General features: G+C 44.2%; 3 protein-coding genes, 1 long non-coding RNA gene and 1 pseudogene across 12 annotated transcripts; 2 read left to right on the top strand and 3 right to left on the bottom strand.

Moving 5' to 3' along the window:
- The first annotated feature begins 25,339 nt into the window (after positions 1–25,339).
- LOC123191732 (septin and tuftelin-interacting protein 1 homolog 1-like) lies at positions 25,340–26,453 on the top strand (annotated as a pseudogene).
- Positions 26,454–26,772: 319 nt separating this feature from the next.
- LOC123189271 (probable pectinesterase/pectinesterase inhibitor 51) lies at positions 26,773–29,618 on the bottom strand. 2 transcript variants are annotated; one of them, XM_044601650.1, is made up of 3 exons: positions 27,980–29,618; positions 27,814–27,883; positions 26,773–27,284 (listed from the first exon to the last, which is right to left on the bottom strand). In XM_044601650.1, the coding sequence occupies exon 1, from the start codon at positions 29,548–29,550 to the stop codon at positions 28,165–28,167; it is 1,386 nt and encodes a 461-aa protein (XP_044457585.1). In that variant the 5' UTR covers positions 29,551–29,618; the 3' UTR covers positions 26,773–27,284; positions 27,814–27,883; positions 27,980–28,164. The 2 variants fall into 2 exon arrangements, with proteins under 2 accessions (XP_044457585.1, XP_044457584.1); XM_044601649.1 differs by having other exon boundaries at positions 27,814–29,618.
- Positions 29,619–32,248: 2,630 nt separating this feature from the next.
- On the top strand, positions 32,249–35,221 carry LOC123189270 (uncharacterized). Of its 2 annotated transcripts, none has more exons than XM_044601647.1 (5): positions 32,249–32,686; positions 33,606–33,691; positions 33,770–33,945; positions 34,399–34,507; positions 34,645–35,221. In XM_044601647.1, the coding sequence occupies exons 1-5, from the start codon at positions 32,347–32,349 to the stop codon at positions 34,951–34,953; spliced, it is 1,020 nt and encodes a 339-aa protein (XP_044457582.1). In that variant the 5' UTR covers positions 32,249–32,346; the 3' UTR covers positions 34,954–35,221. The 2 variants fall into 2 exon arrangements, with proteins under 2 accessions (XP_044457582.1, XP_044457583.1); XM_044601648.1 differs by having other exon boundaries at positions 32,251–32,665.
- Positions 35,222–43,637: 8,416 nt separating this feature from the next.
- LOC123191731 (factor of DNA methylation 2) lies at positions 43,638–47,418 on the bottom strand. Its single transcript, XM_044604360.1, has 7 exons — positions 46,941–47,418; positions 46,699–46,850; positions 45,371–45,463; positions 44,769–44,855; positions 44,387–44,668; positions 44,049–44,264; positions 43,638–43,958 (listed from the first exon to the last, which is right to left on the bottom strand). The coding sequence occupies exons 1-7, from the start codon at positions 47,416–47,418 to the stop codon at positions 43,683–43,685; spliced, it is 1,584 nt and encodes a 527-aa protein (XP_044460295.1). The 3' UTR covers positions 43,638–43,682.
- Positions 47,419–52,052: 4,634 nt separating this feature from the next.
- Positions 52,053–57,290, bottom strand: LOC123189269 (uncharacterized). 7 transcript variants are annotated; one of them, XR_006495690.1, is made up of 9 exons: positions 56,795–57,290; positions 55,934–56,274; positions 55,504–55,563; positions 55,324–55,384; positions 54,949–55,252; positions 54,237–54,871; positions 53,901–54,164; positions 52,796–52,870; positions 52,053–52,518 (listed from the first exon to the last, which is right to left on the bottom strand). It is a non-coding gene; the product is annotated as an uncharacterized lncRNA (long non-coding RNA). The 7 variants fall into 7 exon arrangements; XR_006495689.1 differs by having other exon boundaries at positions 55,934–56,010; positions 56,795–57,288; XR_006495688.1 differs by having other exon boundaries at positions 54,237–54,558; positions 54,739–54,871; positions 55,934–57,286.
- Positions 57,291–71,645: the final 14,355 nt, after the last annotated feature.

The raw sequence follows: 71,645 nt of genomic DNA, 5'->3' as shown, positions 1-71,645 counted from the left end.
TTTATCATCTCTATCAGATCTCACTTTCGTAAGTGACTGTGAAGGGATTGACAACCCCTGAGCGTGTTGGTTGCGTTGAGCTATTGTTTTTGTGTAGGTACGAGGGACTCGAGCGTAGCCTCCTACTGGATTGATACCTTGGTTCTCAAAAACTGAGGGAAATACTTACGCTACTTTGCTGCATCAACCCTTCCTCTTCGGGGAAATCCAACGCAGTGCTCAACAGGTAGCAGCGGTGTACCGGGATATGCAATGAATCAAGTGTGACATGTATGAAAAATTATGAATGGTGGCTTTGCTACAAATACTATGTCAACTACATGATCATGCTAAACAATATGACAATGATGAACGTGTCATGATGAACGGGATGGTGGAAAGTTGCATGGCAATATATCTCAGAATGGCTATGGAAATGCCATAATAGGTAGGTATGGTGGCTGTTTTGAGGAAGATATAAGGAGGTTTATGTGTGAAAGAGCGTATCATATCACGGGGTTCGGATGCACCGGCGAAGTTTGCACCAACTCTCAATGTGAGAAAGGGTAATGCGTGATACCGAAGAGGCTAGCAATGATGGAAAGGTGAGAGTGCGTATAATCCATGGACTCAACATTAGCCATAAAGAACTCACATACTTATTGCAAAAATCTACAAGTCATCAAAAACCAAGCACTACGCGCATGCTCCTAGGGGGATAGATTGGTAGGAAAAGACCATCGCTCGTCCCCGACCACCACTCATAAGGAGGACAATCAAAGAACACCTCATGTTTCAAATTTGTTACATAACGTTTACCATACGTGCATGCTACGGGACTTGCAAACTTCAACACAAGTATTTCTCAATTTCACAACTACTCAACTAGCACAACTTTAATATCACTACCTCCATATCTCAAAACAATCATCAAGCATCAAACTTCTCTTAGTATTCAAAACACTCATAAGAAAGTTTTTACTAATCTTGAGTACCTAGCATATTAGGATTATTTAAGCAAATTACCATGCTATTTAAGACTCTCAAAATAATCTAAGTGAAGCATGAGAGATCAATATTTTCTATAAAACAAATCCACCACCGTGCTCTAAAAGATATAAGTGAAGTACTAGAGCAAAACTATATAACTCAAAAGATATAAGTGAAGCACATAGAGTATTCTAATAATTTCCGAATCATGTGTGTCTCTCTCAAAAGGTGTGTACAGCAAAGATTATTGTTGTAAACTAAAAATCAAAGACTCAAATCATACAAGACGCTCCAAGCAAAACACATATCATGTGGTGAATAAAAATATAGCTCCAAGTAAAGTTACCGATGGAAGTAGACGAAAGAGGGGATGCCTTCCGGGGCATCCCCAAGCTTTGGATTTTTGGTGTCCTTAGTTTATCTTGGGGGTGCCATGGGCATCCCCAAGCTTAGGCTATTTCCACTCCTTGTCCCATAATCCATCAAATCCTTACCCAAAACTTGAAAACTTCACAACACAGAACTTAAAGTAGAAAATCTCGTGAGCTCCGTTAGCGAAAGAAAACAAAGGACCACTTCAAGGTACTATAATGAACTCATTCTTTATTTATATTGGTGTTAAACCTACTGTATTCCAACTTCTATATGGTTTATAAACTATTTTACTAGCCATAGATTCATCAAAATAAGCAAACAACACACGAAAAACAGAATCTGTCAAAAACAGAACAGTCTGTAGTAATCTGTAGCTAGCGCAAGATCTGGAACCCCAAATATTCTAAACTTTCTGGATGTGAGGAATTTATCTATTAATCATATGCAAAAATAATTAACTAAATATCTCTTTCCAAATAAAAATGGCAGCAGTTCTCGTGAGCGCTAAAGTTTCTGTTTTTTACAGCAAGATTAACAAGACTTTCCGCAAATCTTCCCAACGGTTCTACTTGGCACAAACACTAACTAAACACAAAAAACACAACCAAAACAGAGGCTAGATAAATTATTTATTAAATAACATCAAGGAAAAATATTGGGTTATCTCCCAACAAGCGCTTTTCTTTAAAGCCTTATAGCTAGGCATAATATTTCAATGATGCTCACATGAAAGAAGAGAATTGAAGCACAAAGAGAGAATCATAAAACACGTGACAAACACATCTAAGTCTAACATACTTCCTATGCATAGGCATATTATAGGCAAATAAATTATCAAGGCAAGCAAAAACTAGCATATGCAAGGAAGCGGAAAGAAACAATGCAATCTCAACATAACGAGAGGTAATTTAGTAACATGGAAATTTCTACCACCATATTTTCCTCCCTCGTAATAATTACATGTAGGATCATAAGCAAATTCAACAAAATAGCTATCGCATAAAATATTTTCAACACGATCCACATGCATGCAAAGTTGACACTCTTCCAAAATAGTGGGATTAACATTAACTAAAGTCATGACCTCTCCAAACCCACTTTTATGAAAAAATTCATAAGATTAAACATTCTCCAAATATGTGGGATCTAAAGTTGACACTCTTCCGAACCCACTTTCAATAATATTGCAAACACTATTATCAATCTCATATTCATCATGGGGCTTAAATAAATTTTCAAGATCATAAGAAGAATCACCCCAATCATGATCATTGCAACAAGTAGAGGACAAAGCAAAACTAGCATCCCCAAGCTTAGGGTTTTGCATATTATAAGCACAATTGACATTAATAGAATTTATACTATCATCATTGCAATCATACTTTTTATTCAAAGATCCATCGTGAATCACTCCATAAAGTACTTCATCACAATTTTCAGATTCACGAATTTCAAGCAAAACTTCATAAAGATAATCTAGTGCACAAAACTCACTAGCAATTGGTTCATCATAATTGGATCTCTTAAAAAGATTAGCAAGCGGATGAGGATCCATAGATCTTAGGTTCTCTGTTTAGTAATAAATAAACAACTATTCCAACCAAATGAGCAAACGAGCCAAGTAAGACATCAAAGCAAATGGAAAGACTAACAGAAGAAGGGCGAATAAAACGGCAAGGGTGGAGTGGGGGAGAGGAAAACGAGAGGCAAATGGCAAATAATGTAATGTGGGAGATAAAGGTTTGTGATGGGTACTTGGTGTGTTGACTTTTGTGTAGATCTCCCCGACAACGGCGCCAGAAATCCTTCTTGCTACCTCTTGAGCACTACGTTGGTTTTCCCTTGAAGAGGAAAGGGTGATGCAGCAAAGTAGCATAAGTATTTCCCTCGGTTTTTGAGAACCAAGGTATCAATCCAGTAGGAGGCTACGCGCGAGTCCCTCGCACCTGCACAAAACAAATAAATCCGCGCAACCAACGCGATAAGGGGTTGTCAATCCCTACACGGTCACTTACGAGAGTGAGATTTGATAGATATGATAAGATAATATTTTTGGTATTTTTATGATAAAGATGCAAAGTAAATTAAAAGGCAATGAAAATAACTAAGTGTTGGAAGATTAATATGATGAAGATAGACCCGGGGGGCATAGGTTTCACTAGTGGCTTCTCTCAAGAGCATAAGTATTTTACGGTGGGTGAACAAATTACTGTTGAGCAATTGACAGAATTGAGCATAGTTATGAGAATATCTAGGTATGATCATGTATATAGGCATCACGTCCAAGACAAGTAGATCGACTCCTGCCTGCATCTACTACTATTACTCCACACATCGACCGCTATCCAGCATGCATCTAGAGTATTAAGTTCATAAGAACAGAGTAACACCTTAAGCAAGATGACATGATGTAGAGGGATAAATTCATGCAATATGATAAAAAAAACATCTTGTTATCCTCGATGGCAACAATACAATACGTGCCTTGCTGCCCCTACTGTCACTGGGAAAGGACACCGCAAGATTGAACCCAAAGCTAAGCACTTCTCCCATTGCAAGAAAGATCAATCTAGTAGGCTAAACCAAACTGATAATTCGAAGAGACTTGCAAAGATAACCAATCATACATAAAAGAATTCAGAGAAGATTCAAATATTGTTCATAGATAAACTTGATCATAAACCCACAATTCATCGGTCTCAACAAACACACAACAAAAGAAGATCACATCGAATAGATCTCCACAAGAGAGGGGGAGAACTTTGTATTGAGATCCAAAAGGAGAGAAGAAGCCATATAGCTAATAACTATGGACCCGTAGGTCTGAGGTAAACTACTCACACTTCATCGGAAGGGCTATGGTGTTGATGTAGAAGCCCTCCATGATCGATGCCCCCTCCGGCGGAGCTCCGGAACAGGCCCCTAGATGGGATCTCGTGGATACAGAAAGTTACGGTGGTGGAATTAGGGTTTTGGCTCCGTATCTGATCGTTTGGGGGTACATAGGTATATATAGGAGGAAGAAGTACGTCGGTGGAGCAACAGGGGGCCCACGAGGGTGGAGGGCGCGCCTGGGGGGTAGGCGCGCCCCCTACCTCGTGGCTTCCCTGTTGGTTGCTGGACGTAGGGTCCAAGTCTCCTGGATCTTGTTCATTCCAAAAATCACGTTCCCGAAGGTTTCATTTCGTTTGGACTCCGTTTGATATTCCTTTTCTTCGAAACCCTAAAATAGGCAAAAAAAACAGCAATTCTGGGCTGGGCCTCCGGTTAATAGGTTAGTCCCAAAAATAATATAAAAGTGTATAATAAAGCCCAATAATGTCCAAAACAGTAGATAATATAGCATGGAGCAATCAAAAATTATAGATACGTTGGAGACGTATCAAGGGTACGTAGACGACACTCTCCCCTCTCGTTGCTATGCATCACCATGATCTTGCGTGTGCTTAGGAATTTTTTTTGAAATTACTATGTTCCGCAACAGTCGCATCTGAGGCAGGTTTATGCGTAGATGTTATATGCACGAGTAGAACACAAGTGAGTTGTGTGCGATACAAGTCATACTGCTTACCAGCATGTCATACTTTGGTTCGGCGGTATTGTTGGATGAAGCGGCCCGGACTGACATTATGCGTACGCTTACGCGAGACTGGTTCTACCGACGTGCTTTGCACACATGTGGCTGGCGGGTGTCAGTTTCTCCAACTTTAGTTGAACCGAGTGTGACTACGCCCAGTCCTTGTTGAAGGTTAAAACATCACTAACTTGATGAACTATCGTTGTGGTTTTGATGCGTAGGTAAGAACGGTTCTTGCTCAGCCCGTAGCAGCCACGTAAAACTTGCAACAATAAAGTAGAGGACGTCTAACTTGTTTTTGCAGGGCATGTTGTGATGTGATATGGTCAAGGCATGATGCTATATTTTATTGTATGAGATGATCATGTTTTGTAACAGAGTTATCGGCAACTGGCAGGAGCCATATGGTTGTCGCTTTATTGTATGAAATGCAATCTCTATGTAATTGCTTTACTTTATCACTAAGAGGTAGCGATAGTCGTAGAAGCAGTAGTTGGTGAGACGACAACGATGCTACGATGGAGATCAAGGTGTCGCGCCGGTGACGATGGTGATCATGACAGTGCTTTGGAGATGGAGATCAAAGGCACAATATGATGATAGCCATATCCTATCACTTATATTGATTACATGTGATGTTTATCCTTTATGCATCTTATTCTTCTTTGTTTGACGGTAGCATTATAAGATGATCTCTCACTACAAATTTCAAGGTACAAGTGTTCTCCCTAAGTATGCGCCGTTGCAAAAGATCGTCGTGCCGAGACACCACATGATGATCGGGTGTGATAAGCTCAACGTTCTTATACAACGGGTGCAAGTCAGTTTTGCACACGCAGAATACTCAGGTTAAACTTGACGATCCTAGCATATACAAATATGGCCTCAGAACACTAAGACCGAAAGGTCGAGCGTGAATCATATAGTAGATATGATCAACATAATGATGTTCACCATTGAAAACTACTCCATTTCACGTGATGATCGGTTATGGTTTAGTTGATTTGGATCACGTGATCACTTAGATGATTAGAGGGATATCTATCTAAGTGGGAGTTCTTAAGTAATATGATTAATTGAACTTAAATTTATCATGAACTTAGTACCTGATAGTATTTTGCTTGTCTATGTTATTGTAGATAGATGGCCCGTGATGTTGTTCCGTTGAATTTTAATGCATTCCTTGAGAAAGCAAAGTTGAAAGATGACGGTAGCAATTACATGGACTGGGTCCGTAATTTGAAGATTATCCTCATTGCTGCACAGAAGAATTACGTCCTGGAAGCACCGCTAGGTGCCAGACCTGCTGCGGATGCCGCTGATGACATTAAGAATGTCTGGCAGAGCAAAGCTGATGACTATTCGATAGTTTAGTGTGCCATGCTTTACGGCTTAGAATCGGGACTTTAACGATGTTTTGAACATCATGGAGCATATGAGATGTTCCAGGAGTTGAAGTTAATATTTCAATCAAATGCCCGGATTGAGAGATATGAAGTCTCCAATAAGTTCTACACCTGCAAGATGGATGAGAATAGTTCTGTCAGCGAACATATACTCAGAATGTTAGGGTACCATAATCACTTGACTCAACTGGGAGTTAATCTTCCTGTTGATAGTGTCATTGAAAGAGTTCTTCAATCACTGCCACCAAGCTACAAGAGCTTCGTGATGAACTATAATATGCAAGGGATGGATAAGACAATTCCCGAGCTCTTCGCAATGCTAAAGGCTGCGGAGGTAGAAATCAAGAAGGAGCATCAAGTGTTGATGGTCAACAAGACCACCAGTTTCAAGAAAAAGGGTAAAGGGAAGAAGAAGGGGAACTTCAAAAAGAATGGCAAACAAGTTGCTGCTCAGGAGAAGAAACCCAAGTCTGGACCTAAGCCTGAGACTGAGTGCTTCTACTGCAAACAGACTGGTCACTGGAAGCGGAACTGCCCCAAGTATTTGGCGGATAAGAAGGATGGCAAAGTGAACAAAGGTATATGTGATATACATGTTATTGATGTGTACCTTACTAGAGCTCGCAGTAGCACATGGGTATTTGATACTGGTTCTGTTGCTAATATTTGCAACTCGAAACAGGGACTAGGGATTGAGCGAAGATTGGTTAAGGACGAGGTGACGATGTGCGTGGGAAATGGTTCCAAAGTCGATGTGATCTCATCGGCACTCTACCTCTGCATCTACCTTCGGGATTAATTTTAGACCTGAATAATTGTTTTTTGGTGCCAGCGTTAAGCATGAACATTATATCTGGATCTTGTTTGATGCGAGATGGTTATTCATTTAAATCTAAGAATAATGGTTGTTCTATTTATATGAATAATATCTTTTATGGCCATGCACCCTTGAAGAGTGGTCTATTTGTGTTAAATCTTGATAGTAGTAATACACATATTCATAATGTTGAAGCCAAAAGATGCAGAGTTGATAATGATAGTGCAACTTATTTGTGGAACTGCCGTTTAGGTCATATTGGTGTAAAGTGCGTGAAGAAACTCCATTCTGATGGACTTTTGGAATCACTTGATTATGAATCACTTGGTACTTGCGAACCATGCCTCATGGGCAAGATGACTAAAACGCCGTTCTCCGGAACTATGGAGCGAGCAACAGATTTGTTGGAAATCATACATACTGATGTATGTGGTCCAATGAATATTGAGGCTCGCGGCGGGTATCGTTATTTTCTCACCTTCACAGATGATTTGAGCAGATATGGGTATATCTACTTAATGAAATATAAGTCTGAAACATTTGAAAAGTTCAAAGAATTTCAGAGTGAAGTCGAAAATCATCGTAACAAGAAAATAAAGTTTCTACGATCTGATCGTGGAGGAGAATATTTGAGTTACGAGTTTGGTCTACATATGAAACAATGTGGAATAGTTTCGCAACTCATGCCACCCGGAACACCACAGCGTAACGGTGTGTCCGAACGTCGTAATCGTACTTTATTAGATATGGTGCAATCTATGATGTCTCTTATTGATTTACCGCTATCGTTTTGGGGTTATGCTTTAGAGACGGATGCATTCACGTTAAATAGGGCACCATTAAAATCCGTTGAGACGACGCCTTATGAACTGTGGTTTGGCAAGAAACCAAAGTTGTCGTTTCTTAAAGTTTGGGGCTGCGATGCTTATGTGAAAAAGCTTCAACCTGATAAGCTCAAACCCAAATCGTAGAAATGTGTCTTCATAGGATACCTAAAGGAAACTATTGGGTACACCTTCTATCACAGATCCGAAGGCAAGACATTTGTTGCTAAAAATGGATCCTTTATAGAGAAGGAGTTTCTCTCAAAAGAAGTGAGTGGGAGGAAAGTAGAACTTGATGAGGTAACTGTACCTGCTCCCTTATTGGAAAGTAGTTCATCACAGAAACTGGTTCTTGTGATACCTACATGAATTAGTGAGGAAGCTAATGATGATGATCATGAAACTTCATATCAAGTTACTACCGAACCTCGTAGGTCAACCAGAGTAAGATCCGCACCAGAGTGATACGGTAATCCTATTCTGGAAGTCATGTTACTTGACCATGATGAACCTACGAACTATGAAAGAAGCGATGGTGAGCCCAGATTTCACAAAATGGCTTGAGGCATGAAATCTGAGATGGGATCCATGTATGAGAACAAAGTATGGACTTTGGTTGACTTGCCCAATGATCGGCAAGCCATCGAGAATAAATGGATCTTCAAGAAGAAGACTGGCGCTGACAGTAATATTAATGTCTACAAAGCTCGACTTGTTGTGAAAGGTTTTCGACAAGTTCAAGGGGTTGACTACGATGAGACTTTCTCACCCATAGCGATGCTTAAGTCTGTCCGAATCATGTTAGCAATTGCCGCATTTTATGATTATGAAATTTGGCAAATGGATGTCAAAACTGCATTCCTGAATGGATTTCTGGAAGAAGAGTTGTATATGATGCAACCAGCAGGTTTTTTCAATCCAAAGGGTGCTAACAAAGTGTGCAATCTCCAGCGATCCATTTATGGACTGGTGCAAGCCTCTTGGAGTTGGAATAAACATTTAGATAGTATGATCAAAGCATATGGTTTTATACAGACTTTTGGAGAAGCCTGTATTTACAAGAAAGTGAGTGGGAGCTCTATGGCATTTCTAATATTATATGTGGACGACATATTGTTGATTGGAAATGATATAGAATTTCTGGATAGCATAAAAGGATACTTGAATAAGAGTTTTTCAATGAAAGACCTCGGAGAAGCTGCTTATATATTGGGCATCAAGATCTATAGAGATAGATCAAGACGCTTAATTGTACTTTCACAAAGCACATACCTTGATAAAGTTTTGAAGAAGTTCAAAATGGATCAAGCAAAGAAAGGGTTCTTGCCTGTGTTACAAGGTGTGAAGTTGAGTAAGACTCAATGCCCAACCACTGCAGAAGATAGAGAGAAAATGAAAAGTGTTCCCTATGCTTCAGTTATAGGCTCTATCATGTATGCAATGCTGTGTACCAGACCTGATGTGTGCCTTGCTATTAGTTTAGCAGGGAGGTACCGAAGTAATCCAGGGGTGGATCACTGGACAGCGGTCAAGAACATCCTGAAATACCTGAAAAGTACTAAGGATATGTTTCTCGTTTATGGAGGTGACAAAGAGCTCGTCGTAAATGGTTATGGTGATGCAAGCTTTGACACTGATCCGAACGATTCTAAATCGCAAACCAGATACATGTTTATATTGAACGATGGAGCTGTAAGTTGGAGCAGTTCTAAACAAAGCGTCGTGGCAGGATCTACGTGTGAAGCGGAGTACATAGCTGCTTCGGAAGCAGCAAATGAAGGAGTCTGGATGAAGGAGTTCATATCCGAAATAGGTGTCATACCTAGTGCATCGGGTCCAATGAAAATCTTTTGTGACAATACTGGTGCAATTGCCTTGGCAAAGGAATCCAGATTTCACAAAAGAACCAAGCACATCAAGAGTCGCTTAAATTCCATCCAGGATCAAGTCCAGGTGGGAGACATAGAGATTTGCAAGATACATACGGATCTGAATGTTGCAGACCCATTGACTAAGCCTCTTCCACGAGCAAAACATGATCAGCACCAAGACTCCATGGGTGTTAGAATCATTACTGTGTAATCTAGATTATTGACTCTAGTGCAAGTGGGAGACTGAAGGAAATATGCCCTAGAGGCAATAATGAAGTTATTATTTATTTCCTCATATCATGATAAATGTTTATTATTCATGCTAGAATTGTATTAACCGGAAACATAATACATGTGTGAATACATAGACAAACATAGTGTCACTAGTATGCCTCTACTTGACTAGCTCGTTGATCAAAGATGGTTGAGTTTCCTAGCCATAGACATGAGTTGTCATTTGATCAACGGGATCACATCATTAGGAGAATGATGTGATTGACATGACCCATTCCGTTAGCATAGCACTTGATCGTTTAGTTTACTGCTATTGCTTTCTTCATGACTTATACATGTTCCTATGACTATGAGATTATGCAACTCCCGATTATCGGAAGAACACTTTGTGTGCTACCAAATGTCACAACGTAACTGGGTGATTATAAAGGTGCTCTACAGGTGTCTCCGATGGTGTTTGTTGAGTTGGCATAGATCGAGAATAGGATTTGTCACTCCGATTGTCGGAGAGGTATCTATGGGCCCTCTCGGTAATACACATCACTATAAGCCTTGCAAGCAATGTGACTAATGAGTTAGTTACGGGATGATGCATTACGGAATGAGTAAAGAGACTTGTCGGTAACGATATTGAACTAGGTATTGAGATACTGACGACCGAATCTCGGGCAAGTAACATACCGATGACAAAGGGAACAACGTATGTTATTATGCGGTTTAACCGATAAAGATCTTCATAGAATATGTAGGAACCAATATGAGCATCCAGGTTCCGCTATTGGTTATTGACCGGAGATGTGTCTCGGTCATGTCTACATAGTTCTCGAACCCGTAGGGTCCGCACGCTTAAAGTTCTGTGATGATCGGTATTATGAGTTTTTGTGTTTTGATGTATCAAAGGTTGTTCGGAGTCCCGGATATGATCATGGACATGACGAGGAGTCTCGAAATGGTCGAGACGTAAAGATCGATATATTGGACGACTATGTTCGAACACCGGAAGAGTTTCGGGAGGTTTCAGACATATACCGGAGTACCAGGGGGTTACCGGAACCCCCGGGGAGTATATTGGGCCTATTGGGCCTTAGTGGAGAATACGAGGGGCGTCCAGGGCAGGCCGCGTGCCCCTCCCCCTCTAGTCCGAATTGGACAAGGAGGGGGCGGCGCCCCCCTTTCCTTCCTCCTCTCTCCTTCCCTTCCCCCTTCTCCTACTCCTATTAGGAAAGAAGGAGTCCTACTCCCGGTGGGAGTAGGACTCCCCCCTTGGCACGCCCTCCTCCTTGGCCGGCCACCTCCCCCCTAGCTACTTTATATACGGGGGCAAGGGGGCACCTCATAGACATAACAATTGATCATTGATCTTTTAGCCGTGTGCAGTGCCCCCCTCCACCATAATCCACCTCGGTCATATCGTAGCGGTGCTTAGGCGAAGCCCTGCGTCGGTAGCTTCATCAACACCGTCACCACGTCGTCGTGCTGACGAAGCTCTTCCCGAAAGCTCTACTGGATCATGAGTTCGCGGGACGTCACCGAGCTGAATGTGTGCTGAACGCGGAGGTGCCGTACGTTCGGTACTGAGGATCGGTCGATCGTGAAGACATACGACTACATCAACCGTGTTGTCATAACGCTTCCGCTTATGGTCTACGAGGGTACGTAGATGACACTCTCCCCTCTCGTTGCTATGCATCACCATGATCTTGCGTGTGCGTAGGAATTTTTTTGAAATTACTATGTTCCCCAACAGGAATAGGGTCCTTCCCGCCTAGCCCCCATTTCGGTGGTGTTTCTAGCATCGTCGGAGGACGTGTGGAGGTTTGTCTTCGACGGATCTCATGGGATTCGGTCAGCGTTTGTCTTTGATGGATCCACATGGATCCGGTCTTTGTTCGTATGTGTTCATGTGTCTACAGGTTGGGTCCTTCCGATCTATGCTTCTCTTCATTGACGGTGGTTGTTGTTCTGGTGTGCTGGTCCTATGGGCTCTTAGCATGATGACTTCCTGACTGTCTACTACGTACAACAAGGCTTACCCTGCTCCGATGAGGGAGTGCGATGATGGTGGCGTGCCTTCAACTCGCTCCAGTGCTTATAGTCATCGTTAGGTGGTCTACGGACCTAGATGTATTTTTTACTTCTGGTGTTCTTTATACTACCTTGACAGTTGATGAATAGATCTGAAGTTTTGCTCGCACAAAAAAAATAGTAATGTGCATGTGCATTGTCAGGGAGGTCAAATATTTTTTTAGCACAATAAGAAGGCCACACGAGACAAATCTTGATGCAAAAAAATGGACAAAATAAGATTATATTTTGGTTATAAAGTATAGATTTTGTCATTTCTTAAACTGGTCAAATAAGTATGCGTCTGTTATTGATCTGATTTATTGGGACCAAAGATAAGATATTGATTGATATTTATTTGCTTTCAAATCATGAAATTATTGCTATTTATTGGGTTAACAAAGATGTTTGACCACTACTAGATTTTACCATAGAATTTTTTTTATTTATGGACCGTATGTTGGTCTGGTTTATTGGTTTAGGTTGGTCTGATTAAAATGAAAACCCGAGAAAATCGCCGGAGCAGGAAGGACGAAGAAGTGGTGGAAAAAATTGATGTAAGATGGAATTAATAATTAAAGTACAAATTTACTTTTGAGTTGTATATATGGAAATAATTGCGGTCCGAAATGAAAGGATTCTCGCGGAAAGAATTAGGTGTAATTCACTGATTATTGAATCTGACAGTACGATTGTAGTGGAAGCCTTTAATCAACAATAAGCATACTTTGCTCCTGAGGCGTTATCATCATGGAGTGTAAGCAAATGGAGTTGGAATTTGCAAAGACTTCATTTGTGCATTGTTTTCGTGTGAAGCGAATGAGGTAGCAGATAGTCAAGCTAGAAATTCTCTTACCATTAGCTCTTTGGGATTTTGGGATAGTTCTATCCCGGACTTTATTTCTTCTCTTTTTGTAAATGACTTGACTATTAGAGTATCTCCAACAGCCGCCGAACGCGCCGCGCGCTAAAAACTATTTTGCCGCGCGTCTATTGCCTGGTTTGGTGTGGTGGGCAGCGCTGGCTCCAGGAGCGCGCAAAAATGCACTGCGCGCGACAAACAACATATGCATTGCAAATACAAGCAAAAAGATCAAACACAAACAAAATAAATCAACAATAAATAGTTCAATTTCGTTATTACAACTCAAACAAACAGTTTATCGTTCAGTACAACAAATAGTGCAATAACACAACAAATAGTTCAACAATACAACATCGAACGCACAAATCATGATGCTCTTTGTCGTTCATTTCATGCCCACCACTCCTCGATGAGATCCTTATGAAGATCATCATGCATTGCGGGAGGTCGAATGGCATGATAGGAGGCAACAAAACGGGCCACCCTTCCAGCCCTTCATCGCACTCGCACGGGATGTCCCAAGAACTCATATTGAGAGTAGTCTACATTTTGGCCACGCTCATTCTTAATGATCATATTGTGCATGATCACATAAGCGTGCATGATGTACCAAAGCATTTTTTGATCCCAAAATCTAGCCGGTCCTCTCACAATAGCAAATTGGGCTTGCATCTCAAAAGCTCTCTCCACATATTTTCTAGCCGCCGCTTGAGCATTGTGGAAATCAAGATTTTTCTTACCTTCCGGTTCAACGGCTTCACAAATGTTTGCCACTTTGGTTAGATGACATCCGCAAGATAATATCCATAGTTGTATGTACGGTCATTTGCTACAAACTGCACCGGTGGAAAATCACCATTCGCAATCTTATTCATCAGCGGTGACCGGTTGACAACATTAATGTCATTCAAAGATCCAGGCATTCCAAAGAATGCATGCCAAATCCAAGTCTTTTAATCTGCCACCGCTTCAAGGACTATAGTGGAACCCTTTTTTGGCCGTGGAATTGCCCATGCCATGCCTTTGGACAATCCTTCCAACTCCAATGCATGCAATCTATTGAGCCAAGCATACCTGGGAAGCCGCGAGCTTTGTTCATCTGTAATAGCCTTGCGGCGTCTTCAGCATTGGGAGATCTCAAATACTCCTGGCCAAACACTTGGACAATTCCGACTGCGAAGCACTTGACACACAAGATGGCTTGGCTCTCACCCATAGCCAAGTGATCATCAACTAAATCAGTCGGGATACCGTATGCCAACATACGCAAAGCGGCTATCACCTTCTGAAAGGTGCTATGCCCAAACTCTCTGGCGGCATTCCTCCTTTGCTGAAAAAATCGGTCATGACTCGCTAGTTTCTCTGCAATGCGTCTGAACAACTCGGTGCTCATCCTAAACCGGCGACGAAAGTACGACTCCGGGTATGTGGGATTCTCCGCAAAATAATGCATGATCAATCTGTTGTGGGCATCGATCATATCCCTCCAAATTTTCTGCCGACCCATAACCGAACCACCGTGCTTCGGTTTTTTATTGATGTGCATAGCTAGGATCATTGCAAGATCCTCCTCCTCTTCCATATTAAATTCTTCTTCGGAAAAATCATACGACAAACTCATCTACAATGTTGAATACTAGGCTATAAAAACTACAATCAACATGCACCAAATTCACGAAGTTTGATCAATACATACCTTGCAGGCGTTTTGTCAAACACCTTGCGGGCGCCGAGCGGCAGCGAGCGGCCGCGAGCTGTTCGTCGGAGGACCGCCGCGCGCGAGGGGCGGCGGTGACTAGAGGGAGGCGGAGGAAGCCGCCGCGGCACGGGGATAGGCCGAGGAAGCGCCGGAACGGTCGCCGGACGGCGTGGGTGGCGGTGGCGCCTCGGATGGATGGGGTGGGTGGAGTTGCGAGCGAGCGCTCGAGAGTCCAGCGCGCGGGAGCGGGCACAGCAAATAAGCGGTGCGCGATGGCGTTTCGGCCCGCGCACTGAACTAGATATGCCGTGCGTGCGATTTTTGCGCCTCCGCTGAAGCGCCCGGAGAGGTAGCGCGCGCGCAAAAAATGCTGATTTTTCAGCGCGGCGCTTATATAACGCGGCTGTTTGAGATACTCTTATATGAGGAATAAAGTCTATTTACTGTCAAAAAAAGGGTCCAACACATATGAGGGTTCCTTTGGAAATAATCGTTACGTACATGGTGCTACGTGATTCTAATTCCTTTACAAGAAGTTATAAAAAAATTCTTTTTTGCGGGATAATACTTGTATTACTCAAAATCAAGAATTACAGTCACGACTGACAGTGTCGAGAAGTTCATTTGACTAGACCCAAGCCACACAACAGTTCGGCATTGTGATCTTTCAAAATATGTCAGAAAATGACTAGCATAATTTTTTGTGCGACCAACAAGAGTAATATAAGAATTACGCTCGATCAAACTTTCTTGAATCTCCTTTGTCAGAAAGGCATATTTTGATCTATTAATATCTCTGCTTTGCACCATCTTGACTGCTTCCGGACTGTCTGATTCTATATTGATTGGTCGGTTGCTCCACTGCAATGTAAGCATGAGTCCCTCCCGTATAGCAAGAATTTCAGTCTCTAGAACATCATTACAGTCAAATAAATACCTGCACGAGCTAAAGATAATACCACCTCCATCATCTCTCAAGATCATTCCTATTCCAGCGACCCCATTTGACACAGACCCATCTGTGTTAAACTTCACACGTCCCGCCATTGGTGGTTCTCATAGGCCTAGGATCGGGCACTTAACATTGTGTGTGGGAGCTAACACAGGGAAGCATACTTGAGCTGGGTACTTGCCTTTGGTGCGGTCCGCCGTCGGATCAATGGCAATAGAATTCAGGGAGGCAATATAGCTAGTTAGAAAACGGCAAAATACATCAATTGGTGGTACTGGTTTATGGTGAACTATTTCATTTCTGACATGCCAAATTCGCCAAAGCAACATCATTGTGTGTAGCCGGACAGGTTCACTCAAATCAGAGACAAGCTGGACGAACCATTCTCTGCTAGTGTGTAATATCTTAGTAACATCCGGGAGCTCCAATTCAGCATTTATTGCTTGCCACAAGCGTCATGCATTGATGCTGATAATTTTACATCGACTCTTGTCGTTGTCTATGGGCTGCCCAAGATGAGCATAAGTCCGTTTTCCTTCGGGAATTGGTAAATCTGGCTAAGGATAACCCACATCCAATGCTTATTGGAGGGCACTTTAATATCCTTAGGTATCAGGAAGAGAAAAATAATGACCGTTTTGACACTCATTGGCCTTTCCTATTGTGATAGACAGTTTGAATCTTCGGGAGGCCAGTATGTTGGGACGGCAGTTCACTTGGGCTAATAACCGACATGTGCTGACATACGAGAAGCTTTATAGGGTACTCATGGATATCGAATGGGAACTAACATTTCCTCTGGTAACCGTGCGAGCCCTAGAGCGTATTGAGGCTTTATCGGATCATGCACCCATCATTCTGGATTCTAATCTATGAAACCAGCTGCCCTACGCCCTTTCAAATTTGAATTGGAATGGATGCATAGGGATGGATTTGTAGACATGATCAAGAATATTTGGGAGAGGCCCGCTGTTGGTCGTACACCTATTCAGAGATGGAACTTTAAAATAAGGGCCATGAAGCAACACCCCTCTAGATGGGCAAAACATACCAACGGGATTTATAAAAAAGAAAAACAATGGCTCTCTACCATTATTGATGGCCTCAACAAAATTGCAGAGACGCGCATCTTATCTCAACAAGAGATTGGATTAAAAAATCATTCTAATGAGAAGATTGCCTGTCTTCTGCGAGAAGAGGAGATCAAATACTACCAGAGATCCAAAGCCGATTTCGTTTTGATGGGTGATAGTAATACAAGATACTTCCAATTGGTCGCTAATGGGCAGCATAGGAAGAAATGTATTTATAGTCTCCAACAAGATGAGGGGCGGATCAAGGTCAAGAGGAGCTCAAAAAGTATATCACCGACTACTACAAATCTCTGTTCGGAGCGCCGGTTGAAGGGAATTTCACCCTTGACGAGACCCGAACAGATGACATTCCACAAGTCACGACAGAAAAAAATGATATCCTGACGGCACCAGATGTAATTTTCCATAATTGTACTCCGACTCTTGCCATTTTCGGCTCTAAGTTATGATATTCCCTCGTGGTTGGGTTTTATCTTTGTTTTGCATTTTTTCCATGTCATCATTTCATATCATGTCATCATGTGCACCACATTTTCCATACGTATTCGTTTCATGCATCCGAGCATTTTCCCCGTTGTCCGTTTTGCGATCCGACACTCCTATGTCCTCCGGCGCCCCCTTTTGCCTCTTTTCGTGTGCGGGTGTTAAACTTTCTCGGAATGGACCGAGATTTGCCAAGCGGCCTTGCTACACCACCGGTAGACCGCCTGTCAAGTTTCGTGCCATTTGGAGTCTGTTTGATACTCCAACGTTTAACCGAGGAACCGTAAAGGCCTCGTGTGTGTTGCAGCCCAACACCCCTCCAAAATGGCCCAAAACCCATCCAACCCCCTCCCCATCCTCTCAGCCATTCGATCATAATCGCTTGGCCGAAAACCGCACCTCATTTGGACTCTCCTACCTCCCTCTACCTATAAAAACATCTTCCCCTCCGAAATCCCGAATGAAACCCTAGATCTTTCCCCTCTCGCCCGCCGGACATGTCCGTCCTGAACCGGACGTAACCGCGCCGCCGCTCCCAGCCTCTCAGTGCCTGCCACGTGGCCCCGGCCACCGCCCGTCGCCGCCGGCCCGCTCGGGCCCGAGGCCGGCCCTCGCGGCCCGCCCGCGCAGCCGCGCCTCCTCTGCTGGCCGCGCCGCCCCTCGCCGCCTCCGCCGCTCGCCGTGACCGCGCCCGCCGCCCGCCGCCCGCGCTCCTCCGCCGCTACCTCGTCGCCGGTCGTAGTCCCGCCGCCGCCTCCTCGCAGATCCGGCTCCCCCGAGCCCTCTCTGGTGAGCTGCGGCATCCCCGGCCACCGTCGCCTCTGTCTCCGGCCATGCTCCGGCGAGAACCCCGTCCGTGCCTCGAATTCCGTGCCAACCCTAGATCTGGGCGAGGTCTATTTCTTCTAAGTCCCCGGTTTCCCCTAACATTTTCTAGCTCTGTTCATTGCATCATAACTCCGCATCCGTAGCTTCGTTTTGTGCGTGCCATATATCAAATTGTTCATCAGGATGTCCTCTTCATTTTGTTCCATTGCACCATGCTTGTTTGAGTCCATCTTGATGCCCAAATTGTTGATGCAAGAGTGCTATAAAATGTTAATTCCTGATTCTTACCAGTTTATGAGCATTTGTCATTTTGCCATGTTTTTTTGTGATCAATGTGGTGACTAGCATATGCATGCAAAGTAGCTCTCGTAATGTTGCTGATTTCAGGGACTTAGAAATTTCACTAAGTCTTTTCCCTGCTGTTATTTTTATGCCATGAATTCATGTTGTTTCAGAGAGATCCATGCTTCTTTTGAGTATGTTCAGTAAGGATGATTTGGACATATGGTTATGATCTATCCATCCATGTCCCTATTTGCATTTATGGAGCACCCTAGCATGACTCAATCTTGCTCTACTTTTGCTAAATTGTTCCTGGCAGGTTGTTTACGTGTTAATCAATTTTGCCAAGGTTGTTGTAGTTGATCCATACATGCTATAAGTTTGTTCTTGCCATGGTTAGCTTTTTGATCATGTCTTCTTGCTGGGAGTATGCTTAATTTGTCATGCAATGTCTTGTGTTGAGTGCATCGAGCTCGCAAACATGCCTTCATAACTTTGTTTTGCCATGTCCAGTTTTCTGCTAGGTCTGAATCTGTTAACGAAACTTGCTATGTTTACATGGGTGTCATCATATTTTCTGTGCCCTTTTGGCTTATGGTCAGTAAGGGACTTTTGTTATATGCTTTGAGTAGATTCATGCCATGCCTTGTTTTGCTATGATATGTTCCTGTAGCATGTTGTTATCTTACTCTAAACATTGCTTCCTGATGTTAATTCCTGACATGTTAGTATTTTCACTAAGTCTATGAAGCTGATATATTTTGCACTTTTGCCATGCTTGTTTGAACATGCTCTTGTGTGTTCTAGCCGTAGCTCAGTGTTCATCTTTTGTCAAGCATCTTGAGTAGATCACTGCCGTGTGCTTTGTTGCTATGTTGGAGTGCAGTAACTTAGTTTCTTGTGGCATTCTAGACGGCATCGTGCTGTTAATCGCAGAATTGTGCCATTATTGTTTTGCTTGCCATTTGCAAACTGTGCATCCGATTCCAGTGATCTTTACATTGATTTCGACCGAAATCAACTCATCTTTCCAGCGGCACTCTTGATTTACCAAGTTGAGGCCTGGTTCAATCTTTTTCTTCCGGAGCTCGCATATGCATTGTATATCACATCCCGCATATCATGCCATGTTTTGCATCATGTTGCTTGCGCATTGCATCGTGGTTGATTGTGGTTTCCTTTGCTTGTGTTATTGCCTTGGTAGAGTTGGGAGACGAGTACGTGATCGAGGAACCCGTTGAGTATGCTTACGAGGATCAAGCTTACGTCAACTCGGAGAATTTTGCAAGCAAGATGACCATACCCTCGAAATCACTTCTATCTTTGCTTGCTAGTTGCTCGCTCTATTGCTATGCCGCGATACCTACCACTTGCTATATCATGCCTCCCATATTGCCATGTCAACCCTCTAACCCACCTTGTCCTAGCAAACCGTTGTTTGGCTATGTTACCGCTTTGCTCAGCCCCTCTTATAGCGTTGCTAGTTGCAAATGAAGATTGGAGTTTGTTCCTTGTTGGAACATGTTTATTTGTTGGGATATCATTATTATATCTTGTTTACTTTAATGCACCTATATACTTGGTAAAGGGTGGAAGGCTCGGCCTTATGTCTGGTGTTTTGTTCCACTCTTGCCGCCCTAGTTTCCGTCATACCGGTGTTATTTTCCTTGATTTTGCGTTCTTTACGTGGTTGGGTTATAATGGGAACCCCTTGACAGTTCGCCTTGAATAAAACTCCCCCAGCAAGGCCCAACCTTGGTTTTACCATTTTCCACCTAAGCCTTTTTCCCTTGGGTTCCGTGGACTCAAGGGTCATCTTTATTTTAAACCCCTGGACCAATGCTCCTCTGAGTGTTGGTCCAACCTGTCAGCAGCCGGTCGCCACCACGGGCAACTCTGGGTTGGCCTACCGGAATCTTGGACAATCTGGTGTGCCCTGAGAACGAGATATGTGCAGCTCCTATTGGGATTTGTCGGCACATTTAGGCGGCTTTGCTGGTCTTGTTTTACCATTATCGAAATGTCTTGTAACCGGGATTCCGAGCCTGATTGGGTCGTCCTGGGAGAAGGAATATCTTTCGTTGACTGTGAGAGCTTGTGATGGGCTGAGTTGGGACACCCCTGCAGGGTTTTGAACTTTCGAAAGCCGTGCCCGCGGTTATGGGCAGATGGGAATTTGTTAATATCCGGTTGTAGAAAACCTGACACTTAATCTAATTAAAATTAATCAACAGCGTGTGTAGCCGTGATGGTCTCTTTTCGGCGGAGTCCGAGAAGAGAATACGATCTCGTGTTATGATTGAACGTAAGTAGTTCAGGATCACTTCTTGATCATGATAGTTTATCGACCGTGTTTTGCTTCTCTTCTCGCTCTCATTTGCGTAAGTTAGCCACCATATATGCTAGCGCTTGTTGCAGCTCCAACTCACTACCTTTTCCTACCCATAAGCTTAAATAGTCTTCATCGCGAGGGTGTGAGATTGCTGAGTCCCCGTGACTCACAGGTTACTTCCAAAACCAGATGCAGGTGCCGATGATGCTAGTACAGGGGACGTGACCGAACTCAAGTGGGAGTTCGACGACGATTCAGGACGTTACTATGTTTCCTTTCCAGACAATCAGTAGTGGAGCCCAGTTGGGGTGGTCGGGGATCTATTGCATTTGGGGTTGTCTTGATTGTATTCTGGATGATGTAATGCTATATTTATGTTTTGTGTGAAGTGGCGATTGTAAGCCAACTCTTTATCCCTTTCTTATTCAGTACATGAGATGTGTAAAGATTACCCCTCTTGCGACATGCCTACTATGCGGCTATGCCTCTAAGTCGTGCTCCGACACGTGGGAGATATAGCCGCATCGTGGGTGTTACAGATATACCTGGCCAAACCTCGGGCCGGGCCTAGCCAAGCCCGAGCCAAAAAACCTGGGCCCGAGCCCGGCCCGACCCGGCCATCGGGCCTAGTTTTTAGGCCCAAGCCCGGCCCGAACATGCAAAAGCCCGCCGGGCCTCGGGTCGGGCCCCTTCAGAAAACTGCAAAAATGACGGGCCCGGGCCCGGCCCAGGCAGGCCACCGGGCTCAAAATCTAGGCCCGAGCCCGGCCCGGTTGCAGCGTCGGGCCAGGCCGGATCGGGCTTTTTCGGGCCGGCCGGGCCGGGCTGCCCATGGCCAGGACTAGTTACATATATCATCAAGGCTGACCTTATGGAGTTGTTCAATTGTCTTCATGCCGACCGACTTGAGCTATTTAGGCTTAATTTTGGCGAGATTGTCTTGTTGCCAAAGATTAAGGAGGCTGGACGGATCCAGCAGTTCAGACCCATATGCCTCCTTAATGTAAGTTTCAAGATTTTCACCAAAGTGGCTACGAATCGGCTTAACTCGATAGCTGACCATGTTGTCCGACCATCTCAAACGGCTTTCATGCAAGGAAGGAATATACTTGATGGTGTAGTAATCCTGCATGAGACCGTCCACGAGATGCATCGGAAAAACCTAAATGGAGTAGTATTCAAAATTGACTTTGAAAAAGCCTATGACAAGATCAAATGGTCTTTCCTCCAACAGGCCCTAAGGATGAAAGATTTCTCTAAAAAATGGTGCCAGTTGATCCAAAATTTTGTAACTGGAGGTAGCGTGGCCATCAAAGTCAATGATGATGTAAGTCATTACTTCCAAACAAAAAAAGGACTACGGCAGGGTGACCCCATGTCCCCAATGTTATTTAACATTGTGGCTGACATGTTGGCTATTCTGATTGAGCGCGCCAAGCAGGACGGGCAAATTGCTGGGGTAGTGCCACACCTTGTGAATGGTGGCCTCTCTATTCTGCAATATGCTGATGACACAACACTTTTTATGGAACATGACCTGGACAAGGCTCGAAACATGAACTCCTATTGTCAGCGTTTGAGCAAATGTCAGGTCTTCAAATTAACTTCCATAAAAGCGAAGTGTTCTGCTTTGGAGAAGCCGTCGAGGTAGCAGCCGATTACGCGGACCTATTTGGTTGCGCACTTGGCCAATTCCCGATCAAATATCTGGGAATACTGATTCATTATCGTCGTCTCACCATTGCGGAGTGGAAGCATGTAGAGGAGCGGCTAGAGAAACGGTTGAGCAGTTGGAAAGGCAAGTTGCTCTCAGTTGGAGGACGGCTGGTTTTGATAAACTCTGTCCTCATAAATATGGTTCTCTATATGCTTTCTTTCTTCCAACTCCCAAAAGGGGTCTTGCAAAGATTGGACTACTTTAGGTCCAGATTCTTTTGGCAAGGAGATGGTGAAAAGAAAAAATACCGGCTGACCAAATGAAGTGTGGTTTGTAGGCCGAAAGACCAAGGTGGCCTTGGAATTCATGACCTGTAGGTCAAGAATAAGGCCCTACTTAGTAAATGGTTGTTCAAACTTCTTACTGAGGATGGTGTTTGGCAAACCATGTTGCGCAACAAGTATCTAGGCCAAAAGGCGGTGTCTCGGGCATATTGGAAATCTGGCGACTCACACTTTTGGGCTGGCCTAATGGCGGCAAAGAAACAACTCTTTCGCTTTGGGTCTTTCACGATAAAGGACGGGTCAGAGATTCGTTTCTGAGAAGATATCTGGCTAGGCAATGCCAGTCTCCGAGAATAATATCTAGCCTTGTACAACATTGCTCGCGATAAGAACAATACTATTGCGCAGGTGCTCAGCTCATCCCCGCCGAATATTTCGTTCGGGCGGGATTTGGTTGGCACCCGACTTATGTCATGGCATAATCTCTTATCCCGTCTGGATCTAATTAACCTGGCGCAAGATCGTGATATGTTTCGCTGGAACCTTACTACATCGGGGTCTTTCACGGTAGACTCTATTTATCGTGCGCTCACGCATTCTGAGATACCGGAGAGCAATAACAAGAAAATCTGGAAGGCAAAGATTCCACTAAAAGTTAAAATATTCATGTGGTATCTTCGTAGAGGTGTTGTGCTAACCAAAGACAACCTTGCACGATGCAACTGGCCAGGAAGTAAGAAATATTGTTTTTGTACTCATAACGAGACAATCAAACGCCTCTTTTCTCAATGCAAGTTTGCGCGTTCTACGTGATCAGTCATCCAAATAGCGTCAAATTTATATCCGCCCACAAGTGTTGCCAATATTTTTGGTCATTGGTTCGACGGTATTTCAAATAGGTTCAAAACGCTAATAAGGGTGGGAGCGTACGCCTTACTATGGTCGCTTTGGCTATGTAAGAAACGATTTGGTATTTAATGACAAAAATGCTTCTTCTCTGCAGGTTATTTTCCGTTGTACGCACTCACTTCGTATGTGGTTTATGCTACAACGTGTGGAGTACCAACCGCTATTCAAGGCGGTGTGTACGCGATTGGAGCAGGTGGCTATGGAGTTTTTTATCCAACATGGGTGAAAACATAATCTCCGCATCGGTCCACCAACCGTTTCGACATAGGTATAGTGTCGGTCTATAGGACTCTACTGTTGCCGAATTGTCATTTTTTCTTGTTAGATTTTTGATGTTTGGTTGTGTGCATCCTAGTTATGCAGAGGCCGGGTGATATTCTAAATGCTTTATATCGCTTGATGCTACATTTTGAGATAATAAAAACATCCTTTATCAAAAGAGAAGGTACAGAAAGTATGAAAAGAGTCCTCATCTTCACAGCTGCAGATTGGACAAATAGCAGTAATCTCAAGTTTGCGTTTCTGTTTGTTTTTCCATGTCGCAAGTGAGTCATTTGCAAGCCTTCAAGCGAAGTTAAGGACTTTTGGTGGTGCCAGTGTGGACTTCCAGCCCTCACGAGCTCCATCAGAATGTGTACTAGAAGTTGCAACAAAACTGCTGTGCACTTCATCCGAAGCAAGCCTATATGCACTGCGTACTAAAAAGTACCTGACTTCTCTGGCGCCCAAGAAATTAGTTTCCCCACGACGGGAGGCCATAGAGAATCGGTTTCACTAGTCAGAGTTCTGCTCGGACAGCTTTCAAGGAACAGAAAGGAAAAGAAAAAAGGAAATCGGCTCAGACCTGGAGTCCAAGACCAGTCTCGTCGACGGGTCCGACTCGGAATTTCGGTTGCAACAGGGCTCTATATATGAAAGAATTCCTTATTGAACACCATCTTAAAGTTGAATTCCCTATTTAACACTGCCAAAATATTTCTTCCCTATCTATCATCGACTCTAAATTTCATTCCCAATATAATACTTTCGTCAATTTTTTGAGCTAACAGTGTTAAATGGTGCTTGAAATGACAATACTACCCTTGGCACTAGTATATCACCAAAATTTTCATTCTATTTTCCCCGATGCCTCTGCTAGTTTTAGAACGCTAAAAGAAATCATCGAAGGGCTGCACATGTACGTGCAAAAGCTAGCTGCTTCATTGATTTTGCTGCGGAATAGTGCATGCACGTCTAGCCGTATGTGACGCACGTAAATGTGAAAAGCTAGCTTGCTGGATCGATCAACTCCGCTCTTTCGGTGAAACGAACGCAAACACAACGTGCTGCCACTGGCTCCAGCGGGTGCGGCACAGTCTGCTAACTCCAACTTGCATACGGATTACAGAACACTTCTCGTCGTCGTGCCCACGTACCACCAGAGCCTGGCCTATCAGCCTATCAGGTAAGTTTAGGAAAAATAGTTTTAGCACAACCTTTTGGCCACATCGACTCATGTTCCCACCTTTAAATATGACACGGAAATATAGGGGCAGATTGGCTAGATGTTTGAGGGCAAAATTGTCATTTCATACATCACTTAACACTGTTAGCTCAAATATTGTACATAAGTGTTATATTGGGAACAAAATTTAGAGTTGATGTCATAGAGGGAAGAAATTTTTTTTCAGTGTTAAATAGGGCATCCAATTTTAAGACAGTGTTAAATAAGAAATTCTCTCTATATATATTGACGCGCATCGGCGTATGGCCAAACATCATATCTCGCACCTGGTTTCCCGGCGGGCGTTTCTTTCCCCTTTTGCTGCTCAGTCTGCATGGCGATCCTAGAGTCCAACATCGACTTCTCTACGCTGCTCGACGGGAACGACTCCGGCGAGAACCAGCCGCCCAATCCATCAGATATGTCCGGCAGCTTCGTGTTCCTCCCCAGCCGGGCGGTGGCGCACATGATGCGACGATGGAATTACCAGGAAGGCTCGGGTCTCGGCGCGCAGGGGCAAGGGATCGTCGTGCCTATACAAGCCGTCGTGCGGGTGCGGCGGCGTCCAAAGGCCGGCCTCGGCTACCGTGAGAAACCATACGACAATGGTCTCCACGTGCCGCTGGAGCCGCCCGTGGAGGAGGAGTGCCGTGAGTGGGAGAATATTGCACGTGCTATGCGGCTCGAAACGGAGTGCTGCGAGACCATCCTCGCGCTCCTGCATGACATGAGGCTTCAAGGGGACGACAGCGTGGAGACGACGGATGCGCTCAAGGCCGTGGCCGAGTCCAAGAAGGGGCTCCATGGGAAGCGCATGCTGGGGACGTGGAAAGCCAGGCTGCCTTCTTCCGCCGCGCGCTACATAATCGAGCAGGTGATCACGCCGAGGATGGTCGTCGACGTGCGAGAGTGGAAGCCATCATGGGATCCGGACTGTCACAACTGGCTACGCCCGTTCATTCCCCTCATCGGCCACTTACCAGAGAGCCTCTACGGTACCGTGGAGAGCAAGATCAGGAACGGCGACTACGAGGTCGTGTCGCCATGGAAGGAATACCTTAGCCCGGTGCAGTGGGACACCTTCAGCAAGCGTCACATCCTGCCAATGCTAACACGGTTAGTACGGGAGATGAAGATCACGCCGCCGAAGCAAAACCGACCCTTCGTTCCGGATGGTGATGTTGTGGGCACCTCTCCTGCGCGCTCAAGACGTGGTGTCGATCCTAGAAGCCGAACAGTTCTTTGACAAATGGGAAGGCGCGCTGCGACACTGGCTGCAAGCCGCGAAGCCCTCGTTGGGGGAGGCCACCGCATGGTGCACCAGCTGGAAGACGCTCTTCACGCCAGAGCTGCTCGCCGATGAAACTGTGCTCGCGCATCTTGATGCTGGCCTTGATATGGTCGATCCTGCAATGCAAGACCTCGACAGTCTTTTTAGTAAATTGTAGTCCGCATCTACTGCAATTTTTGTCTTGTAGGGCAATTTCTGTTGTAATGATGTACTGTAGTCACTTGTTATCTTCCAAAATAATCTCATGGAACAATCTGTAGTATTCAGGTTGATATTGTAGCTGTGTAGTATCTATGATCTCAAGTAACTATACGTTTCATCAGAGACATTGGAGATTAAGAAATGTTCCTTTTCTTGGGAGTCCCAAGGAATATATTTTTAGGCGAGTCCCAAGAAATTAACTGGAATAACTTGTTTGTTTAATTTGCAGGAGACATAATCACAAACAGATGTGTATCATCGTGTATTGTAGTGTGTCAGAGTGATAATGACAGGAACATGTTATCATCCTGCAGGAAATAAGATACACCGGCATGCTTGGAAAAATGTAACGAGAAAAATGTATCATCCAGACAACCGCTACATTATGTTGATAACACTTGAACAAATTTGTTTTCTAACAGCTTCAGATTTCGGAACAGATCTCCAAAAAAATGCAATGATGCCGCGTGAAAATATCATAGTCAATTCTTCAATAGTAGCCTACAGATCAAGCTCTCGACAAAACATAAAGAAGCAGCTAGAACTTTAAGCCATCTTAATCTCCACAAAAAAGCACAAATGGGCCCTATATATTGTGGAGTGATTATGAAGTGTGGTTCTTTCTTTTCATCTTGCATAGCAGTCACTAGAGCTCATTTTAATTTGCAATGCGTGCATTAACTGCTGGAGGGAGGTAGATTGCAGTTGCAATAGGTGTACCATACTGAGCTGTTTATGACAATGATGAGGATGTAACATTTTGCAGGTCAATACCAAGTCGAGTTGGCTGTAAAAAAAATACTGGCTTATATTAGAAAAGGTTTCACCTTGTTCATAGCTCAAGTGAATATTGTATATAGCAGATCAGTTATCCTTGTCACATGTAAATCTCCCTTTGTCACTTTTGCTTGCAAACTATTGTAAAAGTGCTAAGGTTATCTGTGTTAGCTTGGAACATGAGAGATGTCTGATATAAATTCAACAAATTAGTAACCAACTGAACAAACATGAACTAACAAATAAATAAAAAAGGGCAGCCCGGTGCATGTAGCTCCCGCTTGCGCAGGGTGCGGGGAAGGGTCCGACCACTTCGGGTCTATTGTACGCAGCCTTTCCCTACATTTCTGTAAGAGCTGTTTCCAGGGCTTGAACCCGTGACCTCATGGTCACAAGGCAGCAACTTTAGCACTGCGCCAAGGCTCCCCTTCAACTAACAAATAAATAAGGACAGGAAAAATAAAAGATGGCAGAAAGATGCTTCCATCGCACATAAACAGGTTGGATTGGAATGCATAATTGCAAATCTACCATCATACCATGATGTGCTTTTCATATGTACAATATGCTGAATACCACACAACTACAATAGACAAGTTCCTTGATATTCTGCAGCAAAACCAAATTTCAGTAGTCACTCCAGAAAACACATAATGTATTTACAAAAATGTAGCTGAATATACAAAGCAAAAACTGAAGGAAAACCTGTGAACAGCAGAAAACAGATCACTTCGGGTTATGTACCAAGTCAATACAGTTAGTTACTTGACTCCAGATCCTGGGAGCGTGACTTGCTTGCAATTCAGGGACATCACGGGTTGGATATTTAGCATTTAGCTGCTGAAGCTCCACCAAGAATCGCTAATCTGAACATTGACTCTATACTATATTTAGTACGCAATCCATTCATGTCCTTGAATAAAGTTCTCTACTGAGTAGAATGTGACATGCTGTTCTGATGTCCGACTGCTCCACCCGACCCTTGATGTCTGATTTGCACCAGGGCCTCGACTATCAAACTCCCCATAATACAGTGTCTTGAGTGCAAAATCCCCTCGCCAAGCAAGCCAACCCTCCGGCCTGACAACCTTGCCTAAATAACAGCTGACAAATAGTGTCCTTGCATACTCCTTCCATGGACGCCCCAAGTAGAGCCGGTACGATTGCGGCTTTGCCTGGAACAACACAACGAAATCTTTGCTACCATCCACTGTGCAATTTTGAAACACAAACCCTGTGGTCTGCCCTGGATCAATCCTCCCATTTGCTGCCACCACATTGCGTGCGCTCTTCCCGGAACCCTCTGCCCGCGGCACCGTCTCAATCACGCATTCCTCAAACATAGCTGCGGCATTCCCAAATACAAAATCCACAGTTCCAGTAATATGGCATCGGCGATACAATTGCCGCATTGTGCGAGCATACAAGGTGTCCTGATGCCCTCGGAACTCCACATTCTCCAGCACCGACCGGTCGCTGTCTGACCGGAACGCAACCGCCTGGTGAGCTCCTGCCCCAGCAGTGTTCTCAAATGTGATATCCCTCGCCCGGAAGCCATCGCCGACGACAGCCACCGTCGTGGTGTCATAAGTGCCGAGCCCTTCGATCCCCACGCTCCGTGAGGCAGTGATCACGGTAGCCCCCATTCCCTCGCCCACCAGCAAAACGTTGGTCTTCTCGAACGGAACTACGACGTTTTCCTTGTATATACCTGCAGAGACGGTGATGAGGAAGTGCCCGGCAGTGTAATTCGGCGCGGCATTGACGGCGTCTTGCACGTTGGAGAAGTCGCACGCCGGATTGGACTTGCAGACGGTGGCGGCCGGACGGACCCTCGCCGGAAATGCTGCGACCGTGGAGTAGAAGGAGGCGGGTTTGGGGTATGCGGTTAGCGTCTGCGGGGTGAGGGAGTTGAGGAAGCGGGAGGTGAGCGAGTGGGAGGGGAAGGCGGGGAGGGACAGGAGGTGGGAGCAGTCGTACTGGCACTGGAGCGAGGCGGAGGCGAGGTGGAGCGCGGCCGGCAGGTCGCCGGACTCGAGCGCGGGGAGCGCGGCGCGGAGGCGGTGGAGCGAGAGGGAGAGGTGGTCGGCGCACGGGTGCGCGTAGGAGGCGGGGGACGGGTGCGCGGCGATGGCCGCGCGGAGGAGGGAGGCGGGGGCCGCGGGTCCCCCCGGCGGCGCGGTGGGCAGGAGGACGAGCAGAGCGAGGAGCGCGAGGGCGGCCGCCGCCGCGGCGACGGGGAGGAGGCGGCGGCGGCGGGGGTGGGCCCGCGGCATTTGGGAAAGAGACAGAGAGAGAGAGAGAGAGGAGATCCCGATGCGCACTAGATTGCGTTCGTCTTTGTTTTCAGTATCTCTATCTCTTCTCTTCTCTATCTCTGTCTCTGCTACTAATAAACAATCAAACAAGAATTTTCTTACGTGCACCCCATAAACATACATAGATTCATTACTATCGCACAATTAGATCCGATAAACTTAATCTAACGGTTAACCTTAACCTAATCTGTTTCATGGTGTGCACTTTGCAATTTGCAACGACTGACCGTACTCCACCGCGGAGGAATGTGAAACTCCACGCCCGCAGCCCCTACAATTACGGAAGGCACGTAGAAACAGGAAACTGATCGCAAACGGATCCCTTCACCCTCAATCACGACGATTCCCTGTCATCGCCGCGTCAGACGCCCCCAAGACAACGAATCCTCCCTCGCTGCACGACAGCACGGTGTCGTTCCTGGACAGCGAACTCGCCGCCGCGGGAGGTGCTCAGGTGATGAGGTGTGGAGAGGCGACCAGAACGAGGAAGGAAAAGGGATGGTGGAAAGAGGGATGGCCACAACAATCTATCATGGATGGATCACTAACCCGCGCCGCGCGCTTCATCGAATCAGCAGAGAGGTTAAGGAGCCATGGGGAACCTCTACGATCCAACGCGAACATAACCAGGAGAAAAGCAAGAATAAATCATCGGAGAAGATGAGAGCGGAGGAGGAGATGGCGGGCGATCCCGAAGAAGAGGAACTGGAAGAAGTTGGGAAGAAGATGGTGGTGCTGCAATGGCTGGATCGTGGACCTGGTGGTGCCCGAGGCGGAGACGAGCCAGTGCGGCGTCCAATTAGAGCACATGATCATCAGGTATGAGTACGACACCTATGCCCCAGCCGGCGGAAGCAGCGGCTAGCGCTACCCCCGTGTCCACCTCTGTGTCGACTCTGCTGCCCTCTCCCTGATCCTCCACTGCTCCAGGCATACCCACGCCGACCCGGGATGGGCCGCCGCCGGCCCGGCCTGGACCACGCCATGCTCCTTGACCTCCAAGGATCTCGGCAATGGGGGCCTGCTTGACCACGCGTGCAACACCGTCGCCGCCATGGTGGACAGGAAGTCGCCCGATGAGATCCGTGCCATGTTCGGCATCAGGCCCGCCTGCGGCTCCGCTACTCGACCGGACCCAAAGGTAGAGAAAGCGCTGCTGGCTCTCCACTTCGTCCGCTACCACGGCGATGGCGTCTCCGCGTACGACCCCAAGCTCCGTCGGTTCGTGGCCACCCGTTACTATCGCAACTCACACCGGCATCACAGGATAAACAGTGTAAGTCCTCCCCACACAAACTAAATAGGGAGGAGAACAAGTAGGCAACGTGACGGCGGTGATTGTGACTGCAACGACGTCGCAGGTGAGTCCCGCCAACCCCTGAATCCTTCTTCCTCTCTTCCCCTTCTCCATGCCGAACACCTGTACACCCGCCTGCAGTAACTCCTCTATTCTTCACATGTTCAGTTGCTCCTTTACTCACGACTCTTGTTTTTCATTGTATGTCTACTAAGTACAGTAGGTGTACTGAGTACTGTTCTATCCTTTTACTGTTTTCTTCAGCCATCTTTTGTTCTATATACTTCGTTAGTAAATGCCCTAATATTTCTTGTCTAGCCAGCATGTATTTCGTACTACAGTGAGTTGATGTGAAATCCTGCAATATTTTGTAATGATCATCTAATTAATTTTGAGTGGCATTTACTTGCAGGTTTTTTAAAGGAACTTTTGGTAAGAAATACACAACCGTGTCATTCAGTGTTGGACCTCTGTTATTGGCAAGAAATACACTAATGTGTAGCTCACTGCTGAGGTAACATCAAATTCATCTAATACTTGTTCTCGCGTGTAGAAGTAAAATGCTCTTTTAGAATTCAGTTATTAGTGTCAGTTGATATTCTTCGGTTTAACAAACTACGATTGATTGCTCTTTATGCTAATCTGCAGAAGTTTAGAACCATATGTATTCTGAACATTGGCAAGTCCGCTTACATAAATTCTTCTATTTTTCCATTGCAATGAGAGAGAAAATATGTACATGCAGTGCCAATGGAGAACTTGGACCAATTGATAATATATCCATCTTGGGCACTATACATCTATTTCATATCAATGTTTGCTACTGACGTTGTGATAGTTAACGTTTCATACTTCATATATTTTTCTTCTTCAGACAAATCGAAACCGTCTATCATATTATTCACCTTCTTGCAAATTTCAGTTATTTCTTTTTTAGAAAAGCTACTTTCTGTCTTTGAGTGCCGGTAAATCTAATTGAATTTTTTAAATCCACTTACGTCTTTCTAACACCGCAGATGTTTTTTTAAGCTATCCGGTATATGACATTTCTTGGCCGTTCATATTTCAAACTCCAGTTTTTAACTTCATATTGAATCAATTATTGTAAGTCAAAGCTAAAAGTGTGTATTGGTATATTTGATTCCCAAATTAGGTTTCTCACCGCCGTAAGCTCATAATCTATGCATGTGAATTCTCATATAGGGTTCTAATATTTGTCAAGACCTGCGTTGCACGTGCATACTTACTAGTAACTCCTAGGTTGTGTTTTCTAAAGGAAGCGGGGTGGTGTGATTCCATGTTTTCCCCGTTCGAAGGCGTATTTCTCGGGAGGCGTTTTTGGGACGGCATACCTTTAACCAACCGATAACTCTGATAAGCAACCACCACTTCGCTTCAGTGGTGCTCTGCCGCTCTCGCTCTGTTTTGATCCTTGTGCGTGCGTGCTGGGTTAAAAGATGGATTTGGTCTCTGGGAGAGTGATTCAGGGGTGCTCGCCTTCCTGGAGAGGCATCAAACCGCCGAGATTTCCTCTCCTGCTTGGTTCTTGGGCTGCCGCCGGCAGCAGCGCGTTTCCTGGATGCTCGTGCGCGCTAGCTGTTTGTAGAAATGCCTCAGCGGTGGTGCCCTTTGCCAAGAAGAAGAGGAAGGGGTACAGTGTGGAGCCGCCTGATGGAGAGGAAGAGAAAGATGATGTTCCTGATGTGATAGGGGGTGAGGTCGAGGATGTTGATGTCGAGGAGGAGGAGGTCGGCGAGGAGGACGCCGGCGATGACGGTAACGGTTTTCTGTATTCTGGTGAAGTTTCATTGCTTTCTTTTCCTTGTGAGCTTTGGGTTCAACTTCAGTCTACTGTTGCCTGTGGAAGGATGGAGGAATTCTGCATTTTCGCTCCATTTCTTCCATCACTGTACGTACTATGAAGCATTTGGGGATCCAAATATTCATATACTTGTAGTGTCTGCTGAATGCGAGTTATAAGGTACTATAACATGCACCGTCAGGAACAGGCCTCTGCAGTAGATTGTATGTGCGTGGGAGTATAGCAGTGTGTATCTTCGGCAATTTGCACTTGTCACTCTAATTCAGGCCAAGTGGAACAATAGTTGTGAACAGATGGCATTCATCACTTGCGTAGCCAATTTATTAATTGAACTTCATAGTTTAATTGGGTGCTTGAAATACACTTCATGAGTGCAGTGCAGTGATGTTTGATGTGAGATCAGCTCCCAGTTATGGAATAAGATCCCCAATCCCTCGGTTGGATAGTTTATCATTTCAACTAGAAGATATTTTTCAGTTTGGGCTGTAAGCAAATTAGAGATAAGATATATGATTTGTTACTTGATTGGATTTTTTGGCCTCTATATAAAGAGGACCCTCCATGAAAAGTTAATCAAGCAAGAATTAGAAAATCAATTCTTCTATCTGGCGCATGGGGCTAGAGCCCTCCCCTTATCTCTCGCCTAAAACCCACAGTTGATGTCCTACCCGTCTAAAAAGACGAGTGCAGTGATAAACCTGGGTTGCGCGGTTGTTCCCATTATGTAAGTTGAATCTATGTAGGACATGTCCAATCTTTGAACAAAAAAAGCACTCCAGTGTATTTTTGTATTTTCCTCAACTATTAGTATTAACATTTTTTATCCGCCGACTAACCAAATAATATGTTGTATACTGGTATCAATAAAACAATTATGTCCCCGAAACCTTGCAGATATAGTGGATGACGATGACAGCGACAATGATGATGACTATGATTTCGAAGATGAATTTGAGAGTGATGATGAACAAGACCTTTATGTATGGTTTCTTTTTTCCATTGAAACTACAACTTACGCCATTAACCATTGACCACGGATGTGCATTGATATATTGGAGGTTGGAGATGGAGGTGCTGGTGGTGGAGTGTCACTTGCTGGTACATGGTGGGGCAAGGAAGCTTTGGCTTTGGCCGAGGAGGTTTCAGCTTCTTTCGATGGCGACTTGAAGATTTATGCTTTCAAGGCAACTGCAAATTTAGAAATCAGAGTTCGCATCGAGAAGATGTCCACTAGGTATATATCAATATTAGTACAGGCATATGCTGAACTTCTAGAATTTGTCTTGTTTATGTGAGTTTGTTGAAGCCTCGAGTGGTTGGGATTAGTGGATCGATAAAGTGATTATTAATAGATTTTAACCGTCTGTTTCAAGGGTGAGTAACTTCAAAATTTTCCAATATTCTGGGAATATGAAGGCAAGCACACAGCTGATACTGGTAGATGACATAATTTTCATGTAAATTATCTTTTTCATTAGAAGGCCATTGACATTCTTGGGAAATAAAAACATAAACATGGATTAAGATTATATCTCCCTCGCAAAAAACGTATGGTACTTACATTTGAAAGCATAGAACATAGTATGTATTAGTTGCTGATATCATTAGTGTCAAAGTTGTCTTTTTGTAACCTTCTTTCTATTTTCGGTCATTTGTCTTAGATTTCTCATTAAGCATCTGTTACTAGGTATGGTTCTCCGACTATTGATGACATTGAAGCATACACGATTGCGTACCGTGCAAAGTTGGATGATGCAGAGTCAGCAGGCAGGATACCAAAGAACGTATCCTTGGAGGTACTCTCCCTCTATAACCATATCAAGAACTAGCTAAAGCCTTATCTGGATACTCTGGCACAAACTGATAGCATCAATTAAAAAAATCTCTATGTGATGCTTAGCACTAAGGCATACTTCCGCTAATCACTTTGAAGGTGTCATCCCCCGGTGTGGAGAGAGTCATCCGTGTCCCGGACGACCTTGAACGCTTCAAAGAACGGTCGATGTATGTCAGATACGTTATGACAAGCGAGGATGCAGCCACGACCCAGGAAGGCGACGGCGTGTTCAGGCTCATTTCCTACGACGTGGACCTGTGTGAGTGCACCTGGGGCATAGCCGATGTGAAGATAAACCGGCAGCAGACCGGAAAGGGCAGGCCTCTGAGCAAGAAGCAGAGAGAATGGCGTCTGCAGACGCCGTTCGAGTCGCTGAAGTTGGTCAGGGTGTACTCAGAATGTTGAGCAGCTTCTTTGACTAAATCATTGTGTCCATCTGAGGTAATTTGTAGAGAACCTCGTCCAGTTTTGCTGAACTACCACTGATAGTCAGTCCAGTGTGTGCACAGTAGCTAGATTGTTGCACCATTTGTTCATATCCGGTGGTGAGATGAGTTCTTCTTCTACTTAACAGATAACACCTGAACTGTCCTCAAGTTTTGCTCTCTTGTTTGACATGCTCTTACACAGTTATATGGCAGCATTCCCTGCATGTATTTACTTGATTGATCCATTAGTTCTTTCATTTGGCCCTGATATGCAATCCACTTGTCGAATTAGTAATCTCTTGTCAACGAGAATGGATTACGTGTTCGACCGAATGTGCTGCCGAGTAGGAAAGTTGATCCAGTACATCCACTAGACCAGCTAGTATAAATAAGCAGCGACTTTGTAAACATGACCAGAGGAATGTTGATCAAGCGCATGCATGTCATGCATAAGCATCTCTGATGCAATTGGTTATTGTTGTGCCGCTCGTGTGTATGCTTGCGTGCTAGTTGGACATTTGAACAAACCAACTAAGGTGAGAATTTGAGATAGAAGGATATCATATCCTCCGTAAAAGTAGCTCAAAATTGTGCATTTGCTTCATGTCCCATTACAGATTTGGTGTTTCGCATTATTGAACCTACGGTTGTATGAAAAAAGACTGTGCAACTTCTTTTGAGGGAAAAAGATTGTGCGACTTCAGGTCAACTAATTTGAGATAGAAAGATATCCTATCCTCTGTAAAAGCAACTAAAAAATGTCCCATCTTAACTGTTACAGATTTGCTATTTCACATTTCAGATTGTGCAACCTGTTTATTTTCTTTTGCGGGAAAAAGATTGTGCAATTTCAGGTCAACAAATTTGACACTATATGCCAAGTAGCACACCTTAAAAACCTAAAATTGCACATGATGTAGCAAATACAAAAAATATCCAGCTGGATATCCAGACAAAACAACCTCATTGTTACATAGTACGTCTAGCTTTGAATTAGTTTCAGCTTGTAGATATGTTCCACTGTCTTTTGTATTTGGTAGAAACTGAGTGGTGGGAGCTCAGCCAATCAACTAGGCACATATATATGCACGTCAACTTTGTATTCAAGGATATGTGCCGCATGAGTCCATTATTGCTTGCTGCCTTCCTGACGATTAAAGAAGTTAGCATACATACAGTATTTGTTATGATGTCGAACAAGATGATAATTAAATCTCAAGTGCATGCCCCAACAAAATTAGTTAATGTGGCAGATCGTCGATCTAATATCTAACCGGCGACCCCTCAAAAAAATTTATCTAACCGGCGTTCGAAGTGCAAGCTCATGACCGGCGAGTTGCTTCTACGGTTGTGCCACACAGACTGCACATGCCATTAGACCAAGCAAGCACGAATACACGCGATTCCACACTCTGAGTTGCTTGTACTTACGCCACAGAAGCTAGCCATATCCAAGTGGTGAAATACGAGTAGTAACTAACAGGTGCATGCTGCCTCAAGAAAAAGCTAATTAACAGTTGCTTGTGCTGCCAACAAACTACACACGGAAACGGAGATATTGGACCAAGCAGGGACAGTCGTGTGATTTCACACCTCACAATCATGCATGGATTGAGCATACTGCATGCACTGCTCTTGCTACTTCTTGATCGTATGTATATATAGCCCGCCACCCCCAGCCCGCAGTATGTAGTCTCAGTGAGATAAACATTGCTATGCAGACTGCAGAGCCACCGCCAAGCTAGCAAAAATGTCTCCACCACCATATTCAAGGTACGGTCCGCACTCACCACCACCCCCTACGCCGCCGCCGCCGCCGCCATCGCCGAATCCCCCTTACCAGTCACCACCACCTCCTACACCGTACCCCACTTATCTGCCACCACCACCTCCTACGCCGCCACCACCGTCGCCGTATCCCCCTTATCTGCCACCACCACCTCCTACGCCGCCACCACCGTCGCCGTATCCCCCTTATCTGCCACCACCACCTTCTTACCCACCATCGACTGGTCCCGCTCTGCCGCCAACCCCATATCCCGATGCCCCAACACCTTATTATGGTCCACTTCCGCCACGGACGTCGTCTCCCGGCCCGGATGTCCCAGCCCCGCCGCCGACGCCGTACACCGGCGTCCCATATGTTCCAACGCCTGATTATTATGATCCTTCCGGCTCCAACACTGTCTATACGCCGTCGCCACCAACGGCGGGGGGTAGTGGACAAATCCTCGTGATAGTGCTGGTCCCCATCGCCGGGCTGGTCCTCCTTGGGCTGCTGGCGGGTCTCTTCCTGCTCGCGCGGCGGAGGCGGATGAGGAGGGAGGAACCGGCCGGGTGCCCGGTGGAGGAGGAGGAGGTTCCTGACTCCTGAGTACGTGAGCGTGCAGGAGCAGGCTGTGGTGGTCGACGAGGTCGTCGTCAGGCACACACACGAACGAGACGATGGCAAGTGCTAGACACCGTGCCCCGGCCTGACGGCCTGACCTGTCACGTACCTACTCGTGTGTTTGTTGCCATGCTTGGTGACTCTGTTAGTGCGGTGTGTGATTGGTGGGACTGTTTACGTACATCACTTGTTGCTTGAAACGTACTAGTGTACTAGCATGCGTGGAAAATGCTGGCTTGTTTAAGTGTGTTCATGTAATAATCGTCGTGCTCTTCCATGCATGATCGTCCTTGTGGTACTGTATTTGGATGCATGCTATGAATATCTGCATTTTTTCCTTCACGAAATATATATACAGACATGTACTTAATGATTACCATTGGACGAGCAGAGGCTGAAGTAGAGGCCGGGATCGCTCGGCCGTTCAAGGTCATGGAAGAACAACCATTTGGGGGAAGTAGGCGGGCTGTTTAACGACGTTAGAGAGGACACATGGGCATATGTCAGTGGTGGGATGTGGCGTTGGTGGTGGATCTTGTAACCGAGAGTAGATAGCAATGGATAGTTCGACAGCTGGGGAGCGGTCTCGTCGAGCAATTGAGATGAGGGGGTAAAGGTCTAGGCCTTATTCGGTTTGAAGGATTTTTGTAGGAAAAATATAGGAACAAGGATTCCAAAGGAAAATTTTCTATATATGCATTCGGTTTGTAGGAAATGCATACAGGAATTTCGTAGGAATACTACTCATTTCTTATGTTTTCAGACAAAACTACACATCCACTCAAAGCTCATTTACGCGTAGGAACGAAGCAAATCAATTCCTTAAGATGACAAGTGTCATTCTATCAAATTCCTATACTATTTCTAATTCCTATGTTTTGATTTCCTGCAAACCGAATGAACCCTGAGGGTTCATCTCTTGGGTCTTATCGTTGCAATACGAGTGATTTTTGGATTGTCATGCAAAACTTTCAGTTAGCCCATACAAACTTTCTATGTTGATGGAAAAGACTTCATATTTTTAACATATACTTTTTCTGTGATACCACTAATTTCTATTTTACACAAGTTTTTTTCACTTGATAATATTGACTTTGTTTACGTAGAAAAAAACACTTTCCAATAACCAACTGATTCAACAGAGTCGCTAGCAACCAAAATTAAAACAAATCCGCATGTGCTCCTTCCAAACAGTGGATGACACACCCTCAAGATAACCAAACTGCGCTAAAGAGTGTGCGACAGAGTTACATGCACGGTGACAGAACAAAAACTCATGCCTATCAAACTCGAGTATGTGGTTGCTTCTAGCCTCGCGATACAGGGCCCTAGTTTCGCCTGTCAGAATTTTCAAAGTTTAGGATCTGCATGACTGAGGGCGAATCAGACTCCAACGTGACCCCAGATGTTCAAACTTTTTCAGTAAACCCTAGAAACACCTCCTCCCCAAGAAAAGCATAGGGTTCCTTTGCCTCCCGCCGGCGCCGTCCGCAGTCCACCTCGTCTCTGGTGGCCTTAGAGCCATGGCACCGCGGTGGATCCCGACCCTTGCCGTCGGGAGGGCTCCGTTTTTAGATGTTTTTTCAACTTTTTTAGGGTTTGTGCTCTGCTCAGAAAGACGAGACGGCAGCGGCTCCCTGAAGATGCAATAAGATTCTCCCCGCCTAGTCCCCTTTTCGGTGGTGTGTCTAGCATCGTTAGTAGGCATGTAGAGGTGTGTCTCCGGCAGATCTATCCTTGGTGGATTTGCTTAGAGCTGGTCGTATTTCGTCTACGTTTGTGTTTCTTCAGGTTGGATCCTTCTGATCTACGCCACTCTTCATATTATGATACTCAAAAAAGGCACGTTCTACGCTAGGTAAAAAAAGTGTTGAGCAGTTGACCGCTCCCTGTTCACCAGCTGGTCGTTGACCATTGACTTTACTAAAAAAGTACATGAAAAAGAAAATTGTTCATGCATTTGAAAATTTGTTTGTGATTTCATGGATTTGAAAAAAAATCACGGGTTTTGAAAAAAGAGGTTCATGAATTTTAAAAGAATTCACAAATTTGAAAAAAGTTCATAAATTTTGAAAAAAAAATCACAAAAATTGGAAAAAGTTCACCTATATTAAAACAGTTCATCAAATTTGAAAAAAAGATGATTTTAAAAAAAATCGTGAATTTGGGAAAAAACATAAATTTATATAAAAAACAGAAATTTCTAAAAAAGTTCATAGATATTGAAAAGAAGTTCATAAATTTTTTAAAAAAATCATCTCTCTGGAAAAAAAGTTCATCAAATTTATAAAAGAAAATCATCGCTCTAGAAAAACTTTCACACATTTTAAAAAGACAAAATAAACAGGACGAACAAAAAAGAAAACATAGAATACCCATGTGGAAACGCAGAAAAAAACGAACCAAACAAAATATGAGCCAACACAAGGGGGTGTGCGCCCTGTACGGGATGGCCTTTTAGCGGCGCTTAAGGCACCGAATAGGCTTTGGCACTCAGATGCTGAAATGCGGGTGTTTCCTATTTAGTGCTGTAAGCGCCTGTTAAAGGCTATTTTACTACCAGGCGCACCCGTCTTTGTCCTGGGTATGGCCCATTTATAAATTTGTTTCATTCATTCAAACATCAAAAAATGGCGTGCCTGGATTCGACCTCCCGGTTAAGTACTAACCGCGTTAACAGGTCGGACACCACATGTTACGTGTTTACCTACCCATTTTTCTTCTTTTGTTGTGCCTTAACCTTTAGAAGCTTCCGATCATTTTTTTTAGTTTTCTGGACTTTTTATTTTTTTTCTACTTTCTTTTTCTTTCCTTTCTGTTTTCTTTCCCTTTTTCCATTCCTTTAATTTTTTTAAATTTGTTAAAATTTTAAAATCTGGGTACTTTCTTAAAATTTATAAAACTTTTTTTTCTCAAATCCGTGAACTATTTTTCAAATTTTGTGAACTTTTTTTTAAATGGATAAAATTTCTTTCAAAGTAAATGAAAAAAAATCAAAGTCGGTGAACTATTTATCAAATTCGTGAATTTTTCACAAAATTGATGAACATTTTTCATTATTGATGAACTATTTTTCAAACTTGTAAACTTTTTTCATTATCGATGTATTTTTTCAGTATTGATGAACTTTTTTCAAATTGATGGACTTTTTTTAATTTTCATGAGCTTTTTTTCAAATATGATGAACTCTTTAAAATCAATGAACATTTCTTCAAAGTTGATGGTTTTTCTGAATTCATGAACTTTCTTTTATACATGAACTTCTTTCGATTTCTTGAACCTTTTTTAAAAGACAAACTTTTTTTGCATGGTCATGAACTTTTTTTTAAAATCTAAGAGCTTTCACATGTTGTTCGCATTTTCGGGCCGTGCCGTGCCGGGCCGGGCCGGCCCGTTTGGCCAGGTATGCCTGGCACCCACTCAGAGGACGCGGAGAGCTCCGACCGGGGCGGCCGGCAACGGCGCATCTGGATCTGGATCGGAGCCAGCGGACGGCAGCGGGCGCGAGGCGCGCGACGGTGCTACGGGGCAGGATGCGAGGGGGGCGACGACAGATGGCTTGAATGGTGGAGGTGGCAGCGGCGGCGTATGCGCGAGCGTCGCGAGAGCGGGTGCCATGGTCACTCACTGACGGAGAACCACGAAACTTTCAGCCTGAGCACCGATCCCCTTTTCTCTACCTCCGGCGCCCAAGTTCGCTGCCGCCTCCGCCGTCTTCTCGCGCCGCCGGCCACCTACTCGAGCTCCTCTCCCGATCCTCCGGCGGTCTGGTCAAACCAGCCACTTACTTTCCCTCTCCCTTGGGTTTGTCCCTTCTGACATCTTATTAAACAGTGACGGGTTGACTGAGATCTGAATGCGGCGATCGGCTGATCACTGGAGCAATCTGCTTCTTCGAGATGATTGCTTTGGCTCTTGAGTTTCATTTCTTGCTCAAGGATTGGTTTTGAAAGGTAAGATCTTGAATTTCTGTTACAAGGATATGAATTTGTTGAACATTGTCTATGTTTTTAACCATCCTAACAACATGTTGTGCATTCATTATCAGCCTGCAAGTTTGCAACACTTCCCAAGGAATCACTGTATTTTTGGTGGATCAACCTCATCAAGTTTGCCTCATGGCAGCCATACTGGGTTCTCTTGTTGGATCATGTGCCAAAAAATTGCAAGAAGTTATTACAGAAGAGGCTGTTCTGATTCTAGGGGTAAAAGAAGACCTCAGAGAACTGCAGCGGATAATGATCCAAATACGATGCTTCCTTAATGATGCTGAGGCAAGGAGGACAGAAGAGACATCAGTTAACAATTGGCTTGGGGAGCTAAGAGATGCTATGTATTATGCTGATGATATTATTGACCTGGCAAGATCTGAAGGAGGTAAGCGCTACTAGCGGAACGTCCTTCATCATCAGGAAAGCCAACTAAATGTAGTGGTATTTCGTTTTCCACCTGCATTCCTGTTGTTCAGAAGCGTCATAAGATTGCTGTTCAAATACGAGACTTCAATGCCGATCTTGAGATTGAGAAGATTTCAAAGTCGGGTGAAAGATTTTTAAAGCATCAGAATATGCAACCTAAAGCAGAAGTTCGGACTCTGAAGCATATGGGAACTAGTCACCTTGTGGAGCCTAATCTTGTGGGAAAGCACACTTTACGTGTCATCAGGGATTTGCACAACTGGGAGGATTGGTCCTTTATTGAAGATGCAGCAGGAGCAGCAGCCATAGAAGAGTGTGGGGATATATATGCCGAGATGCGAAAAGGGGAAGCCCTGTCTCCAAGGTTGCATCTGCTGCCCCGGTTGAAGAAGATGGAACTTGGGGGCTGCCACAAGCTGAGGGCTCTCCCACGACAGCTTGGACGACAACATGCCACCAGCTTGAAAGAGCTCCATTTAAGAGGAGCAAGTTGCTTGAAGGTGGAGGAGGACCTCCAGTTCCTCTCTGAGAAACTTCTGATTGTAGGTTGTGACTTGTGAGGGCCTGGAAAGAGTATCGAACCTTCCTCAAGTGAGAGAGTTACGGCTACATGATTCTCCAAACCTGAGGCGTGTTGAGGGGTTGGGTAGTTTGCAACAGCTGTGGTTGACCAAGAATATGTGTGACATCCCTTTGCTTTGGGTGTCGGGGCTTCAAGAGCAGCACCGCGAGCTTCACGGCGAAGACATGGATGTCTGCACGTGGTGTAAAGGCTGAGACAAACCCAGTGAGATGGCAACAGAGACACGGTATGAAGCTTGAATAGTGGTTACATTTTTAATTTTCTATTTGGTATTAGCTATCTGCTCTGAGATCTGCACTTCACATTTGAGACTTGTGTGCTTTCCATCATGTATTTCCGTTAGTGTGGTGCAGTCAATCCAGGTCAATGTAGAGAACGTTCTTCAACTTCTATACTGATATTGATCGACAGCGTTTCTATGCAGTTGCTCCATCACTTGCTTACTGCTTTCCTCCTTAAAGCAAGCCACTCGCTGCTGCTATTTTGCACCTCACAGTAGTGACACAGTGTTAATGTCCTAACAAATAACCATTCCCGGCTTATGTTGACCGCATACATATCCTCAAATAACTTACTACTAGCTTCAAATAGTTGCATCTGTTTTTCTTTTTTCACATTTAACCACCTGCCCATTGCAATTGACAGGAATACACCCCTTTCAGTAAGAATGGCAAAATGCCCTGGCAGAAGCACAACAAAGCGACATGTGTCCCTTTCCGCCAATGCTCATGGTGGAAAGCACTTTCCGCCATACCTTATGGCGGAATGTACACGTGTCATCTGACCAGAAGTCATGAGTGACAAGAAGAAGTCAGCAAAGAAATGGCAAGAGAAGCTAGATAAGCAGTCAGAGAAATCAGAATAAATGAAAAGAAAGAGAGAAGCTGCATTTGTTCCACCGAAGGTCTGATTATTTTTTCGTGTGCATCTATTTATTAGTGGGCTTCTCTTTCTCTTGTAGAGTTATTAAATATTTTTCTCTTGTTATTTGTTTCAGGAAAACACTGTTGGTCTATCTGAATCTGCCAATGACAACAATGAGATTGCTGATATGACAAAATCCTTAAAGGTATAAGTTGCTGTTATTGTTTCGCACCTTACATATTTTGTTCATGCCTGTTCTTTTCAACTTGCTTTGGAGTATGTTCTGTGTTATCTTAGGGAGAGTGTGTTCCGTTGTTTCACTGTAATAGTATCACATCATTAGCCAAGTAATTGCAACATGTCAGTAACTTGGATGATAGTCTTAATTGTTTTAGTTGGTTGATTGAACTACTGTCATCCGGTTATACAACTAAACAGCTGTACCTAGCCGGTTATATTGAATTTGAGCATTTTTTGGGGGGAACCTTGAATTCCTGTCCTCGCAATCCTGGGTCCGCCACTGCCAGCTGCTCCAAAATGCAGGTGATCACCTCTGTCATCGTTGCTTTCCGCCCTTCCCGGAAGTTCCAGACCTCATTCATGATGCGCCGCTCGTCAGGACTATACTCGTTGAGCTCTCTCAGTGCATCCTTCACTGCATTGCAGACGCTGTCGCCATAATCCAACCGCAGCTTGCTTAGTCTTGGATCATTGTCATCTATAACCTCCTGCAATTGTCCAAAAACACCCTAGTGATTATTCACACAAAATTCAGAGAATGTAAGGGCATGAATGCTGTAGGGAAATTGGATAGACACCTTATCTTCTTCATCGACCTGAATATTAGTAAACGGACGCCATGATGGCTTCTGTATTTCCTCCTGCCAATACGAGACCAACCTTGCAGCTTTGCCCTCTGGATCATTGTCCCTGTATTTCAAATTGCATGCGGCGCGAAAAGGATTCTCATCAAGTTGGCCCATCTTTTTGATTCTAACAACGGCGCCCCCACTAATCGGCATGTTCTCAAAGCCCTGCACATTTGCACATTATCATCATCTTTCAATGAGGAAAACATCTAGCAACAATGTAACTCCTCCCAATGAGGGAAACAGAGCAACTATAATTTTTAAAAACTTTCGGCTTTTACTTTTACCTGAATCAACTCTTGGCGATTCTCTTGGAGCTCTTTGCTGTTAGCCTGCTCTCTTTTGAAGAGGTCTAGCAATGGAACTTTCATCCTTTTCCCTTCCTCATCCACAATATTTCTCACATACGTCATTACTGCATAAAGACGTTGATGGTCTTCCTCTGGGACCTTCTCCCCTGCTTGTAGTTTCATGTTCAGCTGCCGTGCGATGAGCACTAGGGCTTTATCCCTTTGCTCCAGTTGCCTCTCAAGTTGAATTATCTTGGCATGAATAGCCTCCATCTCTTGCTACAAGGCGAGTTCTAGCATGGTCAGCTACTTTGATGGAGCTACTAAGAATATGATGCAGATGAGCTTATCGATTGTCCTATCAAAGAGAAGAAGAAACCTTGTGGTTTTCATGCAGCATGAGAGCATGATCAGCCACCTTGCATTCTCCATCTCCCAGTTCCGATGTGTTGATCTCCAAAGCACCCTGTGTATGTGTAGGAGAGTTCCGGTAAGACCATAAAAAGGATATGAACCGGGTCATATTGCATGGAGAGCTCAGTCTGTTATTTATGAATGTAGCGCTAATCTAGCTAAAAGAGCCAGTATTCGTCTAGAGTTTCCACTGAAATCATCTTAAACTGAAGCTTCCTAATACAAATTTAGGGGGAATACTGCCTGAGTAGCATCTGGATTGAATTAGGGACTGATGCTGAAGCTAATTCTAGCATTTAAATTGGGAGTACAGATAGATGATCTGAATTCGACATTGTTTTAACTCCCACCTACATGTTTTGGCTTGTAAAAACAGAATTAGGCATTCGACATACCACGCTCTTTTCAGCGTGCATTTGACATTGCCATCCATAATTTCTTTTTGATAACTGCGGACATCAGTGTTCATTTCCAAAATGATACTCTAATGTTCAGGTGAAATTCAGCAGTCTGAAAACTGAAAGTTTAACATGTTGTAGAGTTCAAGTAAGAAATGCAGGACCCTACCTTCTCCATCTCATGCAGCACAGGCAGCTTGTTCTCTCCACCTGTCATGTCCAGTGTGTTGACCTCCAAAGCACCATGTGTGGGACCATTATCCTAATAAGACAATAAAAACAATACAAGACTATGTCAAGATCGCGAAAGCAAATAAACCGGGTCATACTGCGAGGGGAGGTGGCTTTGTTGGATAGTATTGTTAAGGAGTATTAATGTACCAAAAATCTAGCTGAAAAGAACAAACATTGGTGTGAATATTTAGTATTTCCACTCAAACTAGCCGCAGCATACTCCCTCATTCAGGCAGTGGACAAACAAACAAACAAACAAATCTTCAGTGTTGAGTAGGTCCGAGCATCAAACCTTTTTAGATGAACTATGGTGGCCTGTAAACAGGGCAGGTGCTCTCTGTTACTGTTTCTCTGAGCATATGCTGAATTGCGGTCCATGGTCAATACAATATTAATCCGGCATACAGTTCCAATTTTTGGCTGAAAAAAAATGCATTTCAAGCCTAGCCGGATTTGGAAATTCCACGTACTATACGCAACTGTTTTTTGTAACGGCCGATATCGGTGTTCTTTTGCAAAACGACACTATGAAGTTGAGGTGAAAATTCAACACCCTGAAAACTGAAAGCAAACTGACACTGATGCTAATTCTGTAGATGATTTGAATTTATAGTGTTTTTGCCCCTAGCTGCATATGTACACCGTGTTGTGTTGGTTGTAGGCTGCATTTTGATAACTATCAGTTCAATGAAAAAATTTGACATGCCGCTGTAATTTTTTGGCTATAAGCAATTCAGGGTTAATTTATAAAAATGCATTTCACGCCCTTTTCAGCCAGACTTGAGCATTCGACATTGCTATCTGTAACCCCATTTATTTTGATAACAGCTGATGTCGGTGTTCATTTGCAAAAGGACACTCTGAAGACGTGAAAATTCAACACTCTGAAAACTGAAAGTAAAATGAAAATTCAACACTCTGAAAACTGAAAGTAAACTGATACTGATGCTAGTTCTAGATGATTTGAATTTATACTGTATTTGGTTGCTTCATTTCAGTCTCTCTGGACATATATGATGTCGATGGTCACTTCAGTAACAAAATTCTGCACTCAGCTGTAAATTTTGGGTATAAATTAACTTGCACAGGCCTCCATCTGAGGCCTCACATCCGACATTAGCATCCTTAACTTTTTGTTAGGTACTCATAGTCTGATGCTGGTGTCAATTTGTAAAAAGATACTGTAGAGCTGAGTTGAAAGGTTCAGCACTCTGAAAGTAAGACAGCATTCTGGAGTTCAGACAAAAGATGGCATGAGCCTACCTTCTCCAGCTCCTGCAATTCTGCAATCTTGTCCATCTTCCACTCGAGCTCTTTGGTCGTGGCGTCCAGTAACGCCCTGAGCCTCTGATTCTGCTCCTCCGGATCCTCACAGTTCAACTCTGGTATGATCTCCTCAGATATGATCCTCAGCTCTGGCAGGTAACAACCCAACAAGATTAACATTTTCCTAAATAATCAGATCATTATCGAGCTCACAGCACGACCAATCCATGGATTCTTACCGGCGAGCTCGTCGTTGAGGCAGCTAATGTCCTGCTCCGCCGCCCGCACCGCCGTGGCCGCCTCCTCGCACCTAGCCTCCAGGAGCCTCGCCCTCGCGTCGTACTCGTCGGCGATGGCGTCCTCGGCCCTCTTCACCACGGCGGCCAGGAAACTCCCCGCGGCGTCATCCCCGCGCAGGCCCATGAGCTGGTGGTGGAGCTCGGGCGGCACCGCTTCCTGGGCTGGCGCAGCGACGGCGGCCGGGTGCTGCTGGGTGTCGGAGGCCAGGGCGCTCTCGGTGGCGAGGTGGTGGTGCGCGTCGGAGGCCAGGGCGCTCTCGGCAGCGAGGTGGTGGCGCGCGTCGGATGCCAGGGCGCTCTCGGCGGCGGGGTGGTGCTGCGCATCGGAGGCCAGGGCGCTCTCGGCGGTGGGGTGGCGCTGCGCGCCGGAGGCGATGGCGTCGAGGACCTCGCCGGCGTCGGCGTTGGCGTCGTCCATGGGCACGTTGTCGTCGCTTGACATGCAAATGCAGAGAGTGGGTTTGCGTTGGGTAGGATGGATTTGCACTTTCTGTAGTACTACAGCATACAGTACTAGTTCAGTCGATGGTTTATTAAATTCAGCGCATTTCTTTTGCAAAGCTTTCTTCATCAGTTTTCTTTTGCAAGCTTTCTTTATCATACCATCTTCATGCACAAATATCTTCTCTAGAACTATTTTAAGCACTGTTATTGTTCAGGGAGATATTATGCTTGACGAGTGTTGTCAGCATGAGGTGAGTGTTGGATAATGAGCAACTAACTTTCACAGGGGACTGTTGTTTTCTGCTCATGCTCCAAAATATCCATTGGGGGTAAGATTTACATGAGGTTCTCTACTTCTCTTTGTGCACACATTCCTTTCAATTTATTGTCAGCTTGTTTCATGTTAGGACACAAATGCCCTATTGGTTTTGAGATATGCATGGGTGCCTCCTCCTGGATCGCAGTTTGCAAACCTAGCTAATTTTAAGTATAAATGTAAATGTTAGGATTGCTGACTTACAGTTCATGATGTTTTTATTGCTTGCTATTCTTCAACACTCAGCTGCAGGTTTGTCCAATGGTACCATGGCAGTATGGCTCCAATGAAAGTTCTCTGAACGATGCATTCTCGTAGCATGGACATGTTACTGAAGGTAATCTATATGTTTTCACCCTATTTGGATCCATGGTTTGTGTTGATTAGAGGTTGCTCTCTAACTGATGGATCTGTGGTACAGTGAAAGTAATATGACATCATCTTCTCTCACCATCGATCGTTTAAATATTTTTGTTGCCAGTTTTCTATCATACGGTTTTGCAAATAATTTATAAAATCTCATGCTGCCTGACTATTTGAACTGGCTCTTCTATCTATGGTTAAATATATATTGTACTTCATTCTACAATCTGTGGCACTGGAACTCGAATGTTCAATTATAATATAATATACTTCCATTTGTGTTTCATAAATATTTACATTATCTTATTACTCTTTCCTCAAGATAGGCGGGCGCAGCAACGCGCGCCTTGATGTTCTAGTTTTCCTTTAAAAAAGGACATGAACCAGGTCATATTGCGTGGAGAGCTCGATCTGTTATTTATGAATGTAGTGATAATCTAGCTAAAAGAGCCCATATTTGTCTACAGTTTCCACTGAAATCATCTTAAGCTGACACTTCCTAATACTAATTTAGGGAGGAATACTGCCTGAGTAGCATCTTAAGCTGATACTGAAGCTAATTCAAGCATTAAAATTGGGAGTACAGATAGATGATCTGAATTCGACATTGTTAACCGTCGCCATAAGCATCTGTACATAAAAGCAAATATACACATTAAGTGATATAAAAGAATACAAAATAACACAGAGAAATCTCATGTGTATTTTGAAATATAAGATTACAAAGAACTAGTGGTATTTTGAAATATCAGCGCAGCTCATGAAGTGACTTGATAACTTGAAATAGTATAATAACTAGACAGTACAACAATAGGCTTCTATTCTCCTTGGCTAACCAACATTATTCAAAGTCATAAAAGGGAAAACACCAGAGCTGAAAATCTACAACAGAAAAGTCAAATCGAAGTGGGCAAATAACATTTCCAAGCAACAGGCTCTAGAAGTAGAGCTCTGACTCATACTCAACATCTGGATTTTATGAAGGCTGGCACGAGTTCCATGCATGTTCAGTTACCATCTGATAACCATTCAGCAAAGCAGGGAGTGTAAAGACGATACGGTTGCCAGTGGTATCCTATACCGCCGTAGAGAACGTGTACCTTCCGGCTATCCATATCGTACAAGATAAATTTCTCATGTTCCATGTCTACCAAGAAAATCAAATCACAGTCCGGATGGATACCGATAACTCTATAGGGCTCATCAAATTTGTGAACATTCATTCCTATCAGTTCTGAAAGATTTACAGTGTGCTTTAGAGTCCAATTTCCACTAGCATCCTCAAGAACCCAAACTGAGAGTAGGAATCCATCATCATTATAGTGATCTATGTCCACAACATGCAAGCATCTCCGAGACTGCCCAATACATTCCCAACCAGGGTATGCCCTCGAGATTTTCCGCCAAGTCTTGCCACCCGTGTCCACCGTGACGATAGAAGAATCTTTAGTGATCAAATGCAGAGTGCCATTCATAAAGAGAGAATTTAAAGCCTGATAGTGGTGCACCCTAGTTTCTTGAGCCCACCCAGTTTGCTTTGGAATCCATGTTCTGGTTTCCGACAAGTATATCTCCACTCCAGTGATCGATTTCACCGGCATTGTCATCATCCAGCACGATGACGAAGACCACGAAGCAGGAGGGATCGGCAGGGTCGAAGCCGAGAAGGATGATGTTCTCCGGGCGCAGCTCCTCGGTGTGAGGCAACACGGTCCAATCCTCGGTAGCCGGATTGCACACAACGTAATCCACGCCCGGGGGAGATGACGTGAAGCACTTGCAGAGGAGGAGGCCGCCGCAGCAATCCATGACTTTGAAGCCATGGGTATAGCCACCGCGGTGCAGGTAAGGGAGGGATGGATCGACCAGGGGCTGCTGGCCTGACCTGCTGGCCGGAAAATTGAGGAAAAGCAGGTGGCAGATGTTTTGAGAAGTGCCACAAAAGAAGCCGGCGAGGGTCTGCGGCGACCGTCTAAGGAGGCCGCGGTCGGAGCAGAGGGTCCGCCATGATGGCGACACGCGGTCTTCTCGCTGGTCCTGTCGTATTCCTGGTAGGAGACTCCTGGAGACGCATCGTTGTCGTCCTCGTTCGACGCGTCCGCCTTCGAGGCCAGGAGGCTCCGCCTCGACGCCGACGCCCGGGCCGGGCACGGCCGTGAGGACGAGGGAACCGCGCACTGGAGCGCCACCCCCGCCACGTCCACCACCGCATCCCTAACTTCGATGGTGTCGTCGTCACTGCCGATTCAGTTCGGTCTCTCTCCGTCTCCCTTTCGCTTATGTCCCATGCAGCCCTCGCCAAAAATATTACAAGCTGGTGCGGCTGCAGTTGTACGCAGTTCCTAAATTTTTCTTTGTAGTGTTTGGTGTTGCTTACCTGGATTGTTTGCAATGCCGATGGGCTTGATGGTGGTAACTATGGCAAGAAAGAGATCATTGGTTAATCTCCAGCAGCGCAGAGTTCCTACTTTTGTGCTCTCCTTTGGTCAATTCGCCATTGTTCTACAGAAGGCTCGGGTTTATCTCTGAGCATTGTTCTGAGATTTCGTTTTTGTTACCGTGTCAATTTTCTTTTGTGAAAATTAAGAGAACTATATGCACTTTGTAAGCATATATGCAATTTGAACTATATGCAATTTGCCATGTGAGTCGATATGGAGTTGAAAGCCAATATATGCATCAATGTCTATTTAATGGCCTAATAACACTGGCATGTTTTGGTAGGATTTTTTCATTTCTATGTCTCAGCTGTGGGCTATTCCCTAGTTGAGGGTGACTATGCATCAGTTGCACAATCATGTGTCTTGTGCTTCTTGTTTGAATCGTATAAAATCTAGAGCTGGCTTCCAAAATTGTTCTGATTACTGTGGCCTATATAATCTAGAGCTAGCTTATAAAACTATTTTGAAAATAGCTTTGGGCCTTCACATGTGGGTGTAATATAGGACACTTAATATTCCTATTTTATTTTTCTCTATATATATACATTGTTTTCGGAATCTATTCGTTTGCTGCTGAACCTATTTTTCTTTACGCTCGTTGCATTTTCCTCCAATTACATCATGTCCAACTGAAAATAAATTGTCACACATTGTGATCCCCTTCATCTGCGATGTTGTTTCAGTGGTTGGGAACAATCTGTGCAAATACCAAGAGCACATGCGGAAGTTCATCTCTAAATCAGGCCAACTTGAAGGTACTATTTTCTTTGGTGACATGAATGATAGTATTACGCTTTTCTGAAATTCATGTCATATTGTTTCACTTTCTTATTGATCATTAGCTGGTTTGCTTGGTTGTTAGGTTCCATCTGATCTGATACAATGCCATATATCTATGTTATCGGTACCTGTAGGTTGTGGTGCAAAAGAACATGGAAAATAGATGGCTGATTTTCAGTAAACTTTTCATGTGTCACCTGAAATTCAAGGAGTTGAGAACTAATATTTGTGTTGTTCTGTGCTGACATCCTCATACGGCCTTAATTCGAAGGTCCTTAGTTGCTTAATTACATCTGCTTATGTGTCTTCATTTTGGTGTCACTGGATTATTATTAGTGCAGTTCAGTAGTAGTCATTCTTGGCACTGCTAAATTCTATTTGGAATGCTGGCATAAGTACTAAAACAAAAGCAACCTTATATAACTTCTTGTGATCATCATATGAATCTATTACGCATGCTGAGATAACAGGCTGAGAAGATACTTAGTATTCTTTTGATCATCATAATATCCACCATACTGTCCCAAATTCTGGGCAAATAGCAAATGAAAGAGCAATACATACTGAGATAACAGGCTGAGAAGATACTTAGTATTCATTTGAGTTGGTCAGTTGCAACTATTACACATCAGGTCGGTATCATGCTGTTCGCCATTAGTATCGTACCTTTTAGTCTAGCCTGTTTACCCCAAGTGCAAAGCAAGAAAATTAGCATAATTCTAATCAGGCCACCAAGAAGATGATCATGCAGACATGCACACAGGTACTACAGTAAATATGTTGCTATACTGTTGTTCAGTTTTCTAAAACCCAAAGCAAAAATCTTGCAGGCTGAATAATTATGTCCTTAGAGCTTAAAATTCCTACCACAAAATACAGAGCATCTCTGAATACAACAAGACGCGACACTCCCTCCAACGCTGCATGTTCATTAATAAGCATGTAGGATCGACACACTGAATTAAAATCTACGTTCTGCGGTACAATGTTGCAAAGAACATAGATGGGTATAAGAAGCCCACTGGATGGCCGGTGATGTGGTTGTGGGAGCAGCAGCGGCTGCTGGTCAGGTCAAATCGAACGTCATCCTCGGATACACAGAGCGCATCGGCCAGCTGGCCTAGGCAATTGATTGGTGGCGCAGTTGCCACAAGACGCGACACTCCCTCCAACGCTGCATGTTAATTAATAAGTGAGAGGTTGTCCAACTGAGGACTAATTGTCAGGCTACTGCAGTTGCACATGCGAGAGATAAATACATCAGTATTGATTCTATCTATGAAGTTATCATAAGCACATAGTTAGACAAATGGCTCAAATGATTCACTCCTAAAATCCCAAACTTTAGCCCTGAATTATAAAATTATAAAATTAATCATTATATTCCAGTCAGTCAATCAAGAAATTTTCCAGTATAGATTCAACTTTCACCATGCACTTAATTAACTTACCGCACCACCATGTTGTCCCATTAGCTCTTGCACTCGCCTCTGCCTGATGGCCTCTAACTCTGTGTCATGGTCAGCCTGCCAAGAAGAATCTCGGTTTCAACAGATGGATGTAGTAAAAATACCAGCATGGGTAGAGTTAATGGCATATTTTAAGAGCGTAAATTTTACAGGAAACCCTACGTTTTCTGCAGTATTAAGGAAAAAATCCCGTGTTCCACACAATGCCTAAACCATTTCCCTTCCTCTGGTACCAACAGTAATATTTTGAAGATGGACATTTCATGCGTTCTATATACTATAGACTATAAACCTAAAGTTAAAACATATGAGTGAACCCAGCTAGTTTAGATTCCACATGGGATTAAGCTTGCATACAAATTTCAATAGTATATACTTCGTCTGAAAGCCTTAAACTGAAGAGCTGATTCCTATGAAGAAATCTTTGAGCATCATCAGATGAAGTGCACTGGTGGCACAAATGCAAGACCTAAAAGTCTTGTTAACACAAAATAACACTACCAGATTCAAGTTGCTGCAATACATTTTTAGGGCAGCCAATTGGATTCCAGGAAGCAAAGCAATTCCAGGTCATGTTGTAACCATCAATTTGCCACCCCTTCACTCGCTTGAGAAAAATACATGCCAACAAGCAAACCAGTATGGCCCTCAAGGATAACTCAATGTCAAAATTAGCACGCCGACAAATCCTTGTATGCTCCGTACTCACTTCCTAATCGACGTAGCAAGCAAAATCACAGTAGCTCAGAAACATCCACCGTTCTGTCTATACTGCGAGCACATAGCATGTGTACTACACAGTTTTTCTCACCCTACCAAACCAGTATCAGCTGAATCTGCCCGGGCTATCAGCCATCGGCCACAAGATTGTATCAATCACACCACGTCAACACGGGGAGGCGCATCATACGAGGCGAGATAGTGAACAAATCACAGATCGCCAGAAATACCTAAAAACTAAGGCCAAGAAGAATTGGAAAATTCAGACGAAATGATCATCCTCCACTCAGCCATGGCAGGGCCATACTTGTATCCCGTGGTGGTGGAGTAGCATAGGCGGCTGAGCAGGGAAAGGAGCACAACATACCAGCACGGCCGGCGATGACGAAGACACCACGAACTGCTCCGCCTCCTCGTCATTCTTTTGGCGCCGCACGACGATGAAAGCACGGGCTGCTGGACCTCCTCGTCGCTCTCTCCGGCAGTGGTGCCACGCACCGAAGGCAGAAGACGACGATGGCGCCCACACGACCTGACTCGAGGGAGAAGCGGGTCTCGGGAGGGGCCCTTCCTCCGGTGGCGGCAGCGGATCTGGGATGGGAGGAGGCGGCGGCGGTGGATGAAGTATGCTCTAAACAAAGCAGAAATATGAGTGAAACAAGTCTTGATGGCATATAAGAAATCAATAAAAAAAGGATCATACCATCATGTACACCAAAGCGCATCGATCGCCCTTCTTAAACACTGAATATATCGACACAGATTAATCTCTGAAAATGCAGAATGCTTGTTCTGAAATATAGAGCTTATGTGGTGTTGCTTCATACAGGAATTGCTTGTATGCATTCCTAAATACTCCCTCCGCTGTGAAACATCGGTCATAAACATGTAGATAACCATTGTATAACCAGTGAAGGGGCTAAAATTCAGTAGCCCAAATTAGGATTACACTTGACCTTTTCTACAGAGAAACGTAGGTACTGTGGTAGCATATTCTTAGGTTCAGGCATTTTGACCATAGCAGGCTGTAGCAAATGCAAGATCATGCTCAGTAAAGCCATGTATAGATGTATGTTAGTTACATCAGCACATATGTAAATGCAGAGAATTAATTTACCAATAATGTCAACTGCTACCTTCTGCCTTTAATTGTAACTGAAAAAGTTCAAATATAAATCTCTGAAAGTATGGTTGTGATCAATCACCTGTTCTAGTGTCTTTTTCTTCTCAAACTTGAAAAAAGGCCATGTGATTTTGATCAACCTGTCCATCATAAAACCAAATATATCCACCTATCCTATCTTTAAAGCAAAAGAGCACCCTGCCCAATCCAATCCGCTACACAGAAAGGAATATACACTAAGTAAGAGCTTGGAAGAAGGAACAAATTAATTAGGCGGGGAACCATATCTTACAATAGGCCGAGTAAAAGGGTGTAGTCGTGTTTGACGCCATAGCAGGCAAGCGGACCACCACCGATGTGTGGTCCCATGACATGACCATGCTCTTCACATGCGGCACAGTCATCGCGCTGTCCTCGGTCTGCGGGGTTTCCCTCCTCGCCGTCGAGCCGATGGTATATATATATTGGTTAAAACACCATGAGAATATCAGTAAGTGGGCTTTGAGCCAAAGGAATTTTTCTCGCATCAATATCGGAAATCCACTGCCTGATTGCCTCTCTGTATTTATGTTTAGCATATTTGCTAGCCCTGAAATCTGTAGGGAAATTTTTAAGATGCGGACTATAACAGAAAAGTGTGAAGCACAATACAACATAATTAGCTCACCCCTTGGTATGATCTCTGGTCAGTGTCATAAACTGATCTTTAATTCCAAAGGCAAGTGCTTCTGCAAAAATCATCATTGAAGCAATCATATCAGAAATTCATAAAACTGATTTGTAGTGTGTACAGCAAGAACAAGGAAAAAGGAACATAATTGGGCATCCAGCAGCTGCTTTTAATTACCTTTTAAACACATTTCCATGAAGGGGTTAATACTGCCATCACATGGCATAAGCTTCATAACTACAAGTGTAATAACATGTCTATAAATTCAAACGTCGGTGGCCAAATACTTCGTGTAATACATGACTAAAACAAATATAGGATTTACTAATACATGACTAAAACAAACTTTCTTGTCTCTGTGTAACAATCACTCGGGAAAAATTTGAAATCCAAATGTATAAAGTCGAACACATCATTGGAAGAAAAATCTCAAATTCAACTATATACAACGGTTTTGAGTGGCTTCCACACTAAACATCACCAACTATTTCACCCACTTAACCTCCAGAATAATAATAGGCACACATGTGTACAAACAAGTTGGGCAGGAACTACTTGAGGATAAAAATAATGCAGAGAAATAGGAGTGAAGAAACCGATCATATACCTTTGTATTCACTTACTCGATTCTCCCAGAAATCTTCTAAGGCTGAAGCTCTTCTACCTGAACCAGAACCATTAAGCCTGCAAACCAATCAACAATACAAGAGGTAGTGTCCATCCATGATACATACATGAACATTTAGTAACTCACATCTTGATACGTAATGTAACTTGAGCAAAGAAGAAACAAGAGGTTCTGAAGGGTGCTCACTGTACCTGCTAATCATAAAGTTTGCACAAACAAAGGCATAACTGGTAGCATCCTTCTCAACAACCAAAAACAACAACCCCAGCAGCACAATTGGTACCATTAGCAGCTAAGGTGAGGGTTGCAACAAGGATGGTCTAGATGAGTCAAAATGTAACATTGTTCAGCATAGGGGCTAGCATCTTAGCTAGCAAAATTAGACATGACCAAATAATGAAACCAATGAACTGTAATCCCATCTAAGTTAGCAATAAAAATAGTTACAGAACATTCCCAATCCCCCCTCATTCTTCTTCTAGATTGATATCTCTGCAACCTTCTTTGGCGAAAGATCTATAGAAACAAGGAGGAGGTGGATCAAGTCTCCCCCACCTCAGGCAACCTAGAGGCGCTGCAACACCACCCATTCTGCACATGAATGTAAATAGAGAGGAGGATGGCTAATCTATTCAAAGCTCTATCCGATGAACAAATTTCGCTAATACACCAAAGACAGTCTCACTGAAGGTCTTAGTTCCTTGCGTTATCACCGATTTCCTCAAAAAAATGTACCACAAAAGACAAATTTAACAACCATATCTCATTGGCTAATCTCCATATTTACCCATTTCCGGTTTGCATCAGTAAGAAACAAGAGAAGACGAGGCGCTAGCATACCTGCAGAGACGCCGTTTTGAAGCGCCGCAGTAGAAGAAGCGGTGGGCCTTGCGCCATTCCCGCTGAAGCAGCCCACATCCGACGCTTTCACCACCATCGCCACCTGCTGCGACTGCTGCTACCCTCGTCTCCCCCGGCGACGGCTTTCCGGCCTACGACAACCGCACCGGCGGCCTCGCCTTCCGCGCTGACACCTACGGCCGCGGCCACGGCGGGGGCGCTGCCTCCCCGGGCGAGCTGGCGCTGCTCGGCCCCGCCGGCGAGCCCCTTCTCACCGTGATGAGGCTCCGCCCACCTTCTAGCATGGGGCACGGCCGACGAGAAGGGCGGGTCGACGGCGGCGCGAGGCTAAAGGAGTTGCTGCTCCTTCCTCGGGCAGCGGAGGTGCATCGGACGCGGGGGCGGCGGCGGGAAACCTAGAGGTGGAGAAAGCGCAAGAAGGGCTCGGACGGCTTGGAGTGCCCCAATTAACTTTCCTTTTGTTTTTTTCTCTTAAGACATCTCCAGCCATTGGCCCCCAGGACGCATAAAAATCGTCCCCTGGGACGAGCCGGCAATACAATCGGTGCTGGGGGTGGTTTTAAGCCCAGTCGTCGCCCCAGCTTGCCCCCAGGCATCGAAATTGGCCCATTTTGCAGCCCAATTTCGGCGAATAAAGGACCCATATGGGCAAGAATAGACCCATATTCGGCGTGGTTTCGCCGTGTCTCGGCGTTCAATTATCAACACAATTATTTCTTATCACATATTTCATCATAGAAAAATCAAATATTTCAACAAAATAGTACAACAACAAATAGTTCAATACAAATTATATAGTTCAATAAATAAAAACTCGTATTTCATCACACGACGTCCCTCTTGAGCCTTCATAGGTGCTCAATCAGATCTTTCTGCAGTTGATGATGCACCTGTGGGTCTCGGATCTCCTGACGCATACTGAGATAGGCAGTCCAAGTTGCCGGTAGCTGGTGATCAACTTCGGCTAGAGGACCCTGCCTGTAGTATGGTTCAGTGTCAAACACTGGGTCTTCTTGCTCGCTCTCGATGATCATGTTGTGCGAGATGACACAGCAAGTCATAATCTCCCACATTTGATCTTTGGACCAGGTCTGAGCGGGGTACCGAACAACAGCGAATCGAGATTGAAGCACACCAAATGCCCACTCGACATCCTTCCTGCAAGCCTCCTGAACTTTCGCAAACCAGGCGTTCTTGCCTCCTGCCGCAGGGTTTGAGATCGTCTTCACAAATGTCAACCATCTCGGATAAATGCCATCTGCTAGGTAGTACCCCTTGTTGTATTGGTGCACATTGATCTCGAAGTTCACCGGAGGAGAATGGCCCTCAACGAGCTTGGCAAAAACAGGAGAGCACTGCAGCACGTTGATGTCATTGTGAGTTCCTGGCATACCAAAGAAGGAGTGCCAAATCCAGAGGTCCTGTGTGGCTACCGCCTCAAGCACCACACTGCAACCGCCTTTGACGCCTTTGTACATCCCCTGCCAACCAAATGGGCAATTCTTCCATTTCCAATGCATGCAGTCGATGCTTCCAAGCATCCCAGGAAATCCTCTTGCTGCATTCTGGGCTAGGATCCGAGCAGTGTCTTCTGCATTGGGTGTTCTCAAGTATTGTGGCCCAAACACTGCCACCACTGCCCGACAAAACTTGTAGAAACACTCTATGCTGGTGGACTCGGCCATGCGCCCATAGTCGTCGAGTGAATCACTGGGAGCTCCATATGCAAGCATCCTCATCGCTGTCGTGCACTTCTGGATGGAGGTGAATCCAAGAGCGCCAGTGCAATCCATCTTGCACTTGAAATAGTTGTCGAACTTCCGGATGGAATTCACAATCCTGAGGAAGAGCTTTCGGCTCATCCGATAACGGCGCCGAAATATTCTCTCGCCATGAAGTGGAGCATCGGCGAAGTAGTCGGAGTAGAGCATGCAATAGCCTTGGAGACGATGCCGGTTCTTTGCTTTCATCCGCCCCGGCGCCGAGCCACCTCGCCGCGGCTTTTCATTGCTCGCCAGCAGCTGGCCGAGGGCGGCGAGCACCATGAGATGCTCTTCTTCCTGGACGTCGGCCGCGGCTTCCTCCTCCAGCAGCACGGCGAGCTCTTCCTCCTCACCCGAGTCCATCGCGGAGGCAGGCAAAACGCCGAACACCTTGCGCTCGGTGGGCGTGTACCCGCCGTTAAAACGCGCCTCCGCGGCCGAAAACGGCGGCCGGAAACGCCCAGCTGCTGTGGGAGGGGCTGCCGCGGCGAAGCGCTGCTATTTTCCGGCGGGGAATGGCTATCTAGCGGAGTAGGGCGGCGGACGTCACCGGGATATAGCTAGTGGTGGCCGAGGGCGCGGGGGGTGCGAGGCGAGTCGGGGGGAAAAAACCTTGACTTTTCCGCTGTCGGTGTGGGCCAGACGTGCTTTTCCCTAGCGCCGGAGCCCCCAACTGCTCCCCAGCGTGCCGGGTTCGGCCTGTGACCGCCGAGCGGAAAAAAGGATCGAGCCGACGATTTTCGGTGTCCTGAGGACGTGACTGGACCGTTTTTTCGGCGCCGGCGCCGAAAAAGTGGCCTAGGGGCCTGTGTTGGGGGCGCCGCTGGAGATGCCCTTATCTCCAATGAACGTATAGATAAGCCACCAACCCATGCGCTCCCTCGATTCGTCGTTTTTCTTTGAGCCAATCGATCGATCCTACGTGGCACGTGCGAGTGAGCGCCTTTGATGCATACGTTAATGTTTTGGATTTGCTGTGAGGCCGTCAAGCTATCACCGTTAAAAGGAGAGGGAAAAAACAGTGTGAATCCTCCGAAAGGAGACAGGAAAAAGCAACGACTTTGTTCCTCTACAAAACTGAAAGAAGGTAACCTGTCCTAAAAAAAAGGAAATGAGTCTTTTCTTCCAAACTTCGGTGATGCCCATGCTGCAACTGTACTTGACGAGATCGAATTATTGCATTTTCCCTGTATCCAAAAAAAGTAGTATTGCTCGACGTTTCTCTTGCTTCTGCGTATTCTGACAATATTGCATACAGATGGTAGTGTGTCACACATGCTTATGCGTGTTTTAAGGAGTACGTGCACACAAATTAGGGCAATCTAATGCACGTAGCTCCCGCTTGCACATGATTCAAAGAAGGGTTCGACCACTCTAGATCTTTAACATGTACTCACTCCTTCCCAAAACATAAGATACGCTTAACTTTGCACGATCTTTGATGCATGATTTGATCATTAGTACATACCAAAATACATGGATTGAACATGCATCAGTAGTATCATCATCATATTTGTCTTGCAAAACAATTATATTTCACATGTCTTTATGATATTTTTGTAAAATAAACTAAGTGAAAACTATAGTCAAAGTTGTGCGACGAGGACCAAAAAGATCAATGTGCGCCTTATATTTTGAAAAGGAGGGAGTTGTATTTCCCTGCATTTCTGCAAGTTACTTTACCGCTCTGCGAAAACTCCCCTTCTACATACACACATATCAACAAAGAAATTTCCAAATGCCGAAAAATAGCATGTTCTAGAAGGGAACTCTAGCCCCCTCAAAAAAAAAAAGAGAGAAGGGAACTCCAGCTTGAACCGACCGGGACAGTGCCATACGATGACAGCTCTAGTGAAGCAACTTGGGGATGAAGGTACGAGTTAAAACAATTGTTCAGACACCGACAGAAGAGCTAGAGAATATGAGCGTAAATTGCCATGTCAGCTACTGGATGAAGACAACGACACGTAGGTACGTATGGAAAGAGCCACGAAAGTTAGCTATGACTTAGCCTCGAAATCAAGCCAGGTCTTGACTTGACGTGCTCAACCCATGTGCCTCTGGCTATGTCAGCTAGGAGCTGGAGTAGCTACTTTGGCAGGCCTGTAATATATGGGGAAAAGGGAATTAAAGAATATAGTTAACTAATCACAAGCGCGTGTTGATATCCAAAGTCATCAAGCGGAGACCCTGGATCGAATCGGCCTGATTGTATTTGGGAGCTTTTGCTGATGATGCGACATGACGTCTGTGTTAAAATATACGCACCGGTCGCCCTCTATCCCTCTCGCGTTGCCGTGTTTCTCCTCCTGATTTTGGCTCCTTGCTGCTTGGATTTTGCTGCCCGCCGCGACTTGCCTACGCTGTCCGGGTGTCCTCTGTCGAGAGAGAGCTGGCGATGGATTGAGTTGAGGGGTGGGAGGCGTCGACCGTGGGTGGAAATCGTTTAAACAAAGTGAGAGGCTGCATCAAAATCAAGTGGCGCGCAACTTACTGCGAGTTCTCATTTTCATTTGTGCTGTCTAGACGGCGAGGGGATTCGTGGCAGCAGGTATGGGGCCTCGTGGATTATGGATCGTTGATATACGCTAAGATTCGCCATCTTTCTATGTAGTTTTTGTAATGTTTTTCATGACTAGTAATAATGTTGAAGCAAAACCATTATCGTTGAAAGAACCAGATTGGGGCAATATGTTTCCGGACACGCCATCGAACTCCAGAACTGACGCCCCCGTATGACTATGACATCGGAGAAGGAAACCATAACTGCCAGCCTCCAACCAGGAACTCAGCACAAGATGCACCATCTTCCAGCTGTCACTTGCGTAGACAACTGTCTACGCGTACTCTCGGACGACAAAACATCCCTGCTCCACCATGACATAACAGAAGGAGAGATACACCTGGTGGAGTCGCGCCACCGCCTCGCCGACACCATCCATGAACCCTAACGCCGCCGATCTGAAGGATTGGCAAACACATGATGACATCAACTCCGGGATGCCGCCATGATGAGCACCATCTGTGTGGGAGTGGAGTTGAGGCAGATTTATTCGCCCAGACGCCGCTCCCACCACCCCAACAGCGCACCACGACCTACAAATCCAAACTTTAACTACAAGCGGAGGAACAAGATCCTTCCACCCTCCTGCCACCTGAGCAGCAGCTGGAAGGAGAGGGGGCCAGCGCCCTGGTCGGTCGGGTTCGATGGAAGAAGATCCACCTCCGTAGTCGCCTGGCTCGTGGCGGCGGCTAGGGTAGGGGAAAACGCTATCGTAGTAGTTTTGTATTTTCTTTCGTATATTAGTGTCTATATATTTGTATACAAATCATAAAGCTAAGGTGCTATAATTATTTTTTGGGTATGTCATTGAAGGTACAAATATTTTGGTGAACAGTTCCTGCTACAAGTCTGGACTAAAAGGTTATACCTGTCACAAATGTGTTCAGTGTGTTCTTCTCTCTTTTCGTCTATTCCTCAACCACACTTTGCTTCTCCTCATAGAACTCTTGTGTTCTAGCAGCATTGTTGTAGACGACAAGGGATCGACATAGTTCCTATGCGAATCGCTCAGAGACGGCGACGACTGATTGACAGTGCAAGACATATTGCGTAAGATCATCTCGCACATGTTAGTCTATGTTGTATTTTGTATCTTCTATGAATATTCTTGTTAGGAAAAGTTGTGTGTATAGTTGCTAATTATTCGATCTTTTATTCTTTTATCGGTTCCACTAGTTTTTGGCGTTTCAATAATTCAGATCTCTAGCTTCCTATCTTGTTTGTAAGAAGAAATTCCGGGCTTGATCTTAGATAAGCACACATAATCATGGTCGTCTAGGGTTGCAAATCTAGGAGTTTATTAAGTAGCCAAAAATAAAAGTTAGAAACTTGAGAAGTATGTCAATTACGAACAGTGGAACTTAAGTCATTATGTTAGTTAAGAAAAGTGAAACTTAAAGCACATGTACTGTCTTTTACCCTTAGACTAATTCGGATCACACAATTACTAAATACTTCTACAATGAAAGTCTCAAATACTGATTATCATATAAAAAATAAAGAGAACGAGTGGGTTCATGTGTGATACCTAAGGCAGATTCAAAATTTTGAACCGGTGGTCATAGCATCCGCAAATCATATATAAAGGGTATTCAATATTTGTTTCACTTTTGAACATACAATATACTCCCTCCGATCCTTTCTAGTTTACATATAAGTTTTATGTGTAGTCAAAGTATCTCTACTTTGATCAATCTTACAGAAAAATATATCAACATTCAACAACGCCTAATCAATATTGTTAGATTCGTACGTACTCCTAGATTGGTATTCAAACAGAAATGGTTTCCAATTTGTTTTCAACCACGTGAATGTGCTTGTTCTCGCGCATGTTCTTCCTACTAGGATTTCGCCATTTATAGCCAGTACAATAGTAACTTTTTTTAAGCTCCCTATACAATAGTACTAGTAGAGTACTGACAACATCTGTAGTAGAGTATGCGGTGCTCATAGTACTCCCTCCTTCCATTTATATATGGCCTAAGAGCAAGCCTAATAATGCTAGTCAGCAGGCTATAAGACTTGCCATGTCATTAAAATCCTACTTGAAGGAGTGAGAAGAGAGGAGAGAGAGTGAAGCAGGCATTTATTCTACAGCCCGACTATAACACATAGATCAAGAAAAATAATATGCATGCAACTCTCTTTCAATCATATACCTTGCTCATGCAAATATTAAATGCTTAGAGCCAACCTAATAGCCATTCTAAGAGCCAACCTATTACTTAACCATGCAAAGATTAAATGCTTATATGAGTATTTTATGATGGCTCTAAGTGAGGTGGCATCTCTTTATAGCCAACAGCCGGCAACATTATTAACCATTCTATAATGCGTCTTTCAAAACCGCCTTTGACTATTGACAAGATTAATAGTGCACGAGATGTATAATGTGAACATTATATCATTGGAAGCTCCTTTCAAATACGAATTTGACCGTATGCTTTGTGTAAGTTACGGATGTCGCTTCAAGCTACGTCGGTATTTCCGCAAAGAGGAAGGGATGATGCAGCATAGCGGCGGTAGGTATTTCCCTCAGATATGAAACCAAGTTTATCGAACCAGTAGGAGAACTAAACAACACAATGAAAACAGCCCCTGCACACAGATAACAAATCCTCACAACCCGACGTGTTAAAGGGGTTGTCAATCCCTTCCGGGTACGGCGCCTCAAGATAGGCAAACGAACATGAGATAAAATTGTAGTAGATTGATAGATCGAACGCCAAATAAAATAAATAAGAATAAATTGCAGCAAGATAATTTTTGTATTTTTGGTTTAATAGATCTGAAAATAAATGCAAAGGAAAGTAGATCGCAAAGGCAAATATATGAGAAAAAGACCCCGGGGGCCGTAGGTTTCACTAGTGGCTTCTCTCGAGAAAAATAGCAAACAGTGGGAGAACAAATTACTGTTGGTCAATTGATAGAACTTCAAATAATCATGACGATATCCAGGCAATGATCATTATATAGGCATCACGTCCAAGATTAGTAGACCGACTCCTGCCTGCATCTACTACTATTACTCCACACATCGACCGCTATCCAGCATGCATCTAGTGTATTAAGTTCATGGAGAAATGAAGTAATGCAATAAGAACGATGCCATGATGTAGACAAGATCTATCTATGTAGAGATAGACCCCATCGTTTTATCCTTAGTAGCAATGATACATACGTGTCGGTTCCCCTTCTGTCACTGGGATCAAACACCGTAATATCGAACCCACTACAAAGCACGTCTTCCCATTGCAAGATAAATAGATCAAGTTGGCCAAACAAAACCCAAATATCGGAGAAGAAATATGAGGCTATAAGAAATCATGCATATAAGAGATCAAAGAAACTCAAATAATTTCCATGGATATAAAAAGATAGATCTGATCATAAACTCAAAGTTCATTGATCCCAACAAACACACCGCAAAAGAGTTACATCATATGGATCTCCAAGAGAACATTATATTGAGAATCAAGAGAGAGAGAGAGAGAGAGAGAGAGAGAGAGAGAGAGGAAGCCATCTAGCTACTAACTACAGACCCGAAGGTCTACAAAGAACTACTCACGCATCATCGGAGAGGCACCAATGGAGGTGGTGAACCCCATCTGAGATGGTGTCTAGATTGGATCTGGTGGTTCTGGACTCTGCGACGGCTGGATCAATATTTCGTTGACTCCCGTAGGGTTTTGGGAATATTGGTTTATTTATAGAGCAAAGAGGTGGTCTGGGGGGCACCCGAGGTGGGCACAACCCACCAGGGCGCGCTTGGGTCTCCTGGCGCGCCCTGCTGGGTTGTGCTCTCCTCGGAGCACCCCCAGGTGCAGCCAGGGCCCATTATGTTCCTTCTGGTCCAAAAAATATCCGTAAAGTTTCGTTGCGTTTGGACTCCGTTTGATATTGATTTACTGAGATGTAAAAAACATGCAGAAAACAGCAACTGACACTTGGCACTATGTCAATAGGTTAGTACCAAATAATGATATAAAATGACTATAAAATGATTATAAAAGATCCAAGATTGATAATATAACAACATGGAACAATCAAAAATTATAGATACGTTGGAGACGTATCAGCATCCCCAAGCTTAACTCCTACTCGTCCTCGAGTATGGAAATGATAAAAACAGACTTTTTGATGTGGAATGCCGCCTAACATGTCATATCATATTCTTTCTTTATAGCATGGACATTTGGACTTTTATGTGATTCAAAGCAATAGTCTAGTTTTGACATGATAATTTAAATACTCAAGCAAATCAACAAGCAACCATGTCTTTCAAAATAGCAATGCTAAAATAAATTATCCCTATCCCATCATGCTCAACCATTGATCCATTCATGAAACACACTCGCATATTAACTACACCCAATACTCAAGTATGATCATATTGCCTCCTAGTTGGTGCTTTTATAAGAGAAGATGGAGACTCAAATTCAAAAATAAAAAATGCATAAAATAAAAGAAAGGCCCTTCGCAGAGGGAAGTAGGGATTATATTTGTAGAGGTGCCAGAGCTCAAAGTGAAAAACTTAGAGATAAAAAAAATTGGGAGGTGTATCCATCCCACCAACGAAAACGACTTAGAGTTTCCAACACTTTCCATGGTAGATATATCATAGGCGGTTCCCAAACAGAAAATAAAGTTTATTCTTTTTTTCCACCATACTTTCCATGTCTAGCCGTGTCCACGATTGCCCTCCATACCAACACTTTCCAAGGAATTTATTATTTGACAACATAAAGTAAATTCATTTTTCATTTTGGGACCGGGAATCCCTAATACCTTTGCCTTACTCTCGTGCAATGACAAGTAAATAAACACTCATCGTGAGAATAACATATCTAGCATGGAAAATATTAGCCACCCCTCACCGCTCTGCGAGCGAAACGAACACACAAAAGAGAAGTTTATTTTGAAAATTAGAGATGGCACATGCTAATTTGCTTATAACGGCAAAAAAATACCGCATATAGGTAGATATAGTGGACTCGTGTGGCAAAACTGGTTTAAAGGATTTTGGATGCACAAGTAGAGATCATACTTAGTGCAAAATGAAGGATAGCAAAAGATTGAGAAGCGACCAACCAAGAAACGGATAATCTCATAAGCAAGCATTAAGCATAATTAACACTGAATAATGCACCACAAGTAGGATATAATTTCATTGCATTACTGTTGACTTTCATGCTTGCATAAGGAATCACAAACCTTAACACCAATATTTTTACTAAAGCATAATTACTCATCAACATAGCTCACATATCACATCATCATACCTCAAAACTATTACTGAGAATCAAGTTTATTTTGTCCAATGATCTTCATGAAAGTTTTTATTGTATCCTTCTTGGATATCTATCACTTTGGGACTAATTTTCATGTGTTGCTTTTCATAAGCTCAAACAAATATAAGTGAAGATCATGAGCATAATATTTCTTTCTTTCTCTCAAATTAATTTAAGTGAAACAAGAGAGAATTTCTTGAAAAATTTACTAACTCTCAAATAAATCTAAGTGAAGCAAGAGAGCATTTCTTCAAAAAAAAATACTAAAGCACACTGTGCTCAAAAAGATATAAGTGAAGCACTAGAGCAAGTCCATAGCTCATAAAATTTTAAGTGAAGCAAAGTGAGCAATTATAATAAGTCATGGCATAATTTTGGCTCTCTCAAATAGATGTGTCCAGCAAGGGATCAAGACTTAAAACACAAAATAAAACAAGCAAAGACTCATATCATACAAGACGCTCCAAACAAAACACATAGTATGTGACGAATAAAAATATAGCTTCGAGTAAATACCGATGGTCCTTAGAAGAAAGAGGGGATGCCACTCAGGGGCATCCCCAAGCTTAGTTGGTTGCTCATTTTTGGATAATAGCTTGGGATTCCGGGGCATCCCCAAGCTTAGGCTCTTCTTACTCCTTATTCCTTCATCCATCGTAAGATAACCCAAAACTTGAAAACTTCAATCACACAAAACTCAACAAAACCTTCGTGAGATCCGTTAATATAAGAAAAGAAATCACTACTATAAGTGATGTATCAAACCAATTCATATTTTGTTATTGCATTATATCTACTGCATTCCAACTTTTCTATGGCAAAAACTCATCAAAGAAAACTGTTGGGGGTATAACTACTGAGTATAAACCGCCCAGGAGGGGCCGGGTTATACCCATAAGGAGTTATCCATATTGAAGCCCATGAAGACAAGGAGCATGGTGCTTTATTATAGAGATCTAAAGGGCCAGGGCCCAAAGGAGGATTAGGGCCCATAGACATAAACCGCCATATGGTGTGTAACTTGTGTTGTAAGATAGGAAAGGGTAGAAACCGAGCCGGACACATTTATGAGCCGGCCGGGATTCTGTAAACCGCCGGGCGTCAACCTGTGTATATAAAGGGATGATCCGGCGGCGGTTCAAGGACAAGAAACAACAACTCGAGAACCAGGCAAAGCGTATTCGCTCCCTGGTCATCGAAATCCTAGCAATCCCATCACAACTGGAGTAGGCTTTTACCTTCACCGCAAGGGGCTGAACTGTTGGGTAACGTAGTAATTTAAAAAAAAATCCTACGCACAAGCAAGATCATGTGATGCATAGCAACGAGAGGGGGGAGTGTGATCTACATACCTAGTAGATCGACAACAGAAGTGTTTGGTTGATGTAGTCGTACGTCTTCACGGCCCGACCGATCAAGCACCGAAACTACGGCACCTCCGAGTTTTAGCACACGTTCAGCTCGATGACGATCCCCGGACTCCGATCCAGCAAAGTGTCGGGGAAGAGTTCCGTCAGCACGACGGCGTGGTGACGATCTTGATGTACTACTGCAGCAGGGCTTCGCCTAAACTCCGCTACAATATTATCGAGGACTATGGTGGCTGGGGGCGCCGCACACGGCTAAGGAAAAGATCACGTGGATCAACTTGTGTGTCTCTGGGGTGCCCCTGCCTCCGTATATAAAGGACTAAAGGGGGGAGGCTGGCCGGCCAAGGAGGGCGCGCCAGGAGAGTCCTACTCCCTCTGGGAGTAGGATTCCCCCCCCCCCAATCCTAGTTGGAATAGGATTCGCGGAGGGGGGAAAAGAGAGAGAGGGGCCGGCCCCCTCTCCTTGTCCTATTCGGACCAAGGGAGGGGAGGGGCGCGCGGCCCATGAGGGGCTGCCTCTTCTCTTTTCCACTAAGGCCCATCATGGCCCATATAGCTCCCGGGGGGTTCCGGTAACCTCCCGGTACTCCGGTAAAATCCCGATTTCACCCGGAACACTTCCGATATCCAAACATAGGCTTCCAATATATCAATCTTTATGTCTCGACCATTTCGAGACTCCTCGTCATGTCCGTGATCACATCCGGGACTCCGAACAACCTTCGGTACATCAAAATGCATAAACTCATAATATAACTGTCATCGTAACCTTAAGCGTGCGGACCCTACGGGTTCGAGAACAATGTAGACATGACCGAGACACGTCTCCGGTCAATAACCAATAGCGGGACCTGGATGCCCATATTGGCTCCTACATATTCTACGAAGATCTTTATCGGTCAGACCGCATAACAACATACGTCGTTCCCTTTGTCATCGGTATGTTACTTGCCCGAGATTCGATCGTCGGTATTCCAATACCTAGTTCAATCTCGTTGCCGGCAAGTCTCTTTACTCGTTCTGTAATACATCATCCCGCAACTAACTCATTAGTTGCAATGCTTGCAAGGCTTAAGTGATGTGCATTACCGAGAGGGCCCAGAGATACCTCTCCGACAATCGGAGTGACAAAACCTAATCTCGAAATACGCCAACCCAACATGTACCTTTGGAGACACCTGTAGTACTCCTTTATAATCACCCAGTTACGTTGTGACGTTTGGTAGCACCCAAAGTGTTCCTCCGGTAAACGGGAGTTGCATAATCTCATAGTTATAGGAACATGTATAAGTCATGAAGAAAGCAATAGCAACATACTAAACGATCGGGTGCTAAGCTAATGGAATGGGTCATGTCAATCAGATCATTCACTTAATGATGTGATCCCGTTAATCAAATAACAACTCATTGTTCATGGTTAGGAAACATAACCATCTTTGATTAACGAGCTAGTCAAGTAGAGGCATACTAGTGACACTTTGTTTGTCTATGTATTCACACATGTATTATGTTTCCGGTTAATACAATTTAGCATGAATAATAAACATTTATCATGATATAAGGAAATAAATAATAACTTTATTATTGCCTCTAGGGCATATTTCCTTCAGTCTCCCACTTGCACTAGAGTCAATAATCTAGATTACACAGTAATGATTCTCACACCCATGGAGCCTTGGTGCTGATCATGTTTTGCTCGTGGAAGAGGCTTAGTCAACGGGTCTGCAACATTCAGATCCGTATGTATCTTGCAAATCTCTATGTCTCCCACCTGGACTAGATCCCGGATGGAATTGAAGCGTCTCTTGATGTGCTTGGTTCTCTTGTGAAATCTGGATTCCTTTGCCAAGGCAATTGCACCAGTATTGTCACAAAAGATTTTCATTGGACCCGATGCACTAGGTATGACACCTAGATCGGATATGAACTCCTTCATCCAGACTCCTTCATTTGCTGCTTCCGAAGCAGCTATGTACTCCGCTTCACATGTAGATCCCGCTACAACGCTTTGTTTAGAACTGCACCAACTTACAGCCCCACCGTTTAATGTAAACACGTATCCGGTTTGCGATTTAGAATCGTCCGGATCAGTGTCAAAGCTTGCATCAACGTAACCTTTTACGATGAGCTCTTTGTCACCTCCATATACGAGAAGCATATCCTTAGTCCTTTTCAGGTATTTCAGGATGTTCTTGACCGCTGTCCAGTGATCCACTCCTGGATTACTTTGGTACCTCCCTGCTAGACTTATAGCAAGGCACACATCAGGTCTGGTACACAGCATTGCATACATGATAGATCCTATGGCTGATGCATAGGGAACATCTTTCATATTCTCTCTATCTTCTGCAGTGGTCGGGCATTGAGTCTTACTCAACTTCACACCTTGTAACACAGGCAAGAACCCTTTCTTTGCTTGATCCATTTTGAACTTCTTCAAAACTTTGTCAAGGTATGTGGTTTGTGAAAGTCCAATTAAGCGTCTTGATCTATCTCTATAGATCTTAATGCCTAATATGTAAGCAGCTTCACCGAGGTCTTTCATTGAAAAACTCTTATTCAAGTATCCCTTTATGCTATCCAGAAATTCTACATCATTTCCAATTAGTAATATGTCATCCACATATAATATCAGAAATGCTACAGAGCTCCCACTCACTTTCTTGTAAATACAGGCTTCTCCAAAAGTCTGTATAAAACCAAATGCTTTGATCACACTATCAAAACGTTTATTCCAACTCCGAGAGGCTTGCACCAGTCCATAAATGGATCGCTGGAGCTTGCACACTTTGTTAGCTCCCTTTGGATCGACAAAACCTTCTGGTTGCATCATATACAACTCTTCTTCCAGAAATCCATTCAGGAATGCAGTTTTGACATCCATCTGCCAAATTTCATAATCATAAAATGCGGCAATTGCTAACATGATTCGGACAGACTTAAGCATCGCTACGGGTGAGAAGGTCTCATCGTAGTCAATCCCTTGAACTTGCCGAAAACCTTTTGCGACAAGTCGAGCTTTGTAGACAGTAATATTACCGTCAGCGTCAGTCTTCTTCTTGAAGATCCATTTATTTTCAATTGCTCGCCGATCATCGGGCAAGTCAACCAAAGTCCATACTTTGTTCTCATACATGGATCCCATCTCAGATTTCATGGCTTCAAGCCACTTTGCGGAATCTGGGCTCACCATCGCTTCTTCATAGTTCGTAGGTTCATCATGATCTAGTAGCATGACTTCCAGAACGGGATTACCGTACCACTCTGGTGCGGATCTTACTCTGGTTGATCTACGAGGTTCAGTAGTATCTTGTTCTGAAGTTTCATGATCATCATCATTAGCTTCCTCACTAACTGGTGTAGGTGTCACAGAAACAGTTTTCTGTGATGTACTACTTTCCAATAAGGGAGTAGGTACAGTTACCTCGTCAAGTTCTACTTTCCTCCCACTCACTTCTTTCGAGAGAAACTCCTTCTCTAGAAAGTTTCCGAATTTAGCAACAAAAGTCTTGCCTTCGGATCTGTGATAGAAGGTGTATCCAATAGTCTCCTTTGGATATCCTATGAAGACACATTTCTCCGATTTGGGTTCGAGCTTATCAGGTTGAAGCTTTTTCACATAAGCATCGCAGCCCCAAACTTTCAGAAACGACAACTTTGGTTTCTTGCCAAACCACAGTTCATAAGGCGTCGTCTCAACGGATTTTGATGGTGCCCTATTTAACGTGAATGCGGCCGTCTCTAGAGCGTACCCCCAAAACGATAGCGGTAAATCAGTAAGAGACATCATAGATCGCACCATATCTAGTAAAGTACGATTACGACGTTCGGACACACCATTAC

Source organism: Triticum aestivum, chromosome 2A (assembly GCF_018294505.1).
Source record: "Triticum aestivum cultivar Chinese Spring chromosome 2A, IWGSC CS RefSeq v2.1, whole genome shotgun sequence".
Taxonomy (NCBI): Eukaryota; Viridiplantae; Streptophyta; class Magnoliopsida; order Poales; family Poaceae; genus Triticum; species Triticum aestivum.
The sequence above is the reverse complement of the archived record's forward strand: the minus strand, read 5'-3'. Positions and strand labels throughout refer to the sequence as shown.

Bases quoted from the DNA above. Each gene is read 5' to 3' on its own strand.
- LOC123189271 (XM_044601649.1), bottom strand. From the start codon at position 29,550: ATGCCGCGGGCCCACCCCCGCCGCCGCCGCCTCCTCCCCGTCGCCGCG.
- LOC123189270 (XM_044601647.1), top strand. From the start codon at position 32,347: ATGGATTTGGTCTCTGGGAGAGTGATTCAGGGGTGCTCGCCTTCCTGG. The intron at 32,687-33,605 runs GTGAAGTTTCAT...GAAACCTTGCAG, and splicing joins TAACGGTTTTCTGTATTCTG to ATATAGTGGATGACGATGAC. The intron at 33,946-34,398 runs GTATATATCAAT...ATCTGTTACTAG, and splicing joins ATCGAGAAGATGTCCACTAG to GTATGGTTCTCCGACTATTG.
- LOC123191731 (XM_044604360.1), bottom strand. From the start codon at position 47,418: ATGGACGACGCCAACGCCGACGCCGGCGAGGTCCTCGACGCCATCGCC. The intron at 44,669-44,768 runs GTTTCTTCTTCT...CTCGCCTTGTAG, and splicing joins TGCTGCATGAAAACCACAAG to CAAGAGATGGAGGCTATTCA. The intron at 43,959-44,048 runs GTGTCTATCCAA...GGACAATTGCAG, and splicing joins AGGTCGATGAAGAAGATAAG to GAGGTTATAGATGACAATGA.